Source organism: Coptis chinensis, chromosome 3 (assembly GCF_015680905.1).
Source record: "Coptis chinensis isolate HL-2020 chromosome 3, ASM1568090v1, whole genome shotgun sequence".
Classification (NCBI taxonomy): domain Eukaryota; kingdom Viridiplantae; phylum Streptophyta; class Magnoliopsida; order Ranunculales; family Ranunculaceae; genus Coptis; species Coptis chinensis.
The window spans coordinates 84,482,540-84,554,628 of NC_141458.1; the positions used below are offsets into that span (position 1 = coordinate 84,482,540).

Genomic DNA, 72,089 nt, shown 5'->3' on the forward strand with positions numbered 1-72,089 from the left:
TTCGTCCAATTAGGAATTCCTAGTGGTTCAAGGCCTTGTTGCATACGGTCAATGCAACCGCGACTCTGCGAAATGAGATTTAGCTTTAGGACAACACATTTTTGATCACTTATCGTTTTAATGTCTCTTCTTTGCTCGAGGACAAGCAAAGTCTTTGTTTGGGGGTGGTGTGATAAGCACCCAAAACTGTAATATTAAACCTCGAGACATAGCATTTTGGTCAATTATGTGTTTAATAATCATGTAATAATTATATTTTCATACTTTTGCCGGGTTTCCGCAATTAAAATGAAGATATGCATAAAACATGCATCAAAGTACGTGAATCTTTGGGGAATATTTGGAGTTTCCCACTCGACCCGCAAAAAGCCGAAGTTTCCAAAAGAACGTAACCGTGTAATCCGCCCACATATGAAGAAGCAGGAAACTTCCCGATGCTCGGATCGGATAAATCTAGGTGCCGACGTTGGCAGTGAAGCCGCCAAGTACAAGAATCACGGGAATATTGGAATTCCCGCCAATCCCGTAGAAAGCCCAAACAAAGCCCCATAGAAATGGAAGTTTCCAAAAAGAACGTAACCGGTCGCGAATCGGGCCCACATATAAAGAGGAGGGTGAAACTTCCGGCTCAAATCGGATAAATCTAGGTGCCGACGCGTGGGCTAGTGAAGTTGCCATAATACACCGGAACTTAACTCGCTAAGGACAAAAGTAGTAAAAACGCCAATTTTCGACTAATCGACACACTAAGTGGACACACTCTGCGGCCCGAAGGCATGATGAGTCGGATAGGCAGTGTGGCAATTGATGGTTTCAAATTGATACCATCCTCCAAGAAAGAAACATCGTGATCAATTCAAACCGGTGGTTTGAATTAACATAAGCTAAAACAAAAACGTAAAATGACAAAAGGACAAAACTTAAAGCAGATTGAAAGTTTAAGTTTGGTTTTGAACCATTCAATTAGCTAAAAACAAAACCTTAAAAATTCACGGGTCACTTTTTGTATCAGCTATAAATATGAAGGGGTCGCTTCATTAGAAAGCCCTTCAAAGCATTTTTTTCATGCTTTAGCTTCCATTCCAATTTAGTTTCTTTCAAGATTACATTCTCATCATTTTTATTTCAAAGAACTTAATATCTGATTAAAGTTATTTTTACCCTTAATATGATCATTTCTTTTCTTGTTTAATTTCTGTCCGCATTTATTTACTTAATGTATACAAAGAAGTTTTATTATTCCTCCTATGATGATGAAGCTAATCCCCCGGAGGGTTATCTTTGCTCGATGTAAAAATCGGATTGACTCGTTAATATTCTAGAATCACTACTTAGGAATTAGACATAGAATTAACATCCGGTCCCAAAATGACCGAGACCGCATAAAGTTGGAGGCCGATGCTCGGTGACAGATCGCCCAGCTGACTTCTACGGTGTCGACATGACTCTCCAATTCGTCCGGTGATGTGAACTGTGCGGGGAGCGAGAAATAATATACCGAGATGAGGTATTATCAAAACTCCTTATGCTAGTGAAATCGCGACCCTAGAGATGTGGGCATGCACTAGGGATCAATCTTTTCGGCGCCGTCTCCGAAGCGAGACTAACTAGAGATGTAGTGATTTAGTAATAAAAACTGTTGAAAATGATTCTTGCATGAGTATGATTAACTCTCTCCCCTCGCTTCTACTTTTATTTACCTACATATAATCACGTAGTAATTTATATTATTTGCATTACCGTTATTTTAATTAAAACCAACTAAAAGAAACCTAAAAAATCCTACTCACCTAAAGTTGTAACTCCGGTTGTGAACCTATCCGCGTACCCTAAGGTTTGGACGATCCCTTACTCGACCTATCCTACCAATCCCACGTGAGTAAGGTAACTTGACTAAAACGTCACGACAATAACACGGACGTTGGACTTTGGACTTTGGACTTGGACTGTGGACCTCGGACTTTGGACTGTGGACCTCGGACTTAAGAAAATAAGTAACTGAAACCAACGTTCGTGTGTAAAATATGTTTTATCAGGAAGCAATTAAACTTTCCTTTAATTGAAAAGAAACTATGGACAGAGTCATTTATGGAATTCCTTCAACATCTTGATGTTCCACGACCGCTTGACGTTCTCCCCCTGAAGTGTCTGTAACCTGTAGGACCCCGATGCCCTAGCCTCCACCACTGTATAGGGCCCCTCCCAATTGGGACCCAACTTCCCATCTATCTCCTCCCTAGTAGCTGGTGTCACCCTCCGATCACGCGATCACCCACATTGAATTTCTGCGGCTTCATGCGCTTGTTATACTGTCTCTGTAACCTTCTGTGGTACTCTTCCAGTCTGATGCATGCGATGTCTCTCCTTTCCTCAATAAGATTTAGTTCCCCGGCCAATATTTTCTCATTAACCCCTGCTTCCACAGCTTTGGTCCTAGTGGTTGACACCATCATTTCCACCGGGATCACCGCCTCCATACCATAGGACATCGCGAATGGAGATTCTCCAGTTGATGTTTGTGGTGTCGTGCAGTATGCCCACAGTACATGGTTCAATTCATCTGCCTAACACCCCTTGCGTTCTTCCAACTTCTTCTTTAGGTTATCCATGATAATTTTGTTCGAGGACTCTGCCTACCCATTTCCATTCTAGATTGTACGGGCCTGAAAAACCTTGCTTCACCCCGAAGGCTTGGAGGAAAGCCTTCACCTTTCCCCCCTATAAACTGGGTACCATTGTCCGTGATGACAGTGTATGATATCCCGAACCTGCATATGATATTCTCCCACAGGAACTTCCTCACCTGTTTCTCCTTCACCTGCTGTAAGGCCACGCCCTCCACCCATTTCGTGAAATAATCTGTCGCGGCCAACATAAATCTCCTTTTGCCGCTGGCCATTGGAAGGGGTCCGACGATATCCAACGCCCACATAGCAAACGGCCATGGGTTATAGACCTTGTGCAACGGTTCCGCAGGTGCATGAATCAGCGGTGCGAAACTCTGGCATTTTACACATTTCTTGGCATACTCAGTCGCATACCTCTTCATGTGGGGCCAAAAGTACCCTTGTGATAGCAACCGGTGTGTCGTTGTCCTCCCGACTGAGTGGCTTCCACAATCCCCTTCTTGAACTTCACCTAATACTTCTTGCACCTTCAGTGGCCCCAGGCACTTCAAAAGCGGTCTGCTGACACTTCGCCAGTACAACTCCCCATCCAACAAAGTGTATCTCTGGGATCTGTTCCATCCTCCTCCTTTCTTGCTTGTCCTCTACCTCTATCCTCGATAGGTAACTCTTGATGGGTTCCATCCATCCGGGCCCTTGCTCAGTAGTTAGCCACACTCCTTCATCCTCTGCAGTACTTGGTTTGCTCAGCACCCTGACCTCAATAGATCTGCCCTCCGTCCCAGGGATTACTGCGAGCCACATATGCTAGGGCATCGGCATGCCTATTCTCCCCCTGTCCCAGATGGGCAAAACTGATCTTCTCGAACTCACCTGCCTTTCGCCTCAGTACCTCCAGATACTTTGCCATCCTAGGGCATCGAGCCGTGAACCCTCCATTGACCTGGCATATTACCAAGTTAGAATCAGAATACACTGTCAACTCTCGCACCCCTAAATCCCTGGCCAAATCCAAACCTGCTATCACTGCCTCATACTCAGACTCATTATTTGATGCAGCAAAACCCAACTTCATGGATAACTCTAGGCGAGTGTTCTCAGGAGTGACTAGCACCACCCCAATTCCATTTCCTATATCTGTGGCGGACCCGTCTGCGAAGACTCTCCATCCATTCTGCATATCCCAAGGGTCTAGAGGGTCACGGTGTTGGTCCATTTCCTGTTCCATGACCATCTCCTCCCCCCAAGTGGGGTCCTCGGCTAGGAATTCAGCCATATCTTGGGCCTTCTCCGCGGTCTTGGTTTGGTATTCAATGTCATAAGAACTAAGTAGCACGACCCATTTCAATATCCTCCCTAATTTCTCTGCCTTCAATGCTTGCTTGAGCGGCAAGTTGGTCACCACTACCACCGAATGAGCATCAAAATAGGGTTTCAACTTTAGCGCAGAAAAGACCAATGCTATGACAAAATTTTCAATCCTACTGTACCTCATCTTGGCGTCTAACATCGTCTTGCGCAGGAAGTACACTGGCCTCTCTGCCTTGTCCACTATCCTTATCAATACTAAACTGATTGCATACTCAGACACCCCCAGATACAAATACAGCTTCTCCCCCTGCCGTGGATGCGACAGGATTGGGGCCTTCCCCAATATTCTTTTAATTCCTGAAAAGCCCTTTCACATGTCGTGGTCCACTTAAAGTCGGTCGTTCTCCTTAAGAGTAGGTACAGAGGATGGCACTTATCCGAAGACTTTGATATGAATCTATTGAGAGTTGTGACCCTCCCCGCCAACCTCTGCACCTCCTTCACATTCTGCTACGATGGCATCTCCAACAGTGCCCTTATCTGTGCAGGGTTGGCTTCTATTCCGTGGCAGGTGACAATGTACCCCAGAAACTTCCTCGAAGTCACCCCAAATGTATACTTCTCTGGGTTTAACATCATCTTGTGTCTTCGCAGTATATAAAACGTTTCACTTAGCCCCGCCGAATGCTCCTCCTCGGTCATACTCTTCTCCACCATGTCATCTATATAGATCTCCATTCCCTTTCTGATTTTGCTCTCGAATATTTTCTCTCCTAATCTTTGAAACGTTGCCCCGGCATTCTTTAGCCCAAATGGCATTCTGGTGTAGCAGTATCTTCCCCCCTCAATTATGAACGTGGTCTTCTCCTGGGCAGGGTCGTACATCACCACCTAGTTATAGCCTATCGACACGCCCATGAATGAAAAAATCTTAAATTCCGCAGTTCGATCCACTAATTCGTCTATCCGTGACATAGGATAGCAATCTTTTGGACACTCCTTGTTGACGTCAGTAAAATCAACACACATTTTTACTTTCCTGTTCTTAGGTACCACAACTACATTCGACAGCCACTCGGTGAACTTACATTTACGGATGATGCCAGCATCTTTCAGCTTCTTTACTTCCTCCCGAATCCCTTGTGCATACTACGGCTTCATGCCCCTCATCTTCTGTTGGACTGGACGGGCACCCTCCCTCATATGTAATCGATGACAGGCAAACTCTGGATCCAACCTTACCAAATCCTCGACTGTCCATGCAAACACATCACTATTTTTAGTTAACAAAGCAATCAACTTCACTTTCCACTCCTCAGTCTGGTTCCTATATTCACAAACTTCTCCTCCTCTGACACCCCGATGTTTACGACCTCAATTTCATCCATCGTCTTGGCCACTACAAGCAGCTCCTTCTCGCAGGCCACAGTCTGTAATTGCTATGCCAGCTTGTCCCCCTTCTCCGTTGCCCCTTTCTCTGGAGCGCAGACCAAACCCTTTGCTGTCACCTGATGGATGTTCTGAGCTACGACCTGATCTCCCATTATTTCATACGTTCCTCCATTGGTTGGGAAGCGGATCACTTGGTAATAAGTGGATGGGATTTCCTTCATCTCATGGATCCATTTTCTCCCTAGGATCGCGCTATATTGTGAATTGGTATCTACTACCATGAAGCGGGTGAAAACCGTTACTAGCCCTGCTGTTACCGGCAACACCAGTTCCCCTAACGGCTCAGTCATGCTACCATTGAACCCGTATAAATTAGTCTGAGGGGGCTTCATCTGATTTTTTTCAATGCCCATCTCTTCCATCGCGACCTAAAATAGCAGGTCCATAGAACTACCACAGTCTATCAACACTCTTTTCACCAGGAAATTCCCCATCGCTTAAAAAACTTAGTGGTTAGTATAGAATTGGTTGTAGAATCTATTCACTGGGCGTGGATGTTTACATGCGATAGTGATCACTAGCGCATCTTCATGGGGCGAGATCACGGACTCCAAATCCTCGGTGTGAATTCTATCCCGTTATTTCCCTTTGCAGAAGTGGCTCGAACTGAACCGGATTTTTTGAGCTGGATGCCCACCACGCCCGTTTATCATTTGTAGGTTGGCGGTCCTCCTCACCTTGTCTCTGTGGGTGTTCCTACCTAGCATTTCTCCACTAAAAATAGCATTTATCGTACCTAAGATTTTAGCCATGGCCGACACCATTTCACCTAGCCTCACCTCCTGGACAAACTCCTTCAACTGCCCTCTCCCAATCATTCTCTCAACTAACCATTGCAAAGCAAAGCACTCGTTGGTAGCATGATTTCTGATTTGATGATACGCGCAAAATGGCTTTCCCTCTAACTCCTTGGGTGAGTTCCATGGCTCTTCATAATGCGGCTGACCCTTGATTAGCAGTAGGATTTCCTCCAATGGCCGATTCAGCGGAGTTAGATCCAGTTCGCGGTATGGTTTCCTCTCCCTATATTCACATCGGGCTTGTTCTCTGCCTCTTTCCGCCTTCTGTGTCTCCCCTCTGTAAGTTCCCCGATCTCTGGCCGCAGTCATTTCCCTATCTCTCCTATCCTCCTATCCTACGACATGCACTGACTTGTTAGATTTCCTGTGTTCCTTGCTATTCCTCTGCAAAATATCCTCGTATCTGATGTACCTCTCCACCTTCAGGTACAAGGCGTGTAAGGTGGTAACCTCGATCTTGGATACTGATTCGTGCACCCTAGTTCCCTATTTCAATCCGTGCTAGAATGTTATGACCGCGGTGCGCTCATCCAGATTTTCCACCCTTAGTGTCTCTTCCTTGAATCTACACAAGAAGTCTCTAAATGTCTCGGCTGACTTCTGCTTGACATTAAAGAGATCCGCGACATCTACTACCCTCTTCTTCTGGTGGATGAAGTGATTTACAAAGGCCTGTTCCAGCTCCTCAAATCTTTGTATACTCCGCGACGCCAACTGATAATACCAGTCAGACGCTCCCCTTTTCAGGCTGGCCGGGAACATCATGCAACAAAGGCCATCATACTTAGCCTCCTGCCACAGCGTCATCTGCTACCTGAAGTGATGCAAATGGTCCGCCGGATCTCCTTTCCCGTCATACCTCTCAAACTGTGGTTGTGTGAACCTATTAGGTACCTCGGAATTCCAAACTGAGTCAGCAAATGGGTTCTGATTCAAGCTGTCCACCACCTTCTTGGCCGCGCCTTGTTTCTCCTTTTCCACCACGCGAGTGGCCTCTCAGTCTCTCTCGATCATCGCCTGCACCATTTCCATGGTGATGCCTCCTACGTGTTCACCTCGGGTTCCCGAGGACGTTCCTCGCTTTGTCCTTCCACCTCACTACCCGCGGGTGCTGCTGTTTGCTATTTCCCTCTCCCCTTGGGTAGCTTCCCTCTCTCTCCTCAACTCATCATTCTCCTCCCTAAGTCTCCCTACCTCCTCTTGAAACAACCTGGTTGTTTCCGCCACCGTATCCTCAGCCTCCTTTTCCTCCATCTCCACATTTTCAACACTCACTGTTTCGTCCTCAACGGCCTCCGCCCTCCTAGGTCTTCCTCTACCTCTTCCTCTACATCTCCCTCTCGTAACTGGAGCCATGTTCTGCGCCTTCCCTTTCTTCCCAGATCGTGTATCTCTTTCGTCCCCACAGACGGCGCCAAATGTGTTAACCACAAATCTCACTAGTAATCTCACTCCTCTCTCGTTTTCCTCCTTTTTTTCTTTTCCCTACTATCCTTTTTATCCTTCTTCCTTTCATTCCCATCCCTTGATCCTTTTTCTATCCCTCGGTCGACCTCTTTACACATGTCGTTATAGGGTTCTGCGGCCCCTATCTCATACTCCCTGTTCCTTCTATGTTAACTTGCCTTCCATTTGACTCTGACACCTCTTTTCTCACCTACCGCTATACGGCCTTGTCCCTCCCATGGTGTCACAATCTCAATCGGGTGCTTTGCGCCTCCACTTTCTTATTCTTATTTGGGCTAGCAAACCTGCCACCTTAGTGGTCCTAGAATAGGTTGATACAAATCCAGATTGTGACCCCCACTTTGTTTTATTTTCTTGTTGAACACATCGATCAAGTGATTTTTGAATTTGTGACTTCTGGTTTTTTGGTCGTTGAGAAGATTATGGTGCCATTTTTTATGCTTAAGGGAATCTATCTAGTGTTCTTGATCATTTGCGACTACTACATATAAAGAGTGCGCTCTATTTTTTAGTGTTGTGTGATCATTCAATACAAATTCAAAATGTAGATTACAATCTAATTGCATGTATATTATATAATTATTACATAAAGATAAAGTGACAAAGAAACAATATTGCTAGAGAAAATACTTAAGAAAATAAGTCAAAATGTAGGAATTCAAGAAGATCCCTTTCCATCTTGAGAGGATGTGTGATGGTATCCCTTGATCCACTCAATACATATCAAAAAACAATCTTTGTAAATGAAGACTACCCCATGTATAATTTTTTTTTTTTTGGATAGCAGTCATAACAATTTAAAAGAGTTAGAAAAGGAAAGAATAAGAAAAGACTCCTAGTTGGACAACATAATGACATGTGACCCAAACTCAATACTCAATGAATCTAGGTGGACAATTACACTAAAGCAGGCCTTGGTTTTGCTTTATGGAACTCTGTTGGTGTATGTATTGGTGCAGGACATGACAGGGTTAGAGCTGGGGACGCAGAAGAGGCTGAAGCCAGAGCTATCTTTGAAGGAATGCAGTTAGCACAACGGTTGCAAATCAATAAAGTAGCAATATTGTCAGACTGTCAAACCCTTGTTGCTATCTTGGAATGTAGAGGAACAATGCTTTCCTAGGGAGCAACGTCTATAGCTTATGATATATGCTTTTTATTATATCTAAATTAGTTGAGTGTAAACTTTACTATGTTAGTAGGACCTTGAACTTTGTCGCCCATAGTTTAGCTTTTAGAGGTAGGAGGGCCCCTCCGTACTTTTGTCTGGACCCTATTTCAACATGGTCCTTAGTTGAGTTGTCATCAAGTCTGTAATTTTGTAATCTTAGGGAGTCGGCCTTTTTTAGGGGCTAACTCTTTTTTGCAAAAAAAAAAAAAAAATGAATCTGGTTTTGTTGTCCCAAACTTATGTTGGCTATCCAACCAACGAGAAGCAAGTATTCAAGTATTTGTTTGCAACTTAAAACTCTTCGTACAGTTCATCATCATCTCAGTTGTCTATTGCATCCTGATACTGATTGCCAATTCCCATATAATTAGGGTCTTCATCAAGAATCGCTTTAAAAGGTTGTCTACACTTTCACCTCTTTGGGTGGCTGTCATTCCTTCAAACACAGAGATGTTCTCTACCCATAAACTTGAGCCCTGACATATTTTAAATAAAGATTTCAACCATTCATTATCTTCTAGATCGAACTCTTTAAGCAACTATTGCCACCATGACATAAAGCAACAAGCCTTTAGTTTCAACATTGTAAATACAATTTTTGAACTCTTCTTGAAAATTTTAGTTGTTAATGAAAAGATGGTGCAAGCGTTGTGAGGCATTCAGATATATATGCCACAAGTACCATACAATCTATGATGGATTTTATGGGAATACTTCTTCGATCAATTTCATTACTAACCAATTGTGCTCGGTCTGTGAAAATTACCTATGGTTGGTTACAACCCATTGCTTCGAAGAAAAGGCTTGAACTATTGGAAATAACTAGATTTTTTTACCTGTTCAACGAACGGGAACTGTTTTTATATATATATTTTTTTCATTTCATTATAATGTATCAAAAATCTTACTTTCAAACTATATTAAAATTCATAGAGCAAATTAATTGATCAAAGTTCCCAGTGCCAATTATTTGCCAGATTTTGTTCTAGACTTCAAACAATAAGGAAAATGATAAGCAATAAAGAATTATGCAAAACATTTATGCTTTAAGAGAGAAAGCTCTTGAGTCCACACTACAACAGTTGCTAATGATAAGCAATATAGCAGTAACTACTAAATAATTAAGCTCAATGTAAACCAAGAAAGTGCTCTCACTGATTTACCCATATTCTCCTTATCTTGAATTTAGCCAAATGTTAGGGTGTAAGAAAACTCCACGTCAATAGAATAAAATGCTAGAGAAGAAGTATGAAAAGAAAATTCAAACCCGGGATTTATTATTTCGAAAGTATATTTAACCAAATATATGTCTACAACTGCAAGTTATGCCACAAATTTAAGCAGTCAAGTTCTAATCAAATCTAAGTCTCAAATTAAATACTAACTACAATGGAATGGGAATTGCACCCACATTACAGGGGAGAAATCTATAAGTAAAAAAAAAATAAAAAAAAAAATAAATACAATGATCATACACTCTACACAACTACTTGAAACGAAGAAAAAAAAATCCAAAATCCGTATTTATGTTAAATTTATTAATGAATTATATAATAATAATAATAATAAAATTGATTTATTGAACAACTCATAAGTCGGTAATGAATATATTTCATCTTCCCAATGACATTTGGTTTTCAGCTGGGTTTGATGAAAATATATATTTCTTTGTAGATGTATACAAACTTTGGGTCATAAAAATCGTTCAAGGATACTCAAGGCAATTTATTTAAGTTATCATATCATATGGTACTTGTATTTGAACATGCATACCCGTGTCATTTCAAATACATCACTTAACCTTGCTACTCTTATAGTATGCAATTTGTTAAAGATGTTTTTATGTTGTTATTATTCTAGGATTTTTTTCCCCATCATATTGGTCTTCTCTATAAGTACAGTTATGCTAGTAAATGTTCTTCATCTCATTTAAATGTTGTACATTGAATAGTTAATGATTTAATTGATTAAGTACCCAACTGTTTATAAAAGCAAAAGCTCATTTTGTTATTAATTTGTATTGGACTATAAAATTTGTTTAGGTCGGGCCATATAGTTTAAATTTGATAACGAATCGGAGACCATAGTTTTTTAGTTGCATACTTGCATGTAAAAATAATAGCACATGTTTCCATTTATACCACTTGTTGGAAGTTTTAGAAACTTACATTAAGAACCCTGACTCTTTGCTACCTTCACTTTGTACGACTTCTCCAACAAAGCTTGTTGTTGCATAAATTCAACTATTTATTTACACGCCCTTAAGTTGTACGTATGTCATACAGTCGCTACCAACTCTGCAAAAATTAACTACGCATGTTTTGAAATTCACTTCAAAACAACCATCATGATAAGTCATCAAAATAAGTAGAGGAACCAAACACATGATAATTATCAAGGACTCATAAATCTCATGTTTGTATGTGTAATAATTTTCTTTGCAGGACGTAGAAGCAATACATGAATATCTATCTAACGCACGACTTCCTTTTTCTTAGACATGTACAATGCAAAGATAACACTCAATTTTTGAAAAGTTTATGTTTTCATAAGTTAATATCAGCTTATCGATAACCCCGCTTAACTAATAGTTCTTGCCTGGTCCCAAGTGTGTCAATTTATCGAGGTTCCAATTTATAGCATGTATTGGTTTGTATGTCAAACTGCAACACTATATATAAACATAAAAGAGGGGGTGGAGGTGAGGATAGCTACCTAATAGTTACCCATATTAAAAGCTTTAAAGCCATTGATTTTTTGAATGAGGTGGGATACACAGATCCATGCTCAACCAAGCCATACCCTTCCAGTCCTACCCACATTGCAATGAACAAACGAAAATCTCAAGTTCTCATCACTGGGTAATGGCTCCATATATGCTTTTAATTCCTTCTGGTACTGGACTTGCTATAAAATTTTACATTAAATATGCATTGCACTACACATTGAACTAAACTCCACAATATATGACACTGATTTTGTGCAGTTAATTGCAATGTGGGTACATCATTTCAAGATCCCTTTATTATTTTGAGACTAAAGTAATCAGTTACATATGAAAGGATGTCATATATATATGTCATAGTATAAAAAATCAAAATATGTTCTTCCTATTTGATTGATTACATCAAGAAAGAAAGTCTAGCTTAAATGGCATATTCAGCGACCACTCATCACCTCCCAACCCCATTTTTGAAAAAAAAAAAAAAAAAAAAAAAGACACACCTAACAAATGACGAAGTAATCGCTGAAGGTTACAAAGGAATAACATTAAGGGTTCCTATTTGCAAAACTTCAGGATATTATATACAATATAGACATAATTTTGTATGGCTCTTTACTTTTAATACGGGAAGCAATGCTACCATTGGACATGTAGAGGCGAACCAAAAGCTTTTGATGCTTGGTGTAAGCTTACACCTTTCAATGGATGTAAGGTGTAAGTTTCAATGAACGGGCACGAAATCTATATTTATATTATAGTACACCTTACATCCATTGAAACCTCTAACCTGTAGGTGCAACCCTGTAGACAGCTGCCATGAATATTTTAAATAATTTTTAATGTAAATGTAAATAATTTTAGCTTTTCTTAAAGTGTTTTCTCATTATGCTGAGTTCATTCCCTTTAGTAGACATTATTACTCACGAATCAATTTAGAGTTGTGTTTATGAAAAAAAAAATACTCGCAAATCATCTAAGAGAGAGTGAAAAATTGATGTACTATAAAGTAAAAGAATAAGTATATTCCCCCTATACTTTTGTAGTTTATTCGTTCCACAAAGTGTAAATATATCGTCAAAGTAGCAACTGTTTCAACGATATTTACATAATTTTTTTAACTCATTGCAACGAATAGTATGCATGCTAGCTTTAAATAACATTAATATTGGCTTTCACTAGCTATATCAAAGAATCAAGAGCTGCTTAATGACAATAGCACACAACACGTCCACATTCACGACGGTTAGCCTTCTAATGTAAAATCATTGAGTACACAAAACAATCTATAAAGCAAAAAAGATACAACCAATTCCAAGCCTTTTAAGACCTCTGTCTGACAATATGAAAATCATCTTCCCATTCCAGTTGTTACAATTATTACCATCAATGGTCTCTAAAATCTAAGATCACACCATTATCCTCTAAAGAAATTCTAATAGCCATGTGCTTCAATCCATTGAGAAATGTTGTGAGATCAATGCTGGCATGTCCTCTAGATCTCAATCATTTATCTAGCATAAACACCTCCTTTATCCTAAATACAATTCAAGAAAATAAGTAGGAAAATAATTAACTTTCACAAACTCGTATTCATCAAATTTGCATGTTTCATGTTTCATTAAACAATATATATATATATATATAAACAACTCGGCTCCCAAAAGGACCTTAAATAAGTACCTAACTAAAGTATCAAATCTAAAACAACCCACAACTTCACCTACAAAATTATTTAAAACCTAATCTTTTGTAGATATGATCTTCTAACTATAAATAATATCTCAACAAAAATTTGACAATTTTTAACATTGGCAAAAGATTATTGCAAAAACAAGACATTTCTAGGCCGTTAGATATTTTTTCAAAAGTGGACAACAATTTTTATCTAAGTTAGAGGATATCAAATAAGTTGAATTTTTGTAGAGATGTTCTTTATGGTTAGTAGATCATATCCACAAAAAATTAGGTTTTAAATAATTTTGTAGGTGAAGTTGTGGGTTGTTTTAGATTTGGTACTTAAGTTAGGTACTTATTTAAGGTCCTTTTAGGAGCCAGGCTATATATTCTAGATGTTTCCAATGAACACCAATAACCAAGATCAGAATAAAGATTTAATATATAATAGTAGGCGCTCCTATATTCCGACCAAGTAGAACTCACAGCCTTAGGGTTCTGACAATCTTCTAGTTCGTGCAGTTGGTACCTTTGGTTAAGGCGTAGTCACATATTTTTCTTTCTTTAGCTCAGGTAGTGATGACACTGAGTGGCTTAATTTGTTTATAGCTAAGCGACCACTGTTACTAAGTCTGCTGGGCTTACTGACTTTCTCGGATCTGTTAGATCCCATAGAAGCAGTTCTGATGGGTAACTTTTGTATAGGCGACGATGATTCAAGATCCGAGTCACTGAACTTTGATACTTTATGTGAGTTTGGAGAAAGCTTTGTCGGCAACCTTGGTTTCATCTGAGAGGATGTTGTGATTGAGCAAGACTTGAGTTGCCGCTTCCTACAATTCTTTTTTGCCTCTCTCTCTTTAAAGCTTCCATCCATTTCAACTCTTCTTCTTCCTGAAATTAAATATTTAAGTTTTTGTAAGTCAAGACAATATGAACACAACACACTTAAATGCTAAATAATAATATATTCTAGCCAAGCTCAAAATCGTTCATTTCTCAAATGTTTTCTTTTTCCAATATAGGCAGTATCGTCTAAAAAAAACGAGCTATACATTTCTTTTTACTTTTTCTGAAGATCAGCTTTGAAAGCCCTTAGATTGGCTGCTCGTGCTTATGCTTCAATTGAAGGACCCAACGTACAGGGATTCCCTTTCCTAGTCACGGCTTCTATCTTCCTCTTCTCCAGACTATCTTGACCTTTTGACTTCTTATCCTTGAGTAACTCCTTTTACCCTTCCTTAACATCCCTCATTGTACTTGGGTTCTGTTCTGTGTACACTACCAACATCATCAGCTTGTACCTGCATATCATAGTCTATTGCAGGGTCATAACCAATGGACTCCCACTCTGTTCCACATGCTCGAATCAAGCTCATATCTTCTGGTTCATAGCTTATATGACTTTGAACTCTACTGGATGGGTCTTCTGTGGCCAGCTGTCCTGATGGAAACTCAGATCCATATCAATAGGGGTTTGGTTGCCAATTCTACTTTGATCTTGTAAGCTTGATCTAAAAGGAACTACAAAGGATTCATCAATCATAGCATGTGGTGGCCTCCTATCCCAATTATTAGAATAATGACCAAGCTCATTTCCATCCAATGGGTCTGATTATGAATTCATAAGACCAAACTGGTTTTCTCACCTATGGACCATAAAATCATCTTTAGTTAGCCTCCTATGTCCTCCCTTTCCACCTTCCAACTCTTTTTCATGTACATTTGCTCGGTGGTTACTAAATTCTCACTTGATGTAGTGAATATTCGGGTAGCCTTGTGACTGTTTATATCTAGATCGATCATTCTCCCACCATGAAGTTCCCTCAATTCTAGTCCACGGGGAATTATAGGATCTGGTCTTGTTTTATTTTTTAGTTGTTTCACTTGAGCATCCTTTTCCATAGAAAACATATTTCGATCAGTATTATGCACATCTTTGTTATCATTTCTCAATAAGAATTTCTGAAATGCTTGCCAGGATTCACCATCAACTTCTTCTCCATAAACTCCGGCGTCCTTCCCAGAAGGGTTATATATATATTGGTAGAGCTTGTATCTTTTGCTCCAATTTCAGAAGTTTTAAAGTTCCTAAGCTTCATCTCATCTTGAAACTCATCATCAGTTTCATGGTCAGGTGCTGATTCTGACTCACTCCATGAATTATTCTTTTCTTTGAAGTGACATAGTTGATGTTCCGTATGACAACCATGTCCGCTTGTTTTTTACTCGCCCGACCACCTTTTCTCCATGGTTCCCGGCCTTGTGAACCTTCATTCTCAAACTCAGAAACATCCTAAGGCCTTATTATGGGAATACCCGGTTCCCCAGACTCTGATTCTGTGATACTATCTTTAATCTCCATGGATTGTCTCCTTTGTCCCACTCTTTGTGTAGGGTTGAACCTATACAAACAATATATATATATATATATAACTTGTTCTAGATGTATCCAATGAACACCAATAATTAACCAAGATCGCAATAAAGATTTAATATATAATAGTAGGCGCTCCTATATTCCTACCGATTAGAACTCACAGCCCTAGGGGTTTATACGCTTTCTTCTTCAATTCGTCAAGTTTTCTCCAAAGTTAAAAGTCCTATGAAAGTGTATTTCTCATATCTTATCACAGCTGACAATAATTCACTTTCCAGCCGTTAAAGTGTGTGAACTCCGCTTGTTTCATTGTTGTCACAAAGTAGCCTACGACTTTGATCGAATTAGAATTGAATCACATAATCAAACAGTGTCGCTATTATGAATGAAACATATTTTTTTAATAAATCAATATTTCTAAAATTAATCAATAATGCAAGCAATTATATATACAAAATAACTACAAAAACAATAATGGACTGACTGACAAAACACACCTTTTCATAAAAAAATTGCTTATCCCATTGTTACTATATACTTAGTCTGGTACAATAGGAGTGCGCTCCTCAATGCTTTTACTCCAAACGACTGTCCTTGCTTTGTCTGAAGCAATAATGAGGGAACAAAGGGAAAATGTCAGCAAGCTAAAGAAGGCATTCTGACACACGAAAAGGAAATGAGAAAACTGCTTTTGAAAGTTTCAAAATAGTAAGAATGTGACGTTAGGTACATCTCATAAGTCCCAGCTTCAAGTTTGCAGACAAAATACTCGTGTGTATAGCAGTTATTGTGATCAACATAGCAATTACCATATTCAAGTCCACAAATCCCCATGCAAAGCAATATCTACCATATTCATCCACACAACAACATGGGATGAATGGGAGGGGATAGGAGAAAAGGGGAGGGGACAGGAGTACATGGGAGGAGAAGGATCATACTTGTGTAGGTTATGGCCTTTCCTTATAGGGTACAAAGACAGGTGATCCCGCACTTGCCAGTGTTATTGCTACTACAACCTAATTACGTACAGTCTAAACAAATCTACCCATTCACTCCTGATAAGAGCCCAAAATTGTAGTTTTAACCCCTTAATAATATTACATTTAGACCAATTATGTGTATAATAAATAAGAGTTAGTATTGTTTACGTGCTTTTATATATTTTAGGTATTTGAGTCAAATATGTGAAGAAATATGTCACTTTTACGAGATAAAGGAGCAAAGGTTGGTTGCTAAGAAGTTCTATGATTAAAGGCCAAGATTCAAGGAGAAAAATCATTTTTAAAGCCTAGTCAAAGCTGAAAAGTCAAAGTTAACGCGGGCCGAAATAAAGCAGAAAAGTTAACAGAACTTCCACAGGTCGTATCTTTGGACTCAGACTTTGGAATTAGGCCTACTATATGTCAAAATGACCAGCTCGGAAAGAGATTTCTAACGGTCTAGGCCTTGATCCAATCAGAGGAGTAAAAGTTGACAAAAAGGCTATTGCATTAATTTCCAACAGAGAAACCCTTTTTGGACTTAAGTAATTAGGTTTTGGGCTTGATTTAAGGGCCCAAAACATAGCTCCAAAGCCCATGCACGAAATTGTAAACTTAGCCCTCTCCTATATAAAGAGGACTAAGGCATAACTCAAAATATACTGAATTAGATACTTAGTTTTAGTTTTTAGAATAATTCTCTCCCTTCCCAATACCTAGGAACTTAGTTATTAATTCATAAACTTAGTTTTTAATATAATATTCAATTCTTAGACTCTCTTCCATTAGATTAATAAAGCCAAGTTATTATTCTTTATTATGACTTCTTTTTATTTCTCTATTAATGATAGTCTGATGAATCTGAGCTAAACCTCCATTAGAGGGGGTTTGATGAAGCTTGATGAAGACTTGATGTGTTAGTTAGAATTATTGTTTATCTAAGAGTTTCACTCTAGTAAGTTAGTTTATTCACCATGAGAATGAGTTAAACTTTCTCACATGCTAATTATTAGTTGGTAGAGATTGTCATGAATAATTAGGGATCAAATACTTAATCTTTATTGGTTAGGATTGCAATAATGTACACTAGCATATTAGGAATCAATCAAAGTGGAATCAAATCCCCCTAATCTCTTCTCCCTATTCACTTCTTAGTATTTAGTTGTTATAGTATAAGTTAAAGCATCTTAATTAGTTCAATCACCATATTAGTATAATTACATTCCATTACTTTCATTAATTTTGTTAAAATTGATTAAAATAGAGAAACTTTATGTTTAAGGAACTAAGAGTGGAACGAATTCTCTACTCCATATATTTCATGATAAACGAGAGTAGAACTTTGATCATCTAGTAATAAATCCTTTTAGTTTTACTTATTCAAAGCATAATTAGTTAAGAGTAGGTAAAACTATTATTTTTACGTTTATCAGCTCCCTATAGATGGCTTCTCATATGTTCTTCACTATCGATTAGTCTAAATCATTGTTGAGAAAACGTTTACCAAACTCTGGGAACAATATAAAGCTCTATATATATAGCAGCTATTATCAATCATATCACGCATTTCTAAAGAATGGGGAAAAAAAGAAAAACTTGTAATTAAAGGTATGATACTCACCCGTAGTCGCAAAGCCATATCTGAGTTAAGTACGATTATGGAAATTATCAAAAGAAATTGAAATGATTCACTCATTATGTGCATTGTGTGGACAAATATATTTAACAATATTCATCTTTTATTCTCTTGTGATATTACTAGAACAATTTAGCATTAACTAATGGGATAGTTATTGGTTCTTCCATTTTCACTTCGTCTTCTCCTTACTTTTCCAATCAAGAAATGAGGCTCAGCCCCTTGGTTTGAATCCGGATGAGTGTAAACCCTTTCCTATCGGCCCATACCACATAACCTCCCTATTTATTGGCCCATATCACAAAAACTCCCTGCTTTCCAATAACAGCAAAATTCCAGTCCGATTTCTACTTCCTATTTTATTTTATTACCCATTTTACCCTTTTTCCATATTCATTATAATTTCAACCAAGAAGAACCAAGAAATGGGGATCAGCCTTTTTTTGAAGAAGAAGTGAAAAACGAGAAATCACCACTTTCTAAGTTTCTTGAATCACATTCAGAGGCAATTGATGCATTGAAGTCTTTACTAGAACATAAACTAGAAGACAGAGAACACGAAGAAGCGTTGCAGATTTTGAAACGTTTTATTTCAGCCCAACCGTTGGAGTTAGAATGGAAATTTTTAATGGCGAGGTTGTATAATGAAATGGGCGAAAAGAGCGGAGCGAGGAAGGTTTATGAAGAGATATTAGTTCAAGACCCTTTATGTTTCGACGCCTTGTTTCAGAATGCATTGTTGATGGACCAATGTGGAGAAGGACAAGCTGCATTGCGATTGTTTGAAGAGAAATTAGTACTTGCTCAGGAAGAGCAGAAGGAGAATGATGCGAGAAATGTTCGTTTGATTATGGCGCAAATTAAGTATCTTCAGAAGAATGTTGATGAGGCGTTGAGTAGTTATAAAGAGCTTGCGAAAGAGGATCCCAACAACTACCGGCCTTATTTTTATCAGTTTGTGATTTATAGCTTGCTTGATCGGAATGAAAAGGCAAAGGCGCAGTTTGCAAAGTGTCGTGAAGTTTGTCCAAAGAATTTTAAGGTGGAAGGATTTGTGCAAACCCCATTATCAAGAGCGAAGCTCTTTGGGTCAGGCTTGGATAATTGATTTTAGAGCATTGTTTCGGTATAATTGGAGGTGAGTACTACCTAAGGCATTTTTATACATGTTCTGCCTTTGTTAAATTTTGTTATTATGTACTTTTTCGTGTTAATTTAGAAATAATGGCATGCCCTCAAAACTCAATGATAGCATAATTGGAGAGTTGTAGAATGGAGCTTGTTTTTCAGGATACTTCTTGTTTTCTAATAATATGTTGCTTCATTGATGTAATTTGAAGCTTTTGAAATCTCCATGCGTTTCTTTGCGCTTCAACAAGTTTTTTCTTTACTCTTGCAATGCATCACTAGTCTCAAGTGAATATGTTACATTTTTTGCTAGAAAATATGTGTGATGTAAACTATATTGAGATAGAGTCGACCGAAGTCGTTTATTGCCCAAGAAGATTTTGTTTTACAAGCAATAGTATAGATAGAGGATTAGCTCGTTGGTGTATGGCCACCTCCCCCTCTCGAGACAGAGTGCGCTTCATTAGGATTTAGGCATGTCTTTAACTTCCGAATGTAACAAAAAACTGTGAAGATCTTGTTCGTGAGTTGCTACAACTTTCATGCTCATGAGACTTGCACATTTATCTTTGTTTTTATCCCTATATGCTCTCAGTGACTCTTATAATCAAGGAATATTTATAATCAAGGAATATTTTTTTTATCTTTGTTTTTATGTGAATAATGTAAATTAATTATTACTTATTATTAAGTACTCGATCTAGATCAGAAGTTGTGGATTAAGGGTTGATGTAAATAGAAAAATTATGTTCATAATTAAATACTTGGAAAAATATCATGAATTCATGATTACTAGCTATATAAAAGCATATGATATGAACAACAAAAGTTTATTGTTATATTGGGACTACAGTACATCAATCTACATGTAAAAAGGTTTTCCTTATTCATGGGTCACAGTACTAAGCATAGTCATAGCTTTCATGTAGTCAATCCTTTGTTCATTTGATATTGGATGCTGCCTTACTTTCAGCTTTATTTGGTTTTCCTTTTCTTCCTTGAGAATTATTATCCATGGAAGATCGAATAATAATGATCAAGTACTAAGAGTAAATAGAAGGATACTGATTCATTTCACTTTTTGTTGTGTAGTTTTAGAAACATACACCGATTGTAGAAAGTGCTTCAATTCTCTAAGTAAAATCTTGCTAGTATCGTCTTCGAACCTTGCGTGAAGCAAGTATTATGAAAGGAAAAAAAAATCTTCGCGTGTTTTGCTTGTTCTATTCTTCTTGTGCCCGCTCAAATGCTCAATGAACAATTTTTTCTCGTTTTTCCCTATGCTGTGGGAAATAGCATGCAGAAGTAACTTATTTTGTAATTATTTTGCAGAAAAAGCCAGGCAAAGAAGGTGGTATGTATTCCAGCACCAAAGAAATGCTAACAGTGGCAGGCCAAGTGGAGAAGTTGTCCCATTTGACCTCTGGGCATGGAGAAAGTGTGGTCAGAAACCAATCAAAGGTTCTCCTTATCCTATGTATGTATATCCTATGAATGTCACATTAATTAATTTGTAAAGTATCCAATGAACAAATATAACAGTTTTTTTTTCTTGTGACCAAAACACCAAACATGCATTCTCATCTCATTCAGCCAGCTATTAATATTCTCTTAAGTTCATGAATTAAGACGTAACTACTTCTTTCGATCATCTATTACAAAGTATTTAGGCATTCATTAATTTAAGTTGTAATATCACGAACTATGATCCAGGGGATATTATAGATGCAGAGCTCGAAAGGTTGCTCGGCCAGAAACAAGTAGAACGAAGTCGAACTGATCCAAACATGTTGGTAATCACCTATACCTCCGGAACATAATCACCCATGGCCAACACAAAGAAATGCACTTGTCGGGCTCAACACGAACACAGCCACCAAAGAACAATCTTTGCTTCAAAAGAGCTCATCATTTCCTCAAACTTCATCAAAACCCAAAAGTTTGAAGGAAGAACATAAAGATAATGTCAGCAATGGTATGTCCATATCTGTGGTCGACGGGTCAATAAATGTGAGCTCTATTCCTATAAAAGAGGAGATTGAAGATGTACATGAGGAGGCAATTGAAATGGATGATCAAGATGGTTTGGAAATATGAAAATATGAATTTACATATGCAAATATGAAGTTACATATGTGCATACAAATTTACATATGCAAATATGAAATTTCATAGACATTTTTTCTGACAACTGACAGGTGACACAGGTTATGTAAATATGAATTTTCATATGTAAATATAAATTTAAATTTTCTTATAAAAAAAAATTTTATATGAAAATTTAAATTTAAATAGGTTAAGAAGACTGTGTAATTTTATATTGTCATATGTAAATACAAATTTACATAGGATGACATCAGCCCGGTTTGTCGTTAAGCCGAAATTATAAGTAAAGATTGATGACGTCAGCCCGGTTTTTACAGGGGTATTTTGGTTTGTTTGGGTATTTTAAAAAAATAGGGGGTTTTTATGGGTTAGTACATAATGAGGGGGTTTTTATGTTGGTTATGTATCAACCAGGGAGATTAAACCCAAAATCTACTTTTCCAATTGTCTCTGTATTAACCAAGGGTCCTATATATGCCAGGCTTGCTTTTTGTTTTTAGTGGCCGGACTCGAGGGTTATGCGTTGTATGTGTAGTTGGGATCTAAGGTAGACAATCTTGTAGGCTGGACATTGTATTTCTAAATGTGTGTCTAGACTGATGAGATATATTTCTAGTGGCAGACATGGCAACATTACCTAGCTGATCAAACGGATATCAAGTTAGTGTCGATATTGTACTACAAATTGATCACCATTCTTAGTGTGAATGCCGACTATCAAAATAAGCTTATCTCCATTGTCAGGCAATGAACTATCATTTCTATCCTTCACATGTGATAAGCACAATACAATCCATATGCGTACATGGATACCTGGAGTATGTAGGCTACTGGTTGTCCAAATATTTTGCTAAGTATTAGCAAATAGTAAGAGAAAAAGAAAATTGAAAAAAGAAAATAAATTATTAAGATGAATCGCTGGAGGTAGATTGAATATTAAGTTAGAGAGTAGCATAACATTGAACATGGAAAACTAATGATATTCATATAAAATTCAAACAGTAAGAATGTGTTACCTTTGCATTCGCAGACTATGTCACAGCCGTGATACGCAATGTCCTGGTATGGTATCAATAAGCACAAATCAGGATATCCGCATTTATTGAAATTTGCCACCATGTAGTTCACATTAGATTTTCCCTGTTTCTAATACCTGTATTGGACAAACATTTTCTTTAGAATTCTCTTCAATGCATGTATATCTGGAATGAGGCATAAAAGGAGAGCAAATAGACAGGAAAATATATTACATCTATTAAGGCAATGTTGACATCATGCATTATGAGACTAAAACTTCTTACAATTCATGAACCCCTCGAATGAAGCAATAATTTTCAATATGATTAATACCTAACCTTGACTCTTAATTGCTATTAATCTTCAGGTTTGAATTCTTACCTCTCTTTAGGTTATTTAAAGTCAACTATAATATGCATGGTAGCTTCCTAGAACTCATCAAAAATTTAGTAAATGCCTGCATGTTCATATTTTACTAGTCATTGAAAGTAAGCAAGGATGAATACACTCAAAGTTACGTATTAAGAACTATGAAACATCAAAGATACGTATCTCATGTATCATGTATTTCCTTGCCAACTGTACTGATGAGAGCTTAATCTGCATTTGAAAGCAACTACTATCAGTTCCAAACATTAATGATGAATGGCTCTCACCATTGTCACCAAGTTCGGCGTTTTTTTGAAAAAAACGCGTTTAAAACCCAAGATATTGGCAAGGCGGCTAGTTCCAGTTTAAAACCCGGGTTTTTAAAAAAACCCGTTTTAAACATTTTAAACGCGTTTTAAAATTAAAAAACGTTTAAAACCCGAGATTTTGAAAATCTCCTGTTTAAAACTTTTTTTTTTTTTTTTTTTTAATCTAAAAGAAAACACGAAGAAGAAAAGGGGGTTTTGGAGTTTACCTTTTTGAAGAGTGGGCGTTAGATTGACTTATTGAGATAGTTTTATTTTGTTTTGGACTATTAATATTTAATTATAAATTTTAAAGTTATTAACTTATTTGTAGAACTTGATTATGCCATTATGGTTGGTAATTAGTAGTATCTTATTTAGAGTCGTGCTTTGGTACTGAATCTAAAACTTCTAGTATTTGGATGAGTAATGATAATTTGATGCTTTCATGTATTTGAATTTTCTTTCATTTGTATTATTTTTATTATTATTTTATGTGTCAATTCTTTTTTCCACTCTTATAAAAAAAATCAAATTCTTTATCTATTATATTATTTATCATCGGTTTTTACCGTTTCTTTTACGTATTGTACGTATTATACGTTTTAAACCCGTTTTACCGTTTTAAACCCGTTTTTTATGCCCTACGTTTTTTTACGCTTTTTTCCGTTTTTTTTCCGAGACGTTCCGTTTAAAACACGAACTAAGTTTTTTTTCAAATACACCGTTTTAAACCCGTACCGTACTTGGTGACAATGGCTCTCACACATGCATGGTCCAAAAACCGATATAACACAATTTAAAGTGATAATAGTACCTTGCCAACTACACCCGAGTCTTGCAACCAATCAACTGGAATTCCAAACTCTCTATATCGTGATATGGGCATGTCTCATGTTCGTAGGAGTGCACACGCACTTTGTTCCACTCTGAAACAATGAGCCAATGTATAGTGAACAATAGTCTTTGGTAGGTTACAAAATAAGACTTAAATGAAGTTGATATGATCCCTAGTGAAAGAACCATACATTTCTTGTAATTAGTACATTTTCTTCATAGCGACTTCACAGGGGAGTTTTGGATCATCAACAAAAGAAGTGACTCTCTTCCCTAATTTCATCAGGTCATGGTATTCAAAAGATGCCTCTCTCATTGCATGATGCCAATCGAAATGCTTCAGAACAGAACGATCATCAACCTATGATGAAAACAAAAGTGTATAGGTATAAGTGAAGCATAAGTATAAATTAACTATCATGTGTGAAGGATTCCTTGACTAACATTTAAACCCTTGAAGTTCTTATCCAAGCTTCATTAAAATAGCAATGGTATGGTGTTCTTATAATGTGTTTAATTACACCACAGTGGCCAGACTGTTGGCAAAATCAATGGTTATGCATGTAACTATCGTGAATGATCAAGAAAATTTTCTCACCAATTGCTCAACCTAAAATAAATTGCACGAATGTTACATGCACATAAACATGCAGACACATTCACAAATGCCTAATTAGGCAGAAAACAAAAAATTAAATCACTATCTAATTCACCTAATTATATATCAAGGAGCCAAAAGAGAAAATATCACAACTATAATATTCGTTGAGCATGATATACAAACCATTTAACTTGTCTCATGCCCAGAACTGTATGATAAGCAATGCTTCAAGTTCTTCTTTACGCTTTTCTACTTGTTAAAAACACCGAAATATTAGAAAGCGATTGCTTAAAACTGAATAAATAAATAAATCCTAGAGTAAATAGATATCATATTTGGCACTTCACTCAAGAAAAAAAATTATAAATTAAAGTTATTATGCTGATAAACTTTAGGATAAACTACTGTTTTAACCCTTGTACTCTTGGTCAACTAACATTCTCCCCCTTGTACAAATTTAACAGCTTAAAACACATTATACTCTTAGTCAACTAACATTCTCCCCCTTGTACAAATTTAATAGCTTAAAACACATTGTACTCTTGTTCAACTAACATTCTCACCTTTATAACTCGATGACTAGGATATTGTGTGTTTAGCAGAGAAAAAAAAAGAAAAAAAAGGTGTTACAATAAAGGTTTTTTTTTTTTTTTTTTAACGCTAAACACACAATATCCTAATCATCGGGTTATGCCCACGTGTACAAGGGTGAGAATGTTAGTTGACCAAGACTACAATGTGTTTTAAGCTATTAAATTTGTACAAGGGGGAGAATGTTAGTTTACCAAGAGTACAATGTGTTTTAAGCTGTTAAATTTGTACAAGGGCGGAGAATCTTAGTTGACCAAGAGTACAAGGGTTAAAACAGTAGTTTATCCTAAACTTTATGATTAATAAACCTTATCAGTTGCATAAGATGACAAATTGCCTAATCAATACAAATGTGACCAAGATGAGAGATTCTTCTTACTGGGTTTTTACAGAGACACCAATGACTTCAAGGCATTAAAGCAACATGATTTTGTACCTCATAACCGCTAAAATCACAATAAAATGGGCAAAGCCAATAGCCAAAGCCCTACCATAAACTTGTCTATATATCAGACTCTTACACTCAGATGAGAGATCAAAGTTATCAATAATCATAACCACACAATGAATACTCAATTAAAGTTCTTGAGACCACTGCCAATGCTATAAGTTTGCTTGAACATTGACGACTACGCATCCGCTTACCCCAAGAAGATAGTATTTCAGCTTGCACCTAATCCAATGTAATTAAGTATAAAAAAAATTGCCCCAAAAAGGAAACAACATAACAAAAACCAAGAACCTTAAAAAAAAAAAAAAAACTAGTTGTGAAAATTGTATAGTTATACAAAAAAAATACAAAAGTGCAAAAATACTCGTTGAACTTTTGAAAATGTTATTCTGGGCAAATTAAGTTTGTGGTTACAATTCATTGTTTTGCAACTAATAAAAGGACTGTATAATAATTCTACATAAGAAAAATTGATTTGAAATTCATATTTGGCACACTGATACAAAGAACCACAAACATTCAAAAATCTTGAATTGGACCGTCTTTCGATGTTCGATCACTTGAAATGTACAAAATGTAAAAGGAAATTAAACTGCAAGTTTAACTATCTACATAAACAAATTTTCCAAAATATTTCACTGTTCTTTGAATATAATCCTAATTAGCAATTCTATAAAGATGTTCTAAACCATTGTTGTTACCTGGTAAGTAAGATTCTTTCCACCTCCAATTGGAATCAAAACAAAAGCATCATATGCACTCATTATTGCATTAATCACCTCTTGATGGGTTTCTAAAAGCTTTCTCCGACTTAAAGAGGAGAAGCGCCCATTTTTAGAGGAAGCATTCTACAAAGAAATATTAATAACAATTCAAGAAGGTTGTTGTTACTACAATGAAAGTAGATTATAAATATGTCTCCCTATAAATATTTAGTAAATTTTATTGATAGAACTTACATTGATAATTCATGCCTCGACAGCTTATATTCATATCCCCCGGTTACCTCTATAATTTGTTCATCTCGTCTCAATATATAATTTTTTACGTGTTGAAAACCATGCTCGATCATGGATAATAATGTGGCCTATGAGTGCCAACGAAATTAAACAATCTACACAAACTTGAGTCCAAATACCAATTTTTTTAAAAAAATAAAGAAAAAGGAAAAGGAAAAATAGAACCCCAACTTTTAAAATTGCATAGAAATAAAATTGTAAGCTTCTAACAATATGCTATGATACAGAACTCCAACTTTTAAAATTGCATAGAAATAAAATGGTAAAAAGCTTCAAAGCAATCATGAACAATATGCTAAAATAGTAGCTTCAAAGAAGAAGATACTCTACTACTAAAGGTCGGATCAGAACAAAGATAATGAATTAATATCGTGGATCGAATGTGCATAGAATCACATCCTAATTCTCAAATAAAAACCTATTAAAATAAAAAGACATAAGGTTGCCCAGTTAATTGATGTAATTACCTTACCTAAGTATTTTCCCAACTATCCATAACCAACCATTTATATATTCCCCTGAGTAGCTCTGCTAATGGAGTCATCATCATTCAATATCCAAGCTTTAACTTTTAGAACGACAATATGAGGAATGTTGGTTATAAATGACAACGTTTTAAGAAAATAAATCAATTATGAAAAGGAATCAATATTTATTTGGTCTCGTTGGGTCTGACTTCTATTTGGTGACATCCTTTCGAAACCCCCAAGAAACATAGAGGACTGTGAGAACGTGCTCGGTGGAATTATCATAGAAACATGGCTCCCATGCCATTGAAATTTGATCAAGGACTGTGAGAAGTAAACATGGATAAACATGTATCATTATTTAGTAACATTATGCCAATGAATTATCACAGATCCAATCAGATGATATATCCATATTCTTATATACCCCGGCAAAATGACAAAATGGTTAAAACCAAACTTGAGCGTACTAAACAAATATAACATAGCCCAAACAAATATGAAAAGTAGAGCCAAAAATATATTACCAGCTACATACTATAAACACAACCAATTCAGCTCAAAGTACTTTAAAGAACCAAGTTACCAACCAAGAAAAATTTAACACATCCAATAATCCCATATAGATAGAACAATAAAGTATCATAAATACATAATACCTAAAATTTAACACAACCTAAGACTGCACATGAGATTAAATAGGCCACTAAACAGTTGTCCTAAAAAAATTCAACAAACAACAAAATGAAATTATACAAATAAAAACTTAAGTATGGATACTTTCGTGAACACATGTTCTACCCAAATTATTAACCAAACTATTATCTTCTTCTCCGTTCTATTGAATAATCTAATTTACAACATACTTCTCTCAATAGATTCAACAATGAAAAAAATTGAATACAGATTCTAACTTTTGATAAGCAAGCATGAAGCACCCATGACAGACCACTTTGGTTCAATTCTCTTATATTCAACAGACATAAATGTGGTAAGCATGCATCTAGTACTTAGCACCAAACATATATAGTTGGGAAGCATCAATCATTCAGCATATACCTTTTTGGTAATTGGGAAAGACAGCCCGCACCCATTAATTTGTTGATATCAACCCTGCCTTTGTTGTTTGTAGGTAGATTAAAATCCTTTTCAAATCATAAGCTTGGAATCCATCGTACACAAATCCAATAACCGTCACCGATATACAATACCTGCCATAAATTAATAAGTAAACTCAATCTCAACACACTAATAATTAAACTTACTCAAACAAACAAACAAAAAAATCCTAACCTGTATTCTTTGTAACAATAGAAAGAATCACCATCCCAACCTTGAGTTTTATCAACAGTCAATGGGTTATCCGCCATAGAGACTCGAGAAAAATTGGTCTGTTAATAATAAGCGAGTAAAAACTTTGGTCTATGGAGTAAAGTGTAAACAATGGCACAAAATGCTAAACTCTTGGATTTTTACTCTTTAAAATTATGAAATGTTGTCACTTGATATATTCTCATATTGGGCATTTAAGGTCACTCATGACAGTGTACAATATTCTCAACGCACTCCAGCCATGCTAATTGGTTGAGTTGGCTGCTCTATGCTAAACAGAGCATGCCCTCACATAACTTCTATATAGGACAATACAAAGACGCAAAGCAAAATTCAGCACTAACTTTTCTGAGATTGAACATCACCCAGCAGTCGAGTCAATTCAAAAAGTGAAGAATGATCCAAGAACTCAAACCTGCCAAAGAAATAAAGCTTACTCTTTGGCTGACTTGATACAGCAAAAAAACATCTTCCATTAACTTCATCTACTATATATACATCTGTTTGCAAAGCTGTTTTTGGACAACTTCTTTCATGATGCCTATAGCTTCCTAGTGGCACTTTCAATGTCGATACATGGAATATAATTGTGCTTGCTTCTTACTTTACACATTTTCCAACTATAATAAGCTTGTGTATCAAATACAGGTCCCAATTAACTTCTTTTTCTTCCCCACCGTGGTTTTCAACCCAGCATTCTCATCTTCCGTGTACTCTGCAGCACTCTCTTCATTTATGGGATCTACATCCGAATCTTCTTCTATATCTCCATTAGTAACCCCATCATGATCATTCACTACTTCTGTATCTTCTTTTAACTCATCTTCTCTTTCGTTTTCCCTTTCCAAATCCTCTTCTACTACTTCTTCCTGCCCCAGCTGAGTAGCATTGGAAGCTAATACCTGGGGTTATTTTAAATTAACTCCCTCTCCTTTTGGATTCCTCACTTTTTTCTTGTCATGTACAGCCCCTTCGCCCTTTGTCTTATCTTTCTCTCTCAAATGAGGTTCTACCTTCTTTTCTTTAGGCAATTGTTTCACAACTGTCTTGCCCTTCTCTCTCTTCTCATTTGCCACAACAGGCTCCGCAATGTCACTAAAGCTACTTCTTTGAGAATTCAAAGACAACCAAGATGGTGAAAATGTCGACAACATGAAAATGAAACAAAGACCCAAAACAGTAACTGCTGACACTTTGACACAAAGCCCATACGGACGTTTCACTTGACGACTAAACCACGCTATTCTACTCATTATCGCCATTTCTAATTAACTATAATAAATTTAGGTGGCAAAAAGCTGATCAAACTAACCTTACAGAAGATCTATACCCAGATTTGAAAAAGACCATCATAAGCCAAATGGGACAAAACCCAACAAGAATGAGGTACATGATTCAAGATTATTTTTCAATAAATAACAATACTTTGATGACCCATCGTGATTTCCATCTAAACCAAATGCAGAAAAGTGGTGTAAGCTTCTACAATAACTTTTTAAGAAAATATTACTTCGGAAGAATACAAAGTTGATAGACAAAAAAGAAATAAAGGTACGTAGCTAGAAAGTAGATTGAAATGAGGGCAAACCTAGATGAGAAAAAATTGGAGAGAGTGGAAAGTGAAACCCTTTGTTGGTGGTTTTTGGGAGTATTTCTAAAACACAAAAACTGTCTAAATTGTCCAGTTCAAAGACCGACGAACGCTCGAGGTATCTACTCAATTCCTTTATATTCAATTCTTGCCTTTTGAAATGGCTGGAAAGCGTGCGCAAAAAAGAGAAGTACGAAATATTGAAAATGAAGAAAAGGGGTTTGGTTGAAAACCCGATTCACAAAACCATCTCTTGATTTACTCGAATCTTTCACTCTTCTGTAGAGAAAAATGCAACAGAGCATGGCTACTTCTACAATCGCAGCTTCAAAAGAAAAGTTAGGTTTTCGGTAGAATTTATATTAGGTTTATTTAATTTGTTATTTTTTTTTTAATTTGAGGAGGCCATAGAAAATTAAGAATAGATTAGGGAGATTTAAACAAATCTAGGGAAGTGTTTCTAATTATTAGGACCTCCTCTTTTTTAGGAACCACTAATATTGTTTGGGTTGGAAAATAGAGCGAAAAAGAACATGCGCGAGCTTTTTTATATATATATATATCCCGATTCCTAAAAAGACCTTAAAGAACATCTCTACAAAAATTCAACTCGTTTGACAATTTTTAACATTGGCAAAAGATGATTGTAAAAACTAGACATTTCTAGACCGTTAGATATTTTTCAAAAATGGACAACAATTTTTATCTAAGTTAGAAGATATCAAATGAGTTGAAATTTTGTAGAGATGCGTTCTTTATGGTTAGTAGATCATATGCACAAAAGATTAGATTTTAAATCATTTTGTAGGTGAAGTTGTGGTTGTTTTAGATTTTAAAGTTTCTAGTCTTGTTTATATAATAGGCTATATAATATTGTTTACCCTATTGTTTTCAGATTGCATTTTGTTTTGTATCGATTATTATATAGCCTATTGTCTGTTTAAAATTATTTGTTCATTCATTGTATTAACTCAATGCATTCATTTTACTGTGAAGTGACTAATTATGTGTTAGAAATACACCATGGGGAGTTTCAGAACCCCATTATGCATTATAAAAATGGAAAATTGAGTATTGTTATGATTTGAAATTGCAATTGTACACATTATTTGGGCTTTGTAATGTGGTTAATAGTTTGGGGTACATAAATTATTTTAAAATGTACTATTGCATGCCATGGAAGACTTTAGGTTTATTGAGTCTGACAATGATACCAATGCTATGCTTCAAGAGGGAAAGACACATGGTGTCATACAGTTGTATGTTATGGGTGGAAATTATGTGTTAGATGAAGGAAACTCAGAATGTGAAGATGCTATTGATGAGGATTCTGAGGAAGATGAATTAGAGGAGGGGATTGATGAGGAAAGTGATAGTGAAGACTCTGATATTTCTAGCGTGGATCATATTAGTGATGATGATGTTGATGTGGAACTGATAGAGGTTAGGAAAAAGATAATTGAGTTAAAACAAAAGAAGAAGAAAGAGAAAGGTTTAGCTGGGGGTGATATAGAAGTTGAAGTTAAGGTTAATGCAGAAACTGATGGGAACCAACCAACTGAGCTTGGTGATACTACTTGTTTTACAGAAAATGATAGTAATTATGCTAGTGAATCAGATTATGACAGCCCTATAACTGATGATGAAGAAGGTGGGCTTAAAAGAGTTAATTCTAGGTTTCCTAGCTTTCCTCCTGGTTGTGATTTGTTTAAGGTTAAACCTATTATTGGGATGAAGTTTGGGTCCAAAGAAGAGCTTAAGGAATTGTTGAAGGCTTATGTTGTAACTCATGGGTATGATATAAGGTTCCCTAGGAGTGGTACTAAGTTATTGGAAGCTATGTGTAAGGACTGTGATTGGAGATTGTGGACCACTTGGATGCAGTGTGAAAAGAGTTTTCAAATTAAGAGTTTGAAATCTAAGCATGAATGTTCAAGATCTGTGAAACTTACAGCTATAAATGTTGGATGGTTAGCTAATTATTACTTTAACAGGATCACTAGAAATCCCAAATGGACACTAAGAGAGTTCCAAGATCAGGTGATGCACAGGTTTGGTATTGAAGTCACAAAAATGCAGTGCTTAAGGGCAAAGAGAAAAGCAATAGGGGAAGTTGAAGGATCTTTAAAAACCCTTTTATGGTAAACTTAGGACTATGGAGCTGAAGTGTACAAGTCCAACCCAGGAACTACTTGCAAGATAGTTGTGGATGAGGGTAGGTTTAAAGGGTTTTATGTTTGTTTTGCTGCACTAAAAAGAGGGTGGAAGGCAGGATGTAGGCATGTAATAGGGCTTGATGGAGCTTTTTTGAAAAGCTTTTGTAAAGGGGAGCTTCTTACAACTTTTGGGAGAGATGGGAACAATCAAATGTTCCCAATAGCTTGGGCTGTTGTTAGTATGGAAAACAAGGAAAATTGGATTTGGTTTTTGCAACTGCTGATAGAAGATCTTGGAATTGGTGATGGGACTGGGTTGACCTTGATCACTAATCAATAGAAAGGACTCATTCAGGTAATTGAATTGTTGTTACCATTAGTTGAGCACAGATGTTGTGCCAGGCATATCTATGCCAACTTTAGAAAGATCCATAGTGGAACTCAGTTGAAGAATTTGTTCTCGAGAATGGCCAAGAGTATGACTCCATAAGAATGGGATATTGTCAGTGATGAGTTAAAGAAAGCTTCACCACCTGCATATGATACACTCATGAAATAAGACCCACAGTATTGGTGTATGGCCTTTTTTTATTTCAGATTGATAAACGGTAAAATGCTTGTTTTACCTACGAATAAGTAACGAGACTCAAATAAAACTAAAACTAATTTACGCTTATATTATCAAAGTTTTCTACTCTCGATGCTATTGCAATAGAGTTGGAATAAAAGATTTGTTCCACTTCTAGTTCTTTAGAATTCTAAGTTAACTACGATTATCAGTCTATCGAAAATCAATGAGAGTAATGATGGAAATTATACTACGATGGAAATTGTACTAAACAAGATACGATAATTCAAACTACGGAATTACTAATTTGACGATATGAGGAGGAATTAGGGGGATTTGATTCCACCTTAACTCGACTTAATTTACTAACGAAGAATTGTCGTAATCTGAATTAAAATGCTTTTGCATAGCAATTTGGTCTTCCTAATCCCTAATTGTTCATGGTAATCTCTACCAACTAACAACTAGCATGTGAAACAATTAAACCCATTCTCATGGTGAACTAATTGTTTTCTAGAATGGAATATCATGAACTATTCTACGCTAACAAAAATCAAGCTTCATCAAGGTTTCTTCAAACCCCTCTAATGGAGGTTTTAGCCTTGAATCATTATGTTATCATTAATATATAAATCATAACAAGACATGATAAAAAGATTATAAATTTACTTATTTGATTTAAAATGGAAATTTAATCATGCAAAATTGAATTGAAACTAGTAATGATAATTAACTAAATCTATGAATTGAAGCTAAAATGATTTAATGAAATGAAACTAGATTTATGAATAACTAACTAACTTTATTGATCTAATGAATAGTAACAATACTGATTCAAAACTGAATTCAAAACAAGGTAATAAAACTAATTAATAGAGTCTAAACTAATTTATTTTCTAAGCTAATTGTCTCCCCTTTCCTTCTTTTCAACAAGAGAAAGAGATCTCCAATTTTGTGCATGGGCTTGGAGCAATGTTTTAGGCCAAAAAACCAAGCCCAAAACCCAATTTCTTAAGTCCACAGAGGCCTTTTCAGCTGGATTCGACTTCAACAGACTTTTCATCCATTTTTGCTCCTCTGATTGGGTCAAGGTTTGGACCATTGAAAAACTCTTTCCAAGATGGTCATTTTGACATAAGGTAGGCCCAATTCCGAGGTCTGAGTCTAAAGATACGGTCTTTGGAAGTTCTGCTGACTTTTGCTTTTCAGCTTTGACCGGGCTTTAAAAAGGCTTTTTCTCCTTGAATTTTGGCCTCTAATCACGGAATTTCTTAGCAACCAACCCTTGCTCCTTTATCTCGCAAAAGTGACACATTTCTGCACATAATTGACTCCAATGCCTGAAATACATAAAAGTATATAATCAGCATTAACTCTTCTTTATTACTCGCATAATTGGTCTAAAAGTATTATTGTTAAGGGGTTAAAACTACAGTTTTGGGCTCTTATCACAGATCTTCAAGTGATTCAGTGGAAAATAATATAGGTGAGACTTTCAATGGTGTCATACTTGATGCAAGAAGAAAGTCCATCATTGATATTCTAGAAGACATAAGAATCAATCAAGCACTTAGGTGTCAGAAGAAGAGAGAATTAATGGAGAAGTGGAGTGATGATCTTTGTCCCAAAGCTAGAGAGAAACTTGAGAAAAGCAAACTATATTCAAGGTTTTGGAGAGCACATTATATTGGTGAGTCCAACTATGAGGTGAAGAGTAATCACACTAGTGCAGTACCTGATTCTTGTAAAGGGTTTGTAGTAAATGTGAAGGAGAAGTCATGCTCATGTAGGGGGTGGAACTTGTCAAGAATACCTTGTTCTCCTGCAGTTTCATCCATTTATTACCTTCATGAGAACCCTGATAAGTATGGTGCTCATTGGTTCAACAAAGAAACAAACTTGAAAATATATGACTTCTACTTGCAGCCATTAAATGGGGAAATGTTATGGCCTAAAACAAATTGTCAAAAGTTCTTACCTCCAGCACTGAGAAGAATGTTTGGAAGGCCAAAGAAAGCAAGAAGGAAAGAGCTACATGAAGTAGAAAGAGTTAGCTCACAAGTAAGTAGAGAATGGGAAGAATCATAACTTGTACACTATGCAAGAAAGTTGGGCATAACAAGAGGACATGTCCAGAGAAGGTAAACTAGCTAAGTTTTGTTGTTATTTTGTTAATGGTAATGTTGTTTCTGCATGAATTATTATAAGTGTTTATGTTTCAGGTAGACATTATTGATGAGGATGGAAATGGAGTTGAGAATGTTGGTGAGGGTGCTAATGTCAATGCTGGTAAAGGTGCCAATGCCCATGATGCTACCAATGCCAATGATGGTCAGGGTGTCAATGCCAATGCTGGTGAGGGTGCCAATGCCCATGCTGCTACCAATGCCAATGTTGGTCAGGGTGTCAATGCCAATGTTGGTGAGGGTGCCAATGCCCATGCTTCAGAGGGTGCTAATTCCCATGCACATGCAACTGCCAATGCCAATGCAGGAGGGAGGAAAAATAGGAAATCAAAAGGAAAAGGAAAAATAACCAATCAAACAACACCTACTGTAAGCAAAGACCACATGGTGTTATTGTTTGTTGTCACTACACCATAACAGCTTTTTTGTGACACTAGCTAGGTTTTTCTCGTTTGTGACGCCAAATTGGCGTCAGGAATTTTGTGACGGCATTTTGGCGTCACTAAACTGCTAAAGCCATCACCAATAATTAGAGAATTATTTCAATTAAATGTTGTGAAATTTTACTAAATAAAGTGACGGCAAAAGAGCGTGAATAACAAAAATTACAATTAAGGGACCGCATTTTCTTGAAAAAATTACGACCCAAACACTGCTCTCTCGCCGCAGTGCCCATCTATCTCATCTTTCTTCACCACTCTCTCTCAACTTCCCACCACTACCTCTGAAAAAGATACATAAACCTAGAAATGATGATTGGTCGGTCACCGTTAAACGATTGAAGTATTTAGATCTAAAGCTTCGAAATTTCTTTACTGTCAAACTATTAAACGATTGAAGTATCTAAAGACAAAGACACTGAAGAAGGAGCTCGAAGATGTGATTGATTTAATGGAGAAAGGTACTTACGCCATGAAAGTTTGTGATTAATTTGAAATCAAGTTAGGGTATTCAAATTTCTAATTTACTTAGTTCGTTATTCTAGTGTAATCTAGTTTGAATTCATTAATGTTTGGTGTGAAAAAATTGTAACTTTACTGTCTTGCGTGATTGATTGAATTTGGTCAATTTATGTTTACTTTCGTGTTATTGCAACAGAGAACTCCAATAACTCAAAAATGGGAGCAGATGTGGCATCAGCTACGGAGCTCTTAGCATCACATTGTCTTGAAATTGCAGAATCAGTCAGTGCGGATCATGATCGGGTGGCTTCCGTTATAAGGTCGGTTGTTGGCGTTAGAACCCCAAAGGATCTTATGACTCTTATTGCTGCAGCTGCAACAGGTAACTCCACTTAATTGCTTAGTCTCTTGTGGACTTTTCTGAACAATTATGGCATGTAAAACTTCTCATTTTATTGAAGAAAAGCACTGCTTTTGTGAATGCTTCACAGCTTCAGTAATTGATAATTAACTGGTGGTACAATTTTCTATTGCTAAAGCTTTACGAGGAGCGCGCTACTAATCGAAAAGCAAGACTACCAAAAGAAGCAAGGAACAATGCAACCATTATTCCCTATGAAAGGGGTCTTACAGAGATTTGTCATTCTGAACTGGAAATCATGGATTCTCCCTGCAAGGGAGGATTACTTCTTCGGACACAAACAGGTACTATTTTCATGATAACGGTATTAGTTTTCTCACACTTTCTGAAAAGGGGGAAAGAAGTTTCCTAAGAATGAATTGAGAACTGAGACATACATGTATAATGAAATGTTCATGCTAGGATAGCAATCCAGCATATAGGAAGTGTGGCTACCATAAATTACATCTCTTGTGAGATTCCATGATATATGATGATCTATACTTTCTTAGTGGACGGTTGACAACAAATTAATTGTGTAAAGATATTTAGAGTGGTAACATAATTAGAGTATTACAGCAGAGAATTTTTTTGAAGAGACGGTTCTCTGAGTAACACTGGGCAAGATTTCACCTAATGGCTTAAATGAGTATTCTGCTTGCGTTATATGTCTTTGCAAGTATTAAGTGGAATCTCAAATATTCAATCCATTCATGAAACAAATAATGGACTTGGCTAACTCTTGGCTGGACCATAGTACTTGTTTTTTACATTCCTATTTATCATGGTTATCATCAGATCACTGATATCGAATATGGAGCAAACCAATCTTGTTACTTTTCTAGCTGCATCTATGGTTTTGAATGAATAATTATCATCAAATTATCGTTATCTTTTTCATTTCTTTTCTAGCTGCATCTCTTGTATGTTTTTGTCCATTTGTATTTTAATTGTCTTAAGGAATCAAGTTTCCTGCATTGCCTTGTTTAGTTTTTTCTATACCCATAAAAAGACATTGCTATATATCAGATCAGTTGGTATAGGCGCTATATATAACACAGTACAAGTTTCTGTTTTCTAATCTTATTCTGCTGATTTTGTGTTTCCTCTTTGCACGGATAGGTTACCTTAAAACAATTTTTGTGTCTATTCACATTAACTCCTTTAACTAAACCAGGGGAAAATGTCATATGTGTTTAAAGAGCAGGGGTTTGAAGTTGTTGCTAGACATAATCCAACTCTCCACCATTCACTCATGGCAACTAGTTACACTCGAATGCTAGCCTCAATAATACCTACATGTTTACTTCAATATGTTTTACTTCGTATGTGTAGATATTATATTGTCTGTAGTACAACTTTAAATGTATATATATATATATTTTTTTTTTTTTTTTTTTTGCAAAAGATTATTGAGTCTGGTTAGTTTTGAGTTTGGACGCATATACGAATCATGCTTCTAGTTGTTGAAAAGTTATTTGAGGTTTTTCATTTTGAGATTTTCAATCATTATTGCAAGATAGTGAGAGTTCCTCGAACATAATAATAATAATAATAATAATAATATATATATATATATATATATATATATATATATATATATATATATTTTTTTTGCAAAAGATTATTGAGTCTGGTTAGTTTTGAGTTTGGACGCATATACGAATCATGCTTCTAGTTGTTGAAAAGTTATTTGAGGTTTTTCATTTTGAGATTTTCAATCATTATTGCAAGATAGTGAGAGTTCCTCGAACATAAACTGTGAAAGGAAGATTTTCTAGGAAAACAAGTTGATTATGTGAATGGACTGGGCCGATCTGCACCTCAAGTTCTGAGCGTGTCACTGCTGAGTCGCTAGTGTGCCTAGTGGCACTTTTCAGCTTTTGACTACATAGCTCATCTTATCTTTACAATTTTTCTAGTCATCTTTTGAGTGTTGCAACTCAGCTTTCTAAGTATATTATGTCCTTAAAGATTCCTTCAAGTTCTGTCATAATTTTCTTTTTAAATTTCTTTTCTGCTACTGTTTAGCTAGTCTTTGAAAGCTTGATGAACGGCTGAATGGTTGAAAGGAGGAAAACTTGAGATTATCAGCTTGAGGGCTTAAACTTTCTAGTTAACGGTATGCTATATCCACCTTTCGGGAGTGATGTATAGGTAATTAGCAACATCCTTAGTAATATGGTAATCAGTGGTTTGCTTGTGACAGTTGGAGGAATGATACAAATGTAATTCTTGCTGATGAGATGGGTTTTGGCAAAACTGTTCATTTTGTTTCCATGCTAGGTTTTCTTCAGGTACGATCTTTTGGTTCTTTATGATATGGTTTTTAACCTTCAGTTATACCCTCTTTTTCTCAAAAATATCTTCTTTTAAATTTTCTGCAGAATGCTCAACAAATCCATGGGCCTTTTCTTGTTGTTGTACCACTGTCGACTTTGTCCAACTGGGCGAAAGAGTTTAAGAAGTGGCTTCCTGAGTTGAATGTTATTGTATATATTGGAAATCATGCAAGTCGAGAGGTAGGCAATGTTTTGTATGGTGATATATATATGGCTAGTTGCAAACACATTGTTTTTTCTCAGGTTTCTGTTGCTAGATAATTGTAGTCAGTAGTTGCTACTTCTATGCTTAGTTTTTTGCTAAGTTTTTGCTTTACTTTGGGGTTCCCATGGTCTCTGCTAGCGGACCACATAATCTGTAACTAGTGCTCAGGTTAGCCGTGGAGGGTGCAAGGGGCAATGGTAGTTTAGGACATTCTTTATGTGATCTTTGTGTGTCTCCATGAAATTTTGTTTTAAAGATAAAAAATGAACAAGAAAAAGCAAATGAAATTGTGTGATACACCATCTTATTAATGTAAGCCAGTTTCAATGTCTTATGACACCAGGCTATATACTAGAAGGTAGAGGCAGTACCTGTTTAGTTGTATATATGTCACCTTGCTGTTCATATAGCTTCTAGGGCTAAAGAGGCTCCCATAGGTGCTTTACTGTGTATTAGTGTTGTGTTGTCAAATAGTAATGGCCTATAGCTTCTTTGATATCCTAGTGGCATGGTTACCTTCTTGCTATGTTACTAATTTGGTAGACTAGAAACTATGTCACTTATTTTTAATTAGTATAAGTGAACCTATTATTGTATATATCTCTCATTACATTTTAAGGTAGAAGTTTATCTAAACTCTTTTGTTAAATGAAACAGGTAATGCATGTGGCATTTGTTTGTTGCCGACCTTGAAGGATGGAGGTGGTTGATATTGCCACTTGGACACTTTCTAATAAGAAGACTTTCTTTCTAGCTAGTTGTAAGCATAATGTAATGTACTTTTTCGCTTTGATAATTGAAGTACTTGGTGTTTACAAGTGATTTGTATTTTCCTTGCGCTTGGAAAATTGAAGTACTTGGTGTTTACAAGTGACTTGATCATTTTGAGTTATGGAATGAATGTTTTATTCTTGAATGGGATTGACGGTGTGATTGTGTATTTTATGGAATGGACTGTTTTTTAAAAGAGTTGTATCTTGGCTAGTTCATATAGCAACCGGTGGTGACTAGAGCTAGTTGCATCTCGAATAATAATAATAATAATAATAATAATAATAATAATAATTGGTTGCTATACATCCACCGGTGGATGTATAGCAACCAATTATTTTTTTTCTAAAATATATTTTGTGACATTATAATGCCGTCACAAATTCAAAATACCGTCACAAAATTACTAACGCCGAAATGCCGTCACAAATTCAAAATACCGTCACAATATTACTGACGCCAAAATGCCGTCACAAATTCAAAATACCGTCACAAAATTACTGACGCCAAAATGCCATCACAAATTACTGACGCCAAAATGGCGTCATAAATTTTTGTGACGCAAATTGAGACGCCTAAATTGTGACGCCTATTTGGTGTAAATATTTGTGACGCCAAATAGGCGTCACAAAAAACTGTTTTGGTGTAGTGTGTGTTTGATTCATTTTTATGTATGATTATATAAATTTTTGTTAAGCTCAGAGGGCCCCAATTGATGAAACACACTTTTTTTTTTTTTTGGCTAAAGGTAATTGATTAATAAAAGAATAAGAGTTACATGGACCACACCAAAAGGACAAAATACCAGAAGGTTTTGGTGTATTTGTATCCCCTACCAGTGGAGAATCTTATGTCATGGTTAGTTAGTTATTTTATTTGTTTGGTTCTTAACAATTTGACTTATGTTAAATTTCAATTAAGTTGGCTACCATTTAAGTTTATTTTTAACATGTACATTGTTATATTCAAACAGCTGCAGAGAGGTAAACTATTAGTTTGAATGATTATGGTGTACCACCAAAGAATGATGGATCTACAAAAACTTCAAAGAAAGTGGGAAGCTTAACAAGAACTAAAGCTGCAACAAAGAATTTGGGAGTTAGACCATCACCATGAAGAGTTGCTACTAGGTCAAAGTGGGAAGCCCAACAAGAACTGAAGTTGCAACAAAGGATTTGGGAGTTAGACCATCACCAGGAAGAGTTTCTACTAAGTCACAGAAAGTAGGAAGCTGATAAGTGCGCAAAAAGTGTAATTTAACCCTCGATTATGCCTCTTGTTTAGCCATCTTAGTGGACTAATTGTGTTTGTAAGTTATGTTTTATGATTCTACAGGTGAAAGAGAGAGTTTTGTGGAATATTAGAGAAAAAGGGGTAAACGGAGCAATTCGGAGAATTAAGGATCACATGGGATGCCCGTAGACAATCATGGAGAAGGCCAAGGAATTGAAGCTATTAAAGATGCGACTTGGACCTATTTGGAAGCCCAAGGCAAAAGAATTCGTTTCTTGGACCAAAGCCTACAAAAGAGGATAGAAGGATAAAGCAAAATAGGGAAAATAGACTTCCGCGTCTGGGACGCATGGATCGTGTGTCCAGACTCATTTCTCACGTCTGGAACACATGGATCGTGCGTCCAGACGCATGAAACGACACTGTAGCCACTTCCTTCTCAGTTTTGGAGACGAAGTTGGACTCTAAAAGACGTTGATTTGTATTAGAAAACAAATGGTGGTTTGGAATGCTTCTAGATTTCATTGTAACCCCTATAAATAGAGGACCTAAGTGCCTCATGTAAATTTCCAATTCACTTATATTCTTGTCTCCATAACTTGAAGCAGAGAGAGATTAATAATAAAAGATTCAATTTTAACTACCCGAGTCTTAATAAGTTAGTCTTTCTGGTCTTATGTTCTTCGACTCTTCTTCTTCTCGTTCTTCGTGTTCTTCCTTCTTTATGGAAGGCTAATCTTGTCCTTCAAGGTAGAAGATGAAGTCGATGCTTAAGGTTTAATGATTTTTCTGGTTTATGGTGTTCTTCAATCAGGTTAGTTATTTATGTTTTTAGTTATTAGTTCCATTGCCCACACCAGGGGATGGAAGTACAGAATAGGGTTTATGTTTTGCTATATTAATATCATGCTAGTGTTCTTTACTTTTCTTCTAGTAGTATAGTTCTTTAGAGTTAGGAAAGTATTCTTTGTGTTGCCTTAGAAGGGGTAGCTCAGGGAGTGGTTGCCTAGGGAAAGTATTCTTTGTGTTTGCCTTAAGTGGTAATTCATTAAATGGCCGCCCTATCAGGAAGTACTCCTTGATGTTGCTCTCGGTAATACATTGAATGGCTGCCCGAGCTTACATAAAAGGAAAGAAGATATTAATAGCATAAACATAGGAACAACCTTAAGTAGAATTAATTGTTAACGATGTTTCATCTAAGAGGGCATCGGCACTCACTCGATTGCCTAATTGTAGTCTACTTGTAAGAACAACCATGAAGCAGAGGGTCAAAAGTATTGGTGGATTCTAATCTCTTGAATTCCCTCTCTTATAAATTCTCAATAGTTTAGTTAATTTAGTTTAGTTTAGCATTAGAATCTAAAATCTCTACAATCATAGTTTTTAATCCCTCAAACCCCCTTTCTAGTCCTGTCATTCACATAACATACACTTAAAAGTGGAACAATACCCTACTCATCCTTTACTTATTGAAGGATAATTAGGTTTTGATACGCTTCTATTTTGTTCAACGACCATCATCCATCTACATCATCTATCTACATCATCCATCTCATAAACACAAAAAGGAGTATGTGTCAAATGGCGCCGCTACCGGGTTAAGTTGTTTATGTTTAACGTTTTCTTTCAAGATCAAAATTGGATCTTGAGGTAATTTTAGCTGCATCATCCATCCTTTTGAGAAAGAGAGAAGCTTGAAGGACATCTCGAAGACAAGATCTACCATCCAAGTTAGTCGAATCTTCATTCTTTTTATTTCATTCTTAGTATAGCTGCATTATAGTTTAGTTTTATTGCTTTCTAGTATAATTGCATTTAGGACCTTTTCAACAATTGAAGTTGTAAGCCAACACAGTGAAACATCAAACTCTAGTGTTTCTTGTCTGAATCTTGACAAACGGACTATCGTTTGTGGGCCGTGGTACTTAAGCAATCCAAGTGATTCACCATAACCCTAGAAGAGACAACTTTAGACAACAGGCGAGATACTAGCAGCAAAGCCCAACCCAGTTGAAGGAAAGTAGTTTTATATTTTAGTATAATTTAGAATAGTTGCATATTATTCAAGCATTGTAGGATAGTTTTTGTCATTTTTGCATAGCATTTTCTAGTGTATGCCCCGTCGTCCATATCATCGTCCGGTAAGAACACAACAGTGGACAAGGTTTAACAACCGACTCACAAGAATACTAGACGAGATTGATATAATGGCCACACGCAATGATGGAGGTGTTATGGACACCAATAATCCTGAAGCTATCCCACCCATGCAAGCACAACAGAGGAAGAAGCTGAGTGATTTCTATTCGCCAATCATTGGAGACCCACCCAACAGTATTGTTTTTCGAGAGACAGAAGCTAACCAATTTGAACTTAGAGCATCAGTAATCTCTATGCTTCCAAAGTTCAATGGTTCAAACAATGTTCAGCCTTATGTTCACATGAACAAATTTCTATCAGTCATCAGAACTTTCACGAACCAGAATATCAGGGATGAGAGTATCAAGTTAATTCTTTTTCCACTCTCACTCGAAGGTAAAGCATCTGAATGGTTAATTGCACAGCCGATCAATTCAATCAACAACTGGGAGAAGTTGATAACAAAGTTTATGAACAAGTTCTACCCACCTTAGAAGACAGATGCCATGCAGCAAGCTATCAGCAATTTTAAAAGGAAGGTGACTGAAGAATATCATCAAAGCTAGGAGAAATTCAATAATCTGCTAGTCTCATGTCCACATCATGGTTATGATAAGAGCACATTGGCTTATTTTTTCTTTCGAGGACTTTCTACTATGAACAAGCAGATGATACTGTCAATGCACAAAGGCAAGTTTACATCAATGGATGGAGAGGAAGCTTACAACTTTCTTGAGAATTTAGCTGAAGAAACACAACAATGGACTACTAGCAATGAGGATGTCGCTAGAATGGAGGGGGAGCCAAAGCAATTTGGTTACCAAGCACATGAACAATCAGATCAAGAACTGAAGTCTACATTGGCAAGTCTAGCTACCAGCATTGAAACTTTAAGTAAGAAATTCAACCAGTTCTCCATGAATCCCTCCAAGATCAACAAGTCTCAAGCTAAATCTCTTCCAGTCATGCAAGCTAGTCAATACTGCGAAGTCTGTTCGGACACTTCTCATGCAACTCTAGAATGTCCTGGTTACTATCAACATGCATCAGTTGGAGAGTACAATATAAACTCATTTCAGAGGCCCAACCAAGGTGGTAATAACTTTCAAGGCAATTATTGGAGATAGAACGCTGGACCCTCAGGTTCTCAAGATCAAAGTTATATTCTATAGACAAGTCAAACTTCACAGTTGGTTCCTCAACAACAATTATACTCTCAGCAAAATTCCAATTCAAGTGGAAAGTTAGTGCCTGATCCTAGGATAAATTATGCCACACCTGCCAACCTGGAGAATGCAATTACTTTGCTATCATAGAAAAATCAGAAGTTTGAAAGTGTTCTAGAGCTTCTTGCATAGTCTCAGCTCAATCTCCAACAATCTCAGGCAAGTCAATGTTCTAGAATGGAGTCTCTAGAGGCCAAGGTCGACCAACTCACTACTGCTTTGTCTGTAAAGACACAAGCCACTCAACCTAGCTTATTGGAACCAATATTGAGAAGTGAAGATGTATGCCCCATTAGGACAACTTCTAGTACTGATCACCTCTATGATCATGTCAGCTCAGTTACTACTCTTAGATCAGGATTGAAGATAGACAACAAGGTTGACTTACCTTCTCATGATGACATTGCTACAGAGCAATCGGTCAAGATTTCAAATGAAGTTCGAAAGGAAGTGGGAGAAATCCTTTCAACTCCCATTTGTCAAGATAACCAAGACAAGATATGCAAGAATGCCAAAGAGAAAGAAGAGCAGACACATGCTGATGTGTTTGTACCGAAGGCACCTTTTCCTATGGTTTTTGCTCAAAGCAAAAAGGACAAGCAATTTTTAGAGATGAAGGAGGCATTTGAGAAAGATAACATCAATATCCCCTTTCTCAAAGCGATCAAACAGTTGCCATCATATGCCAAATTCTTGAAGGATGCATGTAACATAAAGAGAAGTACTCATGTTCCAAAGCAAGCGTTTCTAGCTGGACAAACAACATATATTATCCATCAGCAAGCTCCAATCAAGCTCAAAGATCTAGGAAGTCCTACAATATCATGCAAGATAGGAGAAAAATTCACAGGTAATTCTCTTTTAGACCTTGGTGCTAGTGTTAATCTCTTGCCATATCATGTGTACCAAGTGTTGGGCCTGGAGAACCTAAAGCCTACAAAAGTCAAATTGAAGTTAGTTGACCATTCTACCAAGATTCCCAGAGGCATAGTTGAGGATGTTCTTGTTCAAGTATCCGATTTCTACTATCCAGTGGATTTCATTGTGATAGACACCCAGGAGGCTTTTGATAAAATTCCAATTATTCTAGGCCGACCTTTCCTCACTACCACAAAAGCTTTGATAAATTCTTACAACGGTGAAATGAAGATCAACTTTGGTAAGATGTCCATGGACATAAATATCTTTCACCTGTTGCATAAGGATTGTGATGACGCCGAAGGTGAAGAGGTGTATTTCCTTGATAGTATGATACAAGAATTCGTCCCATTCAAAGATACAATTGAGAGTGCTCAATCTACAGAAAACTGTGATGAACCTGAGAACCCCACCACAGAGGCATTGCTAGCCATGTTCTTGGAATCTCTGTAGAAAATTCAGGATTTAAGTGAGCAGAATGGAAAATTGACTGAGAGAGTATCATATCTTGAGAAGATGAACTCTAGATTTCAGGATGAACAACAGACTTCTGCCCAGAAAAATCAATTGCTAGAGAATCAGCTTAAAGAAGATTTGGAAAAACAATAGAATCTAGAAGCTGAAATGAGTCTTCTGAAGTAGAAAGTGGACCATATTGATAAGAAGCATTGCACTGTTGAAGCTTCTTCTACACCATCATTGTCTGAACGAGAAAAGTATGTGAACCAGTCTACCACCCACCTTGAGCGCAGTCAGCCAGACATCCATTATCATTACTATGGTGGTAAAGGGCACATCAGATACTATTGTCCTGTTAAAAAGAAAGATTTTCGTCAATCTTCTACACAGAGGAACCACAAGGCCTATCACACAATCATCACACCTGAAATAGTTCAAGGTAGAGAAGCAACTTCACCAACAATCTTTCCAGCATATCAAGGAGTATTTTTGACAACCCACAAGGAGAGACCTCCTCGTCCTCCAAACATTCGTCAGATTTGGGTAAGAAAATCTTATCTCCTCACTCCAAATTGATAATGCATGATATATAGTCTTAGGGATCTGACTTAAAAAGACATAAGAAAAAAAAATGGTAAAAGGAAATGTTCTTATTTTTTGGATTAATTTTGATATTCGGCATCAATGGTAACATCTTCCCTTTTTATATACATTGAGGACAATGCATATGTTAAGTTGGGGGAGGGTGTACTTGAGAAATGAATTTCGAAAATTAGTTTTCAAAAACAAAAATATTTTTGTTTCTATATCAGTAGCATGAGAAAAATGAATTTTAATGATGAGTCTGGGATATAGATTCTATACTGCTTAGTGTTGAGTTTGATAGATAGTTGATATTATTGATTTCATTACCGCTTAGACTATTTATTATGCTCAGACATAGTTCTTGTTGATAGAATTTTTTATCAAGGCACCACCATAGTACTTGGTCAGTTTTGTGTACTTTTACTAGAAAAGAGATTTAAACCCCTAATAAACTGGAAGTAGACTTTTTAGACTTAGCCCGTGAGACTTGAGCTTTATACCCATTCTTTGGAAAGTTCTTACGAAAAATCCGAGTCTTAGTGACTCAACATCTTTCAGTTCTTTATGTCGTTGTAATATAGTCTCATTATTTGTTGATTTGGTTAATTGCGAAGTGACATCAACTGGGGAGATAGCCATTAGGTATTGTAGTCTATTCGAAATAGAGTATCATACTGATAAGTCAAGTAGTAAACCCATTCAGCCTTTATCCCACCTAGTAGGACCATCATGTTAAACCCTTTTGGGCCTTACAATAAGCCATTTTCTTTCATAAAACCACCCAACTCCAGACAAGGAGTATAGCCAAAAACCTTTATCAGCCATGCCCATATGTTTCTGAGAATACGAAGGGAACAAGGAGGAAGAAAGAGCACAAAAGGAAGATTACAAGGAAATATCAGAGAGATACAATGAAAACCATCATTCTTTTCTAAGTGAAAGAAGCTAGTGGAAAACAAGCATATCCAGTATTAATCAAGGATATACCACTGAGTTAAAAATAATAATAATAAATAAATAAGTTGAACATAATGGATGGAAAAGCTAAGACAAAGGAAAAATTTTCTCTATAATACAGAATTTGAAGAAATCTTCCAAAGAATGAAGTAAAACCCTTGGTGTTTTCATAAACAATCTTAGAATCCTTTTTACCTTTCCTTCATAAACCAATACCCAAGCCAAGTTACAGCCCATGACTTATCACTACAGTATGGTACGAAGTCTAGAATAGGTGAGAGGATGCTAAAGTGAAGGACCCAACACTTCATATCTGATTGGCATTTTTTCCATGAGACTACTGTCATCTAGAAGTCTGTTTTTCAAGATAGTATGTGGGATGTTCATATTCATTATTCTTTTCCCCACATACATGAGGTAAAATAGTATACCATCTTCTGAAAGATTCTTTTCTGAGAGTATGACCAGTGAGGATTGAAAGTCGAGATTATATGTCTAAAGGTAAACTAGGGATTCCATTTTTTGGATAGGAGAGTATAGGAGATTGACTAAGTACACACATAAGCCTTGATTGAGAATTTTGCCAATTTTTACTATCTCATATCATAATCTATGAGTCTTTGCAGCAATGTAGTTTGCTATGGAGACCGTCTGTTGGAGTAAGTACTAAGTGGGTAAGGAATTTCTCTCTCTGAAAAATACTATCATTCTTGAACATGCTATTGATTGATTTTGTGGGTATATCACCTGAAAACCCTCACGAGACTATAACTTATCCTTTTTGGGGAACTTTAAGGTTTAAAGCCTTGTTGAATATGGTAAATTCAATTTCGACGCCTGAGAAAGTGAGTTAGGATTTTATTTTTGTTATTAGGATGTGATTTTGATCACTTATCTATTTTTTATCTAATTTGCTAAGAGACTAGCAAAAGGCTAGTTGGGAGTTGTGATAAGTGCTCAAAAAGTGCAATTTAACCTTCGATTATGCCTCTTGTTTAGCCATCTTAGTGGACTAATCGTATTTGTAAGTTATGTTTTATAATTCTATAGGTGAAAGAGAGAGTTTTGTGGAATATTAGAGAAAAATGGGTAAAACGGAGCAATTCAGAGCATTAAGGATCACATGGGAAGCCCGTAGACAATCATGGAGAAGGCTAAGGAATTTAAGCTATTAAATATACGACTTGGACCTATTTTAAAGCTTATTTGGAAGCCCAAGGTAAAAGGATTCGTTACTTGGACCAAAGCCTACAAAAGAGGATAGAAGAATAAACCAAAAGAGGGAAAATAGACTTCCGCGTCTGGGACGCATGGATCGTGCATCCAGATGCATGAAACGACACTGTAGCCACTTCCTTCTCAATTTTGGAGATGAAGTTAGACTCTAAAAGATGTTGATTTGTGTTAGAAAACAAATGGCGGTTTGGAATGCTTCTAGAACTCATTGTAACCCCTATAAATAGAGGACCTAAGTGCCTTATGTAAATTGTCAATTCACTTATATTCTTGTCTCCAAAACTTGAGACAGAGAGAGATTAATAATAAAAGATTCGGTTTTAACTAGCCGAGTCTTAATAAGTTAGTCTTTCTGGTCTTATGTTCTTCGACTCTTCTTCTTCTCGTTCTTCGTGTTCTTCTTTCTTTATGGAAAGCTAATATTCTCCTTCAAGGGAGGAGATGAAGTCGATGCTTAAGGTTTAATAATTATCTGGTTCATGGTGTTCTTCAATCAGGTTAGTTATTTATGTTTTTAGTTATTAGTTCCATTACCCACACCAGGGGATGGAAGTATATAATAGGGTTTATGTTTTGCAATATTAACATCATGTTAGTATTCTTTACTTTTCTTCTAGTAGTATTGTTCTTTACTTTTCTTCTAGTAGTATTATTCTTTAGAGTTAGGGAAGTATTCTTTGTGTTGCCTTAGAAGGGGTAGCTCAGGGAGTGATTGCCTAGGGAAAGTATTCTTTGTGTTTGCCTTAAGTGGTGATTCATTGAATGGCCGCCCTATTAGGAAGTACTCCTTGATGTTGCTCTCAGTAATACATTGAATTGGCTGCCCAAGCTTACATAAAAGGAAAGAAGATATTAATAGCATAAACATAGGAACAACCTTAAGTAGAATTAATCGTCCAAGAGGGCATCGGCACTCGCTCGATTGCCTAATTGTAGTCTACTTGTAAGAACAACCATGAAGCAGAAGGTCATAGGTCAAAAGTATTAGTGGATTTTAATCTCTTGAATTCCCTCTCTTATAACTTCTCAATAGTTTAGTTAATTTAGTTTAGTTTAGCATTAGAATCTAAAATCTCTACAATCATAGTTTTTAATCCTTCAAACCCCCTTTCTAGTCCTGTCATTCACATAACATACACTTAAAAGTGGAACGATACCCTACTCATCCTTTACTTATTAAGGGATAATTAGGTTTTGATACACTTCTATTTTGTTCAAAAATCATCATCCATCTACATCATCTATCTACATCATCCATATCTCATCTACACAAAAAAGAAGTAGTGTTAGAAGCCCAACAAGAACTGAAGCTGCAACATAGGATTTGGGAGTTAGACCATCACCAGGAAGAGTTACTACTAGGTCACAAAAAATCGAAGCCCAACAAAACCTAAAGCTGCAACAAAGGATTTGGGAGTTAGACCATCACAAGGAAAAGTTGCTACTAGGTCATCATGTGCACCAGTGGCAAGTCAGACTAGGTCTAAGACCAAGAATAATGGGGGTAGTCATATATGATTGGAAGGATTTCGGTCTTATGTAATTTTGGTCATGTTTTTTTGTGTAAATCAACAAGGCTTGTATGTTGGCTGCCTTTGTTGCAGTCCAGTTAAATTGTGCTTAGAATTGTTGCACTTACAATCAATTAGAATTGTTGCAGTCCACTTAAATTAAAGGCTTTAAATTGTTCTGGCAGTCCAAATGCTATTGTTTCTTGCAGTTAAGCCTTAAATTCAATTGTTTCTTGTAGTTAAATTGTTTGTTATTGCGCTCCGAATGCTATGTACTAATGTAGGTAACATTGCAGTCCAAATGCTAAAGAATTCAGGTGCACTCTAAATGTACAACAAATTCAGTTGAAATCAATGTGCACTCTAAATGCAACTATAATGCACACAATCAGAAAACCCAAATTCAGACAAAAATCCAACCAACCAAAATGTACACAACAATTTAACAAAGATTACTTGCATTTAATTAACATTACCAAATTCACATTACACATTCTTTAGTAGCTTACAAGAAATTTTGAAACACAACAACTAACAAATACACAACAATAACAGTCAAGAAGAAGCTCTTTTTTGCATCAGTCTTCTGATGGTTCTTCGTCAACTTCTTAAACTTAACTTCTTCAACTCACCCAATTCATTTTTCAGTTCCAATTAAGTTCTCATCTTTTAACAATTTATTCACCCGTCGCAAATCATGTTCTTCAATTTCCTTAGCCCAAATAAAATAACCACAATGATTGGGACTACGAAAATAGGGACAACCAATATATTTTTTTCCCTAGATTTTTACACTCCTATAAACTTTCATGATTGCAGGATCTCCACAAAAACAAGTGTAGGATGTCACTGAATATGAAGAATTTGGAGAAGACTTTGGAGCATACATTAAAGCAGACTGTGAAGCCGACATTTGATTTTGAACCCTAATTTGAGGGAAACACACAAATTCAATTTTGAACCCTAATTTGAGATAAATAGATGGAAAAGAGGAGAGGTGGGAAATGCACAAATGGAGGGAAATTAATTGGGCTGAGGTGGTAGAAGGCATGTTTTTATATGTCACGTGTTATACGGCTTGCGGCACTAAAGTGGTATGCCGAGTGGAAAATACAAATAAAACGAAATTGAAAAAAAAAAATGAACACATCATCACTTAACTGAAGGATGCTAACATATTGCTATTTTTGTGAAATCGGGCATAGTACATTGATACGTTTGTTAAAAAAAAGTATATGTTGATACAAGTGTTAAATGGACCTAAGTACATTGCATATTTCTATAATTAAGCCTTCCACAAAAACTGTATTTGGGGGTAGTAGCTTAACACTTCGTCAAATAACGGATAGCAAAAAAAAGTGCATTCGGTTTTTCAATCCAATTTTTGGGGTAATAGCAATAATAAAACGCTTCCCAAAATTTCAAAGATGGCAAAAGCCATATGTCATGGGAGTAACATACTACTTGTAGATCCAAAAGAAAAAAAAATATCTATCAATCAAAACAGGTTGGGCAAAGACCTAAGGGAAGAAATTCTTAATCTTGCAGGTTGGTGGAGTGACAAAAAAAAAGTTTCAAGTGTAAAGATGAAATCAATGTGGTGGGCAATCATGGCGAGTAAGAAGACAAAGTTCCAAGAGATTCTCCACACCAGCAAATTGAAGGCATATGGTGAAGATGAATGAGCATTAATTAAAGCGATTTCAAATTTTCGGGGAATGTATAAAATAATTTGAAATTTTAATTTTGAAGACAAATTACAAATTAAGAGTGGATGTTAAAATACGTAATTTGTAATTTGAGGAGTTTAATATCAGTGGTTTACTTCTGGTGAACAAGAGTTACTAATATGTCAAGTTCCTATTACCTAGATCCTTCTATGAAGGGTTATAAATAGGGCACTACAATGGACGCGTAATTGATCAAACTTCAATATAAAATAAATCAATAGATTTCTTCTCCTTATTATCTCTCTACACTACACCATTTTTTCTGATCTGGAACGGATGTAATCTGTTCCTAAACAAATTTGGAACAGATGTTATACGTTCCTGTTTACTGCGTTCCTATTTAAAGTCTTGGAATGGACTGCACTTGTTACAAAGCTCTCCCGGGACATACCACAGTTGTTTCAAATTTAAAGGGTGGAACATTCTTTAAGCGTTCCAAATGAAAATTTTGGAACACTTTTTATGCGTTCCAGATGGACCATTCGAACTAAAAAAAAAAGTGTTACTGAGTGCCTGGGTGGGTTTTAGAAATGTTCCAAATTGCACTCAATGCCAAACTATGATACCTGTGTTACTCAGACAAATGTTAAAAAAAACCCAACATTAACACAAAGCATAACCTTACCAAAAGAGATAAATTGAAAGAAAACACATAAATCCTAATTATATTGAGTTATTTATCCAAAGTAATTACAAACAAAACACATGCTACAAAAGATAAATTGGTTTCTTTTAGGGGCACTCTGCAAAGATAGCATGTCTGCCAATATGAAAGGTTTGCCAACCATGCTCTAGCCTTCCATGTCGCTTTGGTGTAGATATGAGCATTCATTATTGATAAAAGATAAAATTAAATAGCTTACCTACGAAATGAACGATGAACTCAAAACGTAAGTAAACTAAACTAATCTTGTGATGCTCATATTTATCAAAGTTTCCTACTCTCAATTCTATCGAGATAAAGTGGAGTAACAAATTCGTTCCACTCCTAGTGCTCTAGCATGGATTGTTTTCTAATCTAATTAGTCGTTTTTAAGTCAATGAGAGCTTTACGAAGGTGATTACTACGATACTTACTGAATTTGATTACTTGACTTTTAAACTACTAATGCTATGGAAATATGATTGTTTTGAATCTAGATAAATGATTAGAGGGGAATTGAATCCACCTCGAATCCAACTTAATAGCCTAACATAGATTCTTGTATCTCGATTCTTACGTTCTTACGCCAAGAAATTCGAAGTTCTAATCCCTAGTGTTCATGGCATTTCTACCGAAAGTACTAACTAGCATGTGAGGTCGTCCACCCATTCTCATGGCTTAATCACGACCTTCTAGATTGGAATAGATTCTACAATGTTTCTACACTATACCACTAAGTTTTTATCAAGGCTTCATCAACCCCTCTAATGGAGGTTTTAGCCTTGAGTCATCAAACCATCATTTCCCATTTCATTATAACTACACATCATATTAAAATTCTAACTTAACTAAATTAACTAACAATGGTTCAATCTATTTAAACTACGGAATGATAATCAACAAGAATTAAAATCAGATCTATAAATTGAAATAACACAATTTGAAATTGAGAAAACAACTATTTTATTTATCTAATCAATCAAGAACAATGATTCAAAGACTTAATCTAAAACAAGAATTGAAAATGGAACTAAAGCTTAATTTAATTAATGAAAACAGATCTAGAATTATCTATAATATTTTAGGTCTAACTAGCTACCATTAACAAAGAGCTAAACTTTTGTTTTTATACTTTCAGATCCAAAAATCGTGCATGGGCTTGGAGCCATGTTTTGGGCCAGAGAATCAGGCCCAAACCCCAATTCTTTCAGTCCAAAAAGGCCTCTTCAGCTGCAGTTGGCTTCCACAAACTTTTCGTCCACTTCTGCTCCTCTGATTTGGTCACGGCTTAGACCATTGGAAAGCTCTTTCCGATTCGGTCGTTTTGACATAAGGTAGGCCCAATTCCGAGGTCCGAGTCCAAAGATACGGCTTCGGAAGTTCTCACGACTTGTGTCTTTGTTTTCACCGTGTTGACTTTTCAGCTTTTGACCGGGCTTTAGGAAGGCTTTATCTTCTTGAATCTTGGCCTTTAATCACGGAACTCCTTAGTAACCGACCTTTTCTCCTTTATCTCACTAAAGTGGCACATTTCTGCACATAATGGACTTTGAAGCCTGAAATGCATAAAACACGAATCGTGTTAACTCTTTAATTATTACTCACATAATTGGTCCAAAAGTATGACTGTTAAAGGGTTAAAACTACAGTTTTGGGCTCTTATAAAAAAACCACCCCAAACAGCATTTTGCTTGTCCTCAAGCAAAGATGAGAAATTAAAATAAGTGACCAAAATGGAGTTCTATCTACTCGTTTATTTGAAAGTGCGATTGCATTGACCCTATGCAATAAGGCCTTAAACCACTAGGAATTCCCTAGTGGACGAGTTATAGCCTCGTGAGAGTTTTCCATTGAAGGTACTCACAAACTTCAACTATACTATAACGACTAAGAAATAAAACTATTGTTTCCTCATTCATGTCCCAACTATCTATACATCTCACTAGCAAATGAATAAGAATAACCAAGTCAAAAACCTAAGCTAATATATGCATAATAATCAATCATTTATGATACAAATGTATATACTATGAGTAATACTATGAAATGCATAGCAGGTTCGTTTCTGAAAACTCGGAATAGCGTCCTTAAGTAGGTCCTCACATAAATGTCAAGACAAAAACCACTCTGATTTTTCCACTCAAGTTTATTTACTCCAAAGCAGCAATGTGGGCACACTTTACCTTACAACTCAATGACAACAAGGAAGCCGGGTCGATCAAACACATCTGCCACTTTACTATCACACTAACCTATTCCTAATTGAGCTAGAGGTCTTTATTAGGTGTCATGGAGATTAGGAGATGGTTTAAGAAGGAAGGAAATGGATATTAAAAAGGACAAGTCTGAGATAATAGAGTCTTCATATTATGTAACTTAGAGAAAACCTTGTTATTTTCTTTTGCTTCTATACTTTGTTTCCATCCTTAGCCATATTTTTCTTTTTCTTTTCTTTGGCTTTTGACTCCCTTTTATTTTATTTTTAGAGTTTTTATTTATTTCTATATATTTTTTCTTTTCCTTGGATGGAAACTTCTTTTCTGAAGCAACTAACTAATTTTTGTTTACACAGTTTTTCTCTTCTTCTTTCTTCACTCATTCTATTCTCAGACTTATTCTAAATTGGGTAGGTTAATTTATTTTTTCTATTTTGTTTTTGTTTTTATAACAGGGTAAAGGAATTGTGGTTTATGGAAGGCTAAAGAAAGGCTCAGAGGGGCGACTAGCAGAAAATAATTCATAGGTTTGAATTTCTGGCTATATCGATCCAAAAAGGGTATATCCTAAATTCTCGCTTAGGATATGGCATAGTGATCAAGCAAGTGGACGTGTGATATCTCTATCCGGATTTTACTTCTCCCTTGTGTCATTTCTCAAATGTTTCGCTCATATAAGGCTTTTAGGCTATATTCTCACAGGATTTGTAGAATAAGTACTCTAGCCTAGATTTTAAACTTATCGCTAACAATCATAGATACTCATGTAATATATTTATAGATAGATGCAAAGATTATTACCTATATATTAACCTAAGTTTCTAACAATTATTCTGATGCAAAAGCTACGTGAGACTTCTAGATTGTTAAGAGCATGGAGAAAGAAAACAATACCAATATTCCTAAGTGTATAGCATAACTTATTTATTTATATTTTTGAATTGAATTTTTTTTTTTTTTTTAAAAAAATTTAACTAGAAAACAAATGCATATTATACATATCTATATCCTAACAGATGCCTCAATTACACGTGTTTCTATGCCCCCAAACAAGAATCATGCTTTGTCCTCAAAGTATTGTAAATAAAGAGGGTATGAAAAATACCATTGAAACGTGTGAAATTCAGGAACATCTGCAAAACAAAGTTAGAACGCACTACTATAGGAAATAAACCGACGCGAACTCTATAATGAAGTTCCACCCATTATGGGGTTAACAAAATGAAATTGCTTGGGACATAAGCGGACAAAAAAAAAAATCAAAACTTACCTTATCTCCCGCTTTAAGCATCCTCCTCCTCATTAAAGATATGAGGTTCCTTCGAGATCCCCGGTCCATTATAACTTGCCAAGCTTGCCGCCATTTATCATCTACTAATGCTAACATGTTAAGTGTTATTATGTCCGATGGGATGTAATGGGCGACCAAATGAGGGTGCACGACCGCCATCCCAGCCTAAGTCATTATTCGCGAATGAGCTTAACCACCCTATTAGTGGGTCTCATGACTTCAACCCTTTTCCAATCTGCGTGGAATTGTGCACGGAATACTGAGGTAAACAACTACGATGATGCGGCTTACCAACACAGGCATAAGAAGATACTTATGCCTCATGGTTTGGGCTCTCTTAAGACTAGTGACCAAAACTTCGGGGAATGTCATAGTGGCGGCGTCCCCGCCTAAAGCGAGGAAAATGTCACAGCAAGATCTTTTGCAAAAGTGAACTGCCATTCCCCCCAAAATATTCATCAGGATAAATAACATGGTGGTGCCTACATTTAAGGAAAGGCTACCAAGGGCAATGCTATATCGCCCCTGGTCCATTACTCGAAATACCCCTCCCCCATAATAATCATGGAAATATGTATAATCATAAAGATATGCATTATCAGTCATATATGCCCATATGTGAACAGGATCAGGTATTGGTATTCCTAAAACTAAGGCAACCAAATTTTTATTGAATTCATGTGTCGTGTCATCGACTACGACGGAGAATTATTGATCTCCATCCTAATTACAATAGAATTTAACGTGATCATAGAAATAAGCAGTAAGTTGTGGTGAATATGACTCGTCATCACTTACCAGTAGATGACGCCATCCTAACTGCAGGATCCTGTGTCGGAACCAGTCCATAGGTCTTGATGCCTAACACATCTTTGAAAGACTGTTCAGGTATGACTATAGGAGATGTCATCACAATAACTCTTTGAACAGTTTCACAAAAATCCTGGAATGACCGTCTAAAAATTGGAAATTTCCGCGTTCACAAAAACCGATGCTGGCTTCGTGTAGAAGCGATCGCTCTTGTGTAAATGCGATTATAGTGTTATGGCGCGGGTCGCGCTTGGTATGAGGGCGGGTTGCGCTCTAGGTCCAGTAGATGAGGGCGGGTCGCGCTCAGTATGAGGGCGGTCGTGCTCTGACAAAATTCTTCAAAAAAAAGTAAAAGCAGCGGCCTTAGTTACCGAACCCGGAGTTTAGATGAAAAAGAAAGTAAAACTTAGAGTGGATGGTGCGGGATGATGGTGGAATGTATTGTGGTTTGTTAGTGTAGAAAGAAGGGAGTTTAAATAGGTTATGAGCTTCCAAAACGAATCTGGAAATTCCCTATTTGTTTGAAGGCAATTTCCGGAAATAGGAAAATTTCCAAAACCGAAAACGGAAACAAGCCATTTTCATGATTTCCTAAAAATCCTGGTATCTTTCATACTGGATTTAGAATAGTAACTTCTAAACTATCTTAAATTTCATGCTACCACCACACAAGTCCTAGATATGCCGATATCGGCCAAATTATCAACCTTTCCTCCAAGACAACGTAACATATATATGATCATATAACGACTTATGCTCGGTCTAAATATTTCCACCCCCAAACAAGTCGGGAAGGTGGGATAAATGATAAAACAAGCAGTACTCGAAAATAACCAATTATATTAAAGACAAAATAAAATATAAATCCAAACAACATTAAATAAACACATTACTATTTAAATTTAACTACTGAATTAAAATCCTTCTAATAAAACGAAATATGAAATAACAGCGAACTCCAACTGGGGTGAACACCTAGTTTTGTGATGATGATGGACCTTGAGATGGAGATGGCTCTGGGATGGAGAATGGCTTGAACCATCTGTCGGCGACGACGCCACTCATGCTGTCGGACTCGGCTGAAACAGAGTCCTCCACGGGTGGCATGCGTCCGTAAGCATCTCTATTCGAACAAGCGTTGGGCTTCCATCTCGCATCGAAAATAATCGTGATAACCGGGTTTGTTGTTCTTTGGTGGATAGTCTCCATGTTATACAAGATATCGCCCGTAACCCTTCGAAAGTATTTCAAATCTCCTCGAAGGTTCCCTTGCTTCTTTTTGAACTACTATCCGCCTATTTCGGATATCTCCACAAATACCATAAACGCACCGCAAGGCGGTTTGCAACACTTGCATCGTTCTACATTAGAATTACACTTCTCTAATGCATCTTCATCCATCCATGTCATATCTTCCCTTTCATCCTCCGACTCATCCATTTTTCTTCGACAACGGCCAAGTCTCTTGGATGCAATCCATTATAGATACTTGCATTAGAATGCAATTTGATCTTAATAGGAGCAGATCTTGCGAAAGCTCTAAAGGAGAGCATGATCTTAGTGATCAATAACGGGGAAGAGGCGCTAAACTCTTCCCCCTCCTCGAATCACATTAAACATTAAATCAAGGATGCAGAAATTATACTTCTTTGTTTGCAAAATCCGAGACGCGCGGACATTGCGGGCCGATATCACTAACTTTGTCTTTCCCGAGGGCGTTCCTACCAATCCACCGAGCTGACCCGGTTGATTGGTTCTCGTGGTGGTCCGGGCGGACGAATGGGATGTCGGATTGTATTCACCCTCCACGACAGTATCCTTCATCAAAGCAGGAACTCCAGTATACTGGGGTTCCCGAATTGTCGTTACTAGGTTGCTTTCAAAGCCGTAATTCCTAACAGATTCGGTTAACAAACCGCCGTTACTTCTCTCCGCGTTCCTCCTAACTTTATGAAAATCCTATCCCCTTCCAATTCTCGCTTTTTATAAAACTGTTCTACCAAATCATAGTGATAGAACTCCTCAGTTGAGTACCACAGTCCATTCCAATGTCTCTTAAACATCTCCGCGTCATAAAATAGCGTGAAACTGTCGGAAGCAAACGCGTTTTCCGGCAAAATTCTACGTCGTAGCGCCATTGAAATTTCTTAGACTACTAATGGTTTGTAGACTGTGGGGAAGGCGAGTTTTGAAGAAAACTACTAAAACGGCGTTGGTGGCGTTGGTGGTGGTGGTGGAAACTATAATTGGTGGGTGTTTTTCAAAGTTGGGTTGGTGGTGATGATTGTTTAGAGAAGATTTAAGGTGGATTTGATTTCCTTGTTGTAGGTGTAGTTAGGTTTTCTTCCCTCTCTCTATATATATATTTTTTTTTTATTTTGGTTTTCCAAGTTTGATTTAAAATAGGTAACCGGCGGTATTGAAAGGGAAAGAAGGGAATCGTGCGTTTTTTCTGGGAAGGAAGGAGACGCACAACATGCGTGCGGTTTGGGCCTAAGCCGAGTTTGAATTGCAGAATTTCCCGATTTTTCGCGCAATTTCAAACTCAATTTGCCACTTCGTTACTGGCCCGATTTTGGCGAATGAGTTATGGAAATGATCAGTAGAGAATTTTCAATCCAATGATCCATAAAACACTCAATTCCAACCATGGGTGACGTATAAGAGGGTAGAAGACTGTCTCGAAGTGCGTGTATGACGTAAGTTATGCGAACGAAGGAAATCTAAGTTTAGATTACGTCAACCTAATTGAACTAATGGGCCTAAACAAAACCAATGGAAAGTTCGAACAATCCTGATGGAAAGATCGACTGCCCACCCCCAAACAAATTTTTAAACACAAAATTTGTTTACAACGTGGGTCGTTTAAAGTCAGATTCCCAAGACTTGTTGGATTGCTATTTCTATGATTTTAAGAATTTTAATTTTAATTTTATTTGTTTATTATAAGAAACACGAAAAATAATAAATACATAATTCACTCCATAGAGGAACATGACTCAAAAACCGAGAAAACATGCAAAAGTGGAAAACGTGAATTATGTGAACTGTGGACTTAGGATCCGTACTTCTGACCACACACTCCATAGGGAGGGGCCGGTTACCTGAATGGTGTACTTATCAGTATATGGAAATGAAAGTAAGTACACCAAATGACAAGGGTCAGTCCTCTACATCAGGGGACAGAAGTTCGTGAAAATGTTTTAACCGTTGACCATTAACTTGAAAGGTACTGTTGTCATTTGGATTTACCAAGGTGATTGCCCCGTAAGGGGTGACTTCAGTAACTAGAAAAGGGCCAGACCAACGGGTTTTTAGTTTGCCTGGGAAAACATGTAGACGGGAGTTGTAAAGCAAAACCTTTTGACCGACCACAAACTCTTTGCGCAAGATATGCTTATCATGAACACGTTTCATGTTAGCTTTATAATCCTTCGCGAAGATCGCATTTAATCGCTACGGATTTCTTCAAGCTCATTCAATTGCAACTTGCGTTTGACACCTGCCTCATCAATATTGAAGTTAAGGCTTTTTATAGCCCACAGAGCACGGTGCTCTAATTCAACGGGCAAATGACATGGTTTCCCAAATACAAGTCTAAAGAGAGACATACCTATAGGAGTTTTGAAAGCAGTTCTATCGCCCATAAGGCATCCGATAGACGCTTTGACCCGATCTTTTCCTATCGGGGTTTCTGATTGTTTCTAAAATCTTTTTGATTTTCCTATTAGAAACTTCTACTTGTCCGCTAGTTTGTGGATGATAAGGAGTTGCTACTTTGTGTGTAACTCCATACTTTTTCACTAGGGATGCAACAACTATGTTGCAAAAATGTGTTCCACCATCACTAATGATGGCTTTCGGAATGCCAAACCGACAAAAAATATATTCTTTAATAAAAAATACAACGGCCTTATGGTCATTGCTACGGCAAGCTAGGGCCTCTATCCATTTTGACACGTAGTCCACGGCAACTAGAATATAAATGAAACCGTGGGAAACCGGGAAAGGACCCATGAAATCAATGCCCCAGACGTCGAAAATTTCTACTATCAAGATTGGATTTAATGGCATCATATTACATTTCGTGATTTGCCCAAGTTGTTGGCAACGAATACACGTCTTGCAATGCTCTTGGGCATCCTTAAAAAGGGTAGGCCAATAAAATCCACATTGAAGAACTTTAGCGGCTATTTTCATCCCACTAAAATGGCCACCACACTCTTTGTCATGGCAAAACGATAGAACTTCATTGTATTCCCACTGGGGAATACAACGACGAATAATCTGATCCGCACAATACTTAAAAAGGTAGGGATCATCCCAGAAGTATAACTTAACTCTGGCCAAAAACTTCTTACGTTCATTTCTTAACCAATTATAAGGCATAACATCAGCCGCTAGATAATTTACAATGTCGATACCATGGTGTTTGAAAAAATGGCATACGATGCTCATCGGAAAAAGAGTCCGGTATGGACTCGAATCGATCGATCGTCATTTGTGAGTCTAGATAAGTGGTCGGCAACCACGTTTTCGACCCTCTTTGTCCTTTATTTCTAATGTGAACTCTTGCGGAGAAGGATCCATCGGATTAATCTCGCTTAGCATCCTTCTTTGCAAGAAGGTACTTAAAAATTTGCATGGTCCGTGTAAACTAAAGTTTTAGAACCAACCAAATAAGGACCTAAACTTATCTAAAGCATAAATGACGGCTAAGAATTCTTTTTCTGTAGTTGAATAATTTCGTTGAGCATCGTTTAATGTTTTACTAGCATAATAAATGACAGTGGACTTATTATCTAGTTTTTGTCCCAAGAGGCGCACCAACCTGCATAGTCACTAGCATCACACATGAGTTCGAAAGGTTTAGACCAATCGGGAGGTCTGATAATTGGTGCAGAGGTTAGGCGGCTTTTAAAGTTTCAAAAGCCTGCTACAGTTAAAATTAAAATCAAAGATTGCATCTTTCAAAAGCAGATTAGTTAAAGGCCTAGCTATTTTCGAGAAGTCTTTAATAAATCGCCTATAAAACCTGCATGGCCTAGAAAAGGCTCTAATATCCGCGGACGGTCCGTGGTTTAGGTAAGAGTCGCTATCTTATCTAGTTTGGCCTTATCTACTTCAATGCCATCACTAGATATGATGTGACCTAGTACTATGCCCTTTTCACCATGAAATGACACTTTTCCCGGTTTAAAACGAGGCTCTTTTTCTTCACACCTTGTCAAAACCTTAGACGGGTTAGACAAATAGTCGTGAAGGAGTCTCCATAGATAGAAAAATCATCCATGAAAACTTCCATAAAGCTCTACCATGTCACTAAATATATGAAGCATACATTTGGAAGGTTCGGGGAGCATTACAAAGGCCAAAAGGCATTCGTTTATAGGCATACGTTCCAAAGGGACATGTGAAGGTAGTCTTTTCCCGGTCATCAATATCAATAATAATCTGAAAATAGCCCGAGTAGCCATCCGGAAAACAAAAAAAGCATGACCAGCTAGGCGTTCGAAAGCATTTGATCTATAAAAGGTAAAGGAAAGTGATCCTTTCATGTCATAGCATTTAAACGTCTGTAATCAATCAGATCCTCCATTTCATAGGACCTTATGTGACAACATAGTCACCCTTTCCGCTACTGAACCATGGTAACTCCGATTTCTTAGGAACTACATGAATGGGGCTTACCCATTCGCTATCGAGATGGGGTATATGATACCGCGATCGAGTAATCGTAAGACTTCTTCCCTAACCACCTCTTTCATGGCGGGGTTCAAGCGACCGAGGTTCGCGAGAAGTCTTGGCGTTATCCTCTAAATGGATACGATGAGTGCAAACATTAGGATCAATTCCATTAATGTCAGCTAGGGACCAACCAATCATGAGACCGATATTCCCTAATCACCCGGATTAAAGCGTGTCTCTTCATCCTTAGATAACAGAGAAGATATAATTACCCGAATGATTACCATCCGGATCAAGTTGTATATATTTTAACTGGGGGGAAGGGGTTTTAATCGGGGTGGGAGGAAAATCAATAGATGTTTCGTCGGGGTCCTCATTTTGCATAATGAATACTTGCTTAGGTAGCAAGTCTTCATACTCAATATGTGGAGGAACCGAAGTGTCTACAATTGGTGTGGACTCAAGGATGGTGTTGACTTCCTCTAAGTAGGAGTCATTTACAAAATCTGACTTTCCAAAAGAAAGGAATTTGTACATATTGTTTTCAGGAAACGTGTTGTTAAAATAATCTTGAGCTAAGCTCTCGATCATGCTAACCTCCCCATCTATAGACGAATCTGGTAACTGTTTCATCATTTTAAAAACATTTACCTCAACTGTGAGATGGCTAAAAGATAAGGACATCTTACCATCGCGGCAATTAATAAGTGCATTGGCAGTTGCTAAAAAGGGGCGCCCTAAGATGATCGGTACAGAGTCATTAGCAACTTCTGTATCGAGGATAACAAAATCCGCAGGATAGTAGAAATCATGAACCTTAACAAGCACGTTTTCCACTACACCCTTAGGATACTTAATAGACCTGTCCGCTAATTGCAACGTTATTTTTGTAGGTTGCATTTCCTGTAGACCTATTTGTTTATACAAGTAATACGGGGAGTAAGTTAACACTTCGCCCCCAAGTCTAATAAAGCGGTCCGTCGGGTGGGAATCTCCTAAGGTGCATTTTCTGAGAGGGACGACTAGGGTCCTTTCTTACTTAACAATTCCATTATTTTCGGATAAAGTTGGGAATTGTTCAGTTAAAAAGGCGTCTTTAGGTATGTTGGTCTTACGCCTAGTAGTGCACAACTCTTTAAGAAACTTAGCGTGATTAGGTAGCTTTTTAATAGCTTCGAGAAAAGGAAGGTTTATCGTTAGATTTTTGAAAACGTTCCTAATCTCCTCGAAGTTGGTATCCCTGGTTAGCATGGCTAATTTTTAGGGAATGGTGGTTTCGCTTTATATTTAGCGTATGGCTCGACTTGATGTGTAACCTTGGCTTTCTGTTTCTTAGGTTGTGGTTTAACTGGTACCTCTACAGTGGTAGGTTCTTTAGTTTCTATTTCAGTATCTAGTTCGATATCCGGTGTAGGGAGTACTGATGGGGTAACTATAGGCATAATTACTTTGTTATCAACCACTTTTCCAGAGCGGAGAGTGGTGATGGCATTCAGGTCACCTACTATTGTCGTTTCGGTACTAGTATTACCGTTTACCTCAAAGGCTGTGTTTGTTGTTTTAGGGTTTGGTATCGCTTATGTCCCGAAACACGCCTTTTGGTTGGGCTTTCTCTTGGGCTAACCGTTGTATGCCCCGATTTATGGATTCTAATATCCGTTGGTTTGATTGAGTCATTGATTGGAAAAGTTGTTGGGTAACCTTGTATATAAAGCGCCGATACGGTCCGGTTGTGTAGGTGTAGTAGTCAGCTGTGTGGTGCATTTGGAACTATCTCACGTTGATTATTTATGGGTGGGTTTTGATAGTTACTATTGTTAACCGGAACGATACCTTTATTGGTATTATAATTATTATAATTATTCTGACCTTGTGCTACACCTTGTCGTGGTTGTGCTTTGTTGTTATAATTATTATAATTTCCCTGACCTTGTCCCTGTCCTTGCCTAGGTGGAGCTTGATTATAGTTGTTTGTTTGCCTAACATTTTGGTTATTAAACCCTGGAGTTGTAACTTGTTGATTGTTTCGCCAACTAAAGTTGGGATGTTGTCTCCATGGGGCATTAGGAATAGGATAGTTATTAATGGAGCAAACATTATCTTGCCCTGATTGTTGTTGTTCATAGGTGAGAGGACAATAGGAGTCAAGGTGCTCAGGACTCAAACAGAAATTACATGGGTTGGAGTTGACATTCATGACGGGAATAGGCTTTTGTTGAATAGAAATAGCCTCTACTTTTTTAGTTAGAGATTCGATTAAATTTTTAAGTTAAGGTGGGGTTTCATCTCAAACATACCGGCGGCCTTAACTGTTGAAGAAGAACTAGCAGAGCGGGGGATATCATCACTCCCCAATTGTTATTGCGTTTAGTTTGTTCTTCTAAAAATTTATAAGCCTCTGAGGCTCCTTTACTTAGGAAACTACCCCCATTCATTATGTCAAGGACTTCTTTATGGTGATGTTGAAGTCCTTTGAAAAAGGCACGAACTAACGTGTCTTTTGCTAGGTTATGGTGTGGACACTCTATTAGCAGATCGGTGAAACGATTCCAAGCCTCAGAAAATGATTCATGAGGGTTCTGTCGGAAGAAATGAATCTTGGAAAGCATTTCATCCGTCTTTAGGGGTGGGTAAAAATGTTCCATAAATAGCTGAACAAGTTTAGCCCACGAGTCCCATTGAGAGTTAGCGCCGGATTAACCAAGACGCTGCCTTATCGGCTAAGGTGAAGGGAAATACCCTCAGTTTAATTTGTTCCGCACCAACCGTAGGATGATGGAATGTTGTAAGGACTTGTTCAATCCTACGCATGTGTTGGTAAGGTTTTTCATGGCCTAAACCATGGAAAACGGGTAACAAATTAAATATGTTTGGGGGGATTCGAAAATCCCCCACTGGGTCTGCTAGAACGATGCAAGATTTAGGGCTATCGCTCAAAGCTTTGTAGAAGTCGGAGAGAGGAGTCTCTCTTTCTTCACCCATTATGTCAGGTATGGTTGGTGGGATAGTAGTTAGAGGTGTTATGATTGGTATACTTGATATGTTTGTTTGTTGACGGTTAATTACGTTCGGTGTTTTTCTCCGACCAGACCTTAATCTCATGCAAGTCTAAGTCTAAACACGAAAACAACCCAAACAATCTTGATATATTAGTATGAACCTCTAACTGGAGATGCGAGGTATGGAAGAAAGGAATACCTGAAAGCGTCCTTGCTTCGCTTATGAATAGCGTCTTGTTTACGCGTGTTCAGTGTAAATAACAAATTAGAACACCGAAAAACTTAAAAATCGAAGTTCAAAACAAACTCGTAGAAATCCGCAAAATTTTGCTTTAGGGCGCAGCGCGGGAGAGAAGCGTGGTCGCTCTTTAGTCCAACAAGTGAGCTGGTGGTTTCGCTTTGGTAAAGTCCAATAAGGTTGGTCAAGTCCAGGAAGTTAGGGCGGGTCGCACTCAAAGTCCAGACTATAGGGAGCAGGTAGCTCCTTATAAGCGATCGCTTCCGTGTAATTTTTTCCGGAATGTTTTTTTTTTTTTTTTTCAACGCTGAAACGAATAACCACAGTATGAATCAAACAAGGGTGGGTGGGTTTAATGGGACTTAAAAATGTCTAATTCTACTATGAAAACAATGCTAAAGTGCAACTAAGATGGCAGCGGCGCCATTTGATAAAAGATAAAATTGAATAGGTCACCTACGAAATGAACGATGAACTCAAAACGTAAGTAAACCAAACTAATCTTGTGATGCTCATATTTATCAAAGTTTCCTACTCTCAATTCTATCGAGATAGAGTGGAGTAACAAATTCGTTCCACTCCTAGTGCTCTAGCATGGATTGTTTTCTAATCTAATTAGTCGTTTTTAAGTCAATGAGAGCTTTACGAAGGTGATTACTACGATACTTACTGAATTTGATTACTTGACTTTTAAACTACTAATGCTATGGAAATATGATTGTTTTGAATCTAGATAAATGATTAGAGGGGAATTGAATCCACCTCGAATCCAACTTAATAGCCTAACATAGATTCTTGTATCTCGATTATTACATTCTTACGGCAAGAAATTCGAAGTTCTAATCCCTAGTGTTCATGGCATTTTACCGAAAGTACTAACTAGCATGTGAGGTCATCCACCCATTCTCATGGCTTAATCACGACCTTCTAGATTGGAATAGATTCTACAATGTTTCTACATCTACACTATACCACTAAGTTTTCATCAAGGCTTCATCAACCCCTCTAATGGAGGTTTTAGCCTTGAGTCATCAAACCATCATTTCCCATTTCATTATAACTACACATCATATTAAAATTTAACTTAACTAAATTAACTAACAATGGTTCAATCTATTTAAACTACGGAATGATAATCAACAAGAATTAAAATCAGATCTATAAATTGAAATAACACAATTCGAAATTGAGAAAACAACTATTTTATTTATCTAATCAATCAAGAACAATGATTCAAAGACTTAATCTAAAACAAGAATTGAAAATGGAACTAAAGCTTAATTTAATTAATGAAAACAGATCTAGAATTATCTATAATATTTTAGGTCTAACTAGCTACCATTAACAAAGAGCTAAACTTTTTTTTTTATACTTTCAGATCCAAAAATCGTGCATGGGCTTGGAGCCATGTTTTGGGCTAGAGAATCAGGCCCAAAACCCAATTCTTTCAGTCCAAAAAGGCCTCTTCAGCTGCAGTTGGCTTCCACAGACTTTTCGTCCACTTCTACTCCTCTGATTGGGTCAAGGCTTAGACCATTGGAAAGATCTTTCCGAGCCGGTCGTTTTGACATAAGGTAGGTCCAATTCCGAGGTCTGAGTCCAAAGATACGGCTTTCGGAAGTTCTCACGACTTGTGTCTTTGTTTGGCCGTGTCGACTTTTCAGCTTTTGACCGGGCTTTAGGAAGGCTTTATCTTCTTGAATCTTGGCCTTTAATCACGGAACTCCTTAGTAACCGACCTTTTCTCCTTTATCTCACTAAAGTGGCACATTTCGCACATAATGGACTTTGAAGCCCGAAATGCATAAAAACACGTAATCAGTGTTAACTCTTAATTATTACTCACATAATTGGTCCAAAAGTATGACTGTTAAAGGGTTAAAACTACAGTTTTGGGCTCTTATCAATTGTGCACCTGAAATTGAATATTTACAAATCCCTTTAAGTTAATACTCTATTAAGTAAAATACTCTTTTTTTAATAGAATATTAAGTTAAATACTCAATAAAGTTAATAGATATACTTATATCATTAAGCAAATCATCTTGCTATGGCCTAGAAAATCTGATACAATTTATTGTATCACTATCTACAGACTATACAAACATAACACGATAAGCGTTCATCGAAAAAATAAAAAAAAATAAAAAATAACATGATAAGCAAATATAGTTCATACCTTGTTATTGCTAACAGCTTTAATAGCACGTACCAAGTTGAGTTGATCTTGAACTACTAACTACCTCGAACTAATGATCTTTAAGTGCCTATTTCATAAGATATTAACTGTCAATAGACCCATATATTATGTTCGACAAATTAGTCTAATGGAAAGCAAACGATATAAACAACCTCACCATAACAATGAGCTTAATTACCTCAATGTCATAAACAACAGGTTGCTACCCAAAGTTGGCATTCACCTCAAACATTGACAGGAAACATCACCATATCGAAAAATAGTAGTACTTTGCTCTCCTTAAAGCTTTACAGCTTTACGCAAATACAAAAAAACAAAGAACCCTACTGCAGAGAAACAGAAGCACATAAACAAGCTTAAGTACTAAAAATATCTAGAAACAAAAGCACATACTAGAAGGATTACCTCCCTCCATTCCCAGAAGTCATATATTTATCCCACCCCGACAAGTATTAGCCAACTCAAAAGGCTCATCATAAAGTCTTACCTATGTAATACTCAAAGTTAAAAGATGAACAATAAGATCCCTCACCATTTCAGTTACGCCCTACCAATTTAAAAGAGCAACGAACCTGTGAAAATATTAGGACACTGGAGTCTCGCTCCTTCAACTTTGGGAGCAACTTATCTAAAAGGAAGAACCATTTATTTTACCTGAAAATAAGTGTATAAGGAAGATGGTTACAACTAACAACTGACAAGTTAATCAACAAGAAAAAAAAACACTCTGTGAAGACCTCAAGTAATTTATCTGGTGTCTTCAACGTAACCTTTCTCTGGGTTTCCACAATCAAGCTGCTAGTGTTCTGTTGAGTGACGAATTTGCTAGTTTTTGTTTTGTCCTCTTTGGGCAAGAAACATGAAAATTTCTACCCACTCTTGTCAGACATCACCATGGACTCCTGATCATCATCCTGTAAGATAAAGCCTTATATCATAGCAGTACAAGGTTCTAATCTAAAAAGGTAAGAAGGGCCCAAAGCATGTTTTCAGAACACAAACAAACTAATAATATTGGAGTTGAAAAGCAACTTACAAGATGAAATGGAGAGTGTGGCTCATGGAATTCAATCTTGTATTTAAGCTCATGAAAGTTGCGACCAAAATCCTCCTCCTGCACAATAAATAAAGGAACAATAAACAAATATCTAACAATTAATGGAACAACAAGAAAAAAAAGTACCAACTGATAAGAGCCCAAAACTATAGTTTTAACCCTTTAACAGTCATACTTTTGGACCAATTATGTGAGTAATAATTAAGAGTTAATACTGATTACGTGTTTTTATGCATTTCAGGCTTCAAAGTCCATTATGTGCAGAAATGTGCCACTTTAGTGAGATGAAGGAGAAAAGGTCGGTTACTAAGGAGTTCCGTGATTAAAGGCCAAGATTCAAGAAGATAAAGTCTTCCTAAAGCCCGGTCAAAAGCTGAAAAGTCGACACGGGCTGAAACAGCACACAAGTCAGCAGAACTTCCGAAAGCCGTATCTTTGGACTCAGACCTCAGAATTGGGCCTACCTTATGTCAAAACGACCGGCTCGGAAAGAGCTTTCCAATGGTCTAAGCCTTGACCCAATCAGAGGAGCAAAAGTGGACGAAAAGTCTGTGGAAGACAACTGCAGCTGAAGAGGCCTTTTTGGACTGAAAGAATTGGATTTTGGGCCTGATTCTCTGGCCCAAAACATGGCTCCAAGCCCATGCACGATTTTTAGATCTGAAAGTATAAAAACAAAAGTTTAGCTCTTTGTTAATGGTAGCTAGTTAGACCTAAATTAATACAGATAATTCTAGATCTGTTTTCATTAATTAAATTAAGCTTTAGTTCCATTTTCAATTCTTGTTTTAGATTAAGTCTTTGAATCATTTTTCTTGATTGATTAGATAAATAAAATAGTTGTTTTCTCAATTTCGAATTGTGTTATTTCAATTTATAGATCTGATTTTAATTCTTGTTGATTATCATTCCGTAGTTTAAATAGATTGAACCATTGTTAGTTAATTTAGTTAAGTTAGAATTTTAATATGATGTGTAGTTATAATGAAATGGGAAATGATGGTTTGATGACTCAAGGCTAAAACCTCCATTAGAGGGGTTGATGAAGCCTTGATGAAAACTTAGTGGTATAGTGTAGAACATTGTAGAATCTATTCCAATCTAGAAGGTCGTGATTCGCCATGAGAATGGGTGGACGACCTCACATGCTAGTTAGTACTCGGTAGAAATGCCATGAACACTAGGGATTAGAACTCGAATTTCTTGCCGTAAGAACGTAAGAATCGAGATACAAGAATCTATGTTAGGCTATTAAGTTGGATTCGAGGTGGATTCAATTCCCCTCTAATCCTTTATCTAGATTCAAGCACAATCATATTTCCATAGCATTCGTAGTTAAATTCAAGTAATCAAATTCAGTAAGTATCGTAGTATATCACCTTCGTAAAGCTCTCATTGACTTAAGACCAACTAATTAGATTAGAAAACATTCCATGCTAGAGCACTAGGAGTGGAACGAACTTTCTACTCCACTATATCTCATAGGATTGAGAGTAGAGAAAACTTTGATAAATATAAGGCTCATAAGATTAGTTTAGTTTACTTACGTTTTGAGTTCATCGTTCATTTCGTGAGTAGACTAATTATTTTACTTTTATCACCAACCATCATGAATGGAGAAATTTGATTGGATAAAACACTGGTGAGAAGATTAATAAAAATAACAATTAATAAGACATTCCTCCTTGCTGATTTCATCTCTCTGTTAAAATGACACGGCAAGAGAAAGTAATAAGTGTGATGTAGTAGGGGTGATTGTGTGAATAGAACTACTATCCAAATCTGAATCCGAATCCTAATCCGGTTGGGTCGGATATGATTAGAAAATTACCCACCCGAAGGTAACAAAAGCACTACCACATCATAAAATAGAATAAACCTTCCATCTCCCTGGCTGCCACATTTCTAGTGGAGAGAAAAAAAAAAAAAAAAAAAAAAAAAAAAAAAAAACAATCGAAATTTTCTATTAACTTACATACCATCATATGTGCTACCCTAGCGCTTCCATGTCTGCCACTTGTATGATAGACATCCAATGCTTGTCTGTTTTTCGCATTGGTTTCCCGAATGTTCATTGCTTTAGCGGTGGCTTCGTAAGCTACAAAATCAGCCCAATCTTCTCTTCTTATACCATCAAGAACATTGTTCAACCTCATCTCATTTGTGTCACAAGTGTCCAAGTACTTTTTTCTCAACTTTGCCTTGTACTTCCTAAATGGTTCTTTCAAGCCTTTAAGCCATCTCAGTTTGTACCATAAGGAAGATTATATTCTTTCTGCGTAAGTTCAATACAATCAACTTGTAAAAATGGTAATTACATCTATAAAATATATCTATAGATAATTTGAAAATAACATTACCTTTATAAGATCCCACAAGTCATTTCCCACCACCTCTTTTGCTTTACGCCAATCCCTAAAAGTAATAGGAGCATGAGTGCGAACCAAATCTCCACTTTTTGAAGCAAGTTTCCCTGAATTCTCGCCAACAGGTTGACCATGTGAATCAAACTCAATATCCATCATACTGGTCATACAAATCAGCACGAAACAATCGAAAAGACTAATTTGTAACCATAACCTATTTTTGTACCACCTAAATACAAGCATTGTTGCATATTTTTTTTCTCTCTTTCTATATAATGAAGCACAAAGTATTCAAATATCAGGTCAAGCAAAAAATGTTTGAAGTAACTAAATAGTTCAATTAACATCACATTAATTAACAACAAACACATTTTTAAGTAACTAATTCAAAGAGCATTAAAACACCTCAGTTAATTCAGATTCAAAATATAGAGCAATCTTATAGAAAAATTGCTAAAAAATATTTCATCAAAACATCAAAGTTATCAATGAAACAAACTTGAATGAATCAAACAATTTTGATTTATGAATTGAAGAAACAATTAATTCGTGATTTGAGTTAATTTGATTTTGAAATTAATCAAATTAATAAAGAGTGAGAACGCTTGAAATATTAAGAGTGAGATTGATAGAAATATTACCTGATTGACCAAGTTAAACGTGAGATCGAGAAATGAGGATGCGTCCACGAGAAAATTTGGAGCGATCTGGAACCCTAGTTTTAGTAAAAAAAATAGAAAATAAAATGAAAAGTTGGAGCTGAACGGTTGTTTGAAGTGTTCCGACTAATTGTAAGTGTTAATTTTTAATCGTTCATTTTAGCACCATAAAATACCATAAAATAATTTGCCGAGTTGGTTAACTGTTGGCTCCTTTAGGGAGATTGGTCTAGTGTTCGAGTCTCACCCAAAACAAAAATCAGTTTATTTTATTAAAAAGGAATGATTTTAAAGTATTGGAACACCTTTTAAGTGTTCCCATCCAGGAACACACTTTACCCGTTCCAAACCCAAT

The 72,089-nt window shown here is 36.7% G+C and overlaps 1 protein-coding gene, 3 long non-coding RNA genes and 1 pseudogene across 4 annotated transcripts; 2 read left to right on the forward strand and 3 right to left on the reverse strand.

Moving 5' to 3' along the window:
* Positions 1 to 5,377: 5,377 nt before the first annotated feature.
* Positions 5,378 to 6,499, reverse strand: LOC147511199 (uncharacterized). Its single transcript, XM_086598393.1, has 2 exons — positions 6,068 to 6,499; positions 5,378 to 5,758 (listed from the first exon to the last, which is right to left on the reverse strand). The coding sequence occupies exons 1-2, from the start codon at positions 6,497 to 6,499 to the stop codon at positions 5,378 to 5,380; spliced, it is 813 nt and encodes a 270-aa protein (XP_086454519.1).
* Positions 6,500 to 8,508: 2,009 nt separating this feature from the next.
* LOC147511200 (protein SLOW GREEN 1, chloroplastic pseudogene) lies at positions 8,509 to 19,347 on the forward strand (annotated as a pseudogene).
* Positions 19,348 to 21,263: 1,916 nt separating this feature from the next.
* Positions 21,264 to 30,574, reverse strand: LOC147511201 (uncharacterized). The gene is made up of 7 exons (XR_015219276.1): positions 28,411 to 30,574; positions 28,177 to 28,328; positions 24,180 to 24,349; positions 23,969 to 24,080; positions 22,859 to 23,077; positions 22,477 to 22,613; positions 21,264 to 21,377 (listed from the first exon to the last, which is right to left on the reverse strand). It is a non-coding gene; the product is annotated as an uncharacterized LOC147511201 (long non-coding RNA).
* Positions 30,575 to 36,423: 5,849 nt separating this feature from the next.
* On the forward strand, positions 36,424 to 38,773 carry LOC147511202 (uncharacterized). The gene is made up of 3 exons (XR_015216955.1): positions 36,424 to 36,557; positions 38,462 to 38,549; positions 38,640 to 38,773. It is a non-coding gene; the product is annotated as an uncharacterized LOC147511202 (long non-coding RNA).
* A 31,915-nt stretch (positions 38,774 to 70,688) lies between these two features.
* On the reverse strand, positions 70,689 to 71,246 carry LOC147511203 (uncharacterized). Its single transcript, XR_015216956.1, has 2 exons — positions 71,070 to 71,246; positions 70,689 to 70,984 (listed from the first exon to the last, which is right to left on the reverse strand). It is a non-coding gene; the product is annotated as an uncharacterized LOC147511203 (long non-coding RNA).
* Between the last annotated feature and the right edge of the window lie 843 nt (positions 71,247 to 72,089).

What these genes read in the sequence shown, in the direction of transcription:
- LOC147511199 (XM_086598393.1), bottom strand. Translation starts at nt 6,499, where the DNA reads ATGACTGCGGCCAGAGATCGGGGAACTTACAGAGGGGAGACACAGAAG. An exon ending in GGAACACCCACAGAGACAAG is followed by an intron (nt 5,759 to 6,067) that starts GTGAGGAGGACC and finishes CTGCTATTTTAG; the next exon opens with GTCGCGATGGAAGAGATGGG.